We start from the raw sequence: 72,089 nt of genomic DNA, 5'->3' as shown, positions 1-72,089 counted from the left end.
TGCTTTAAATAACTCTACCTGTACAGGCTTGCATCTATCTTGTAGTCCAATACTAACTGCACAATATTTACTGACACTGAGCTGTGAACATATAACACTGTGCAGACGTGCAACATTCTACTGCAGTAGAATTCACAATTTTATATAACACTAACATTCCTGACAATAGACCTCAATAGTCATCTTTTATGGTGTACATGCCTTTTTAATAACATTTTTGAATGGAACATTCATAAATCAAAATAAATATAACTTAAATATACATGACCTAGAACCGCCAGAGGTCGCTGTATACCTAAAACTGCCAACGGGTAAAATGTACCCGCTATAGATTTTCAAGGTACAATGTTCTTTTATTTATCATACAGAACAGTGAGTTTTGATCGCACAGGGATGAAATTTATACCAATAGAATCTGTGGACTCTCAGCTTTTCATATGATATAGGTTGCGTAGATAGCATGAAGTTTAAAATATCGCTAAGAGTGCTGATTTAAACGCTTGGTGTTAGACTTGTGTTTTGTTTAGGTACAAATCTCTCTATCGATATATCTGTAATGTTCTGTTCTATGAACATATAATTGTCTACATAAACAGACAACGCGGACTGCTTCTCTCATTCTGAGTGTCCATCTTTATTCAACTGGCACGTAACCTGCACACATGCATTAGATCCTCAACGTGAGCTCAGTCATCCAAGATCTTGTATTCTCCAAGATGTTACACTATCTATAACTATCTATATGTCTATATCTCTCTCTATCCATCTATCAATATATCTATCTATCTCTCTCTCTCAATCTAACTCTCTATCTATAAGGAACCGCAGTAGACAACAGGCGTTGCTATAGCAACACGTCATGTTTACGCTGCATTTTCTATGAGGTAAATATTACCCGCTGGCGGATATACTGTAGGTATAAATGGCCTTTTTTTGGGCGATTTTTTCAATCTGACTTCATATTGACAATTGTTAACAACAGAGTGTGCTACATAACACACTTTCAGGAAAAGTCACGGACTGGGAGATTTTAATATGTTATTGAACAAAAGTTACATACAATCAAAAAACAGCTACGGGTAAAATGTACCCGTTGGCGGTTCTAGTGTTAAATTAAAATAAAGTGAAAATTAACACCAATATTATCATTTATAAAATGCTATAACAAAAAAAATAACATAAGCAGCAGATTTTTTAATTAAATATACATACAGATGGAGCACTGAATTTCGGACTCCAGCTTACAGCTTCCTGCCTACCACCAGCCAAAGACCAGTATAGAGGAATGTTAAGCCCTCCCACTATTTTCCAAGAGGGCGTTGCCAGATTTTCAATTTCAGGTTTTAACCAGGAGATGGCGCTTCATTCACAAATACAGAAAGACAAGTTTCATGGACTTTCAGTTGTGTTTTGAAGAGCATTTGAACACATCAATATTTTAGATCAACTAAAGTATATCTAATCTTGTAATTCAATAATATATAGTCTTTATATATTAAATAATCATAATTATAATGTAAATGTTTACATTACACTTCTTTATTTGTTATGCTCATACTTTAACCTTTACAATCGTTTGCTTTAATATGCAGTATATTTTTGTGTTTGCTTCCTCCTGCTCCCTTTCGGACACATACTGTATGATTTATTATTATTATTAATATGAAGATATTATTAAGATAAGATAAGATGTTACTTTATTGATTGAACATTTTAGTTTAGAATGTGCTGTCCCACGGTAATTCAGAAGGCTCACAGGTCACATTCCGACCATTATTTAAAACAATAGGTGCTTTCACACCTTCTACAGTTTGATTTGTATAGAGGGAGCTCTGTCAGTTTTCGAATTACCCATTTGCTTTCGGGGAGCCCTATTTTTCAGAGCACATCCTGCTACTAAATATGTCACACGCACGCTCTGTTGACTGGCGCAGCAGCGCGGATGCGATCAATTGCTATAAAAACACTCTTCTACTAATACAGACGGTGTCACTATGCCGGCGGATGTGGCCGTTGTTGAAGCCTCTTCAGGCTCCGCATCGGCAGGCCTCTCCCTCGGTGTGGAGCTGTCAAACTCGACCCTAACGCCGCTTACAGCCGGCCAACTAAAAGTTGTTTTCCGTTCACGTTGTCATTTATAGACTCCTTCGCTTCTTTGCTTGTGAATCCAAAAGCTGTGACGCTTGGCTGTTTTCGTTTTGCCATATTTTTTTTATTACACAGCCAGAGTTAAACAAATATCAATATGAACATTTCAAATACCGCGCCGGCATCACCGCCATAATCATAGCAACGTAAGTAAGAATGCAGCGCCGCCACATACAGATGGCAACACCCAGACATATTCACAAATATAAAACAAATATTCAGAAACTGTAATGAACAATAACTATTATTTATTTCAAGAACTGTTATTTACAGAAACTCAACATTTCTAATCTGTGTGACACAAATATGCACGATTGTTTCGGGCTCCCCCTATTTATCTCAAAGTCAGCCTTCAGGGGAGCTCCCTCCCTCTTCGGGGGAGCCAAGGTCCTCCTAGCTCCCCCCCCATTTCGAACAGTGTCTGTGGCTGAATGGCCAGCGATTAGGCGCGGCGCATTTGTCATAGGTGATCAGAGCTAACTGCCTGCCGTCAGATTTCATTTAAAAAACAGATCTGATTTTAAGACTATTTCTGCGGTCATAAAGAATGATAAGAATAAGAATAATGCGTATTGAACTGGTTTCCTTAATTAGTGAGTTTATTTAATACTAGAACCGCCAATCGGGTCAATTTGTGTGATGTGTGTTGTGTGTGTGCAATGTAACTTTTTTTCAATAAAATATTAAAGTCTCCCAGTCCCTGACTTTTCCTGAAAGTGTGTTATGTAGCACCCTATGTTGTTAAAAATTGCATTCTAATAGCGGGATTTGACAGGTTTAGGTAGGCCTATACAAAAACCTCTGGCGGTTCTAGTGTTAAGGTAATTAGGTACAGTAGAAGCCCTTTTTTATCAGTAACGAATTTAGCAGTTGAACATAAAAGTCAACTAACTGAGGGTCACTTGCAATGACAGTGTTGTGTCTAACTGTAAGCTTGTCACTCAGAGTAACCTACCGTTAATTTAGCTGCTGGAGGAGAAAGATCAAGGGGGGAGGGGGGGGAGAGAGCTGTGGTTGATGGGCCATTAGTTGTGTAAATACACAGCTGAGAGCTGCCGTTTCATTCAGACTGTTTAAAAAACTGTAACAACGGACTATTTTTCTTAGCGGATGCATGTCAATTTAAATCAATACATACAACTATTTTTTAAATCAATACATACAACTATTTTTTAAATCAATAAAAACATTTTCTAAATCCATAAAAGCATTTCAATTAATATTGGGAGTCATGTCGTTACTTTGCTGAGAATTTGGCCGTGTAATAAGCGGGATAATTTGCAGCGACTTGTTCCTTATGGGGAAAATAACACCCGTCATGTGTGTGTAGTAGAGGTGTGTGTGGTTAAAACACTTTCATGAAGTGAAGGAATTTCCTTCTATAAAACAGCTGTGGGCAGCAGTGAGTGTCACGGACATGCGAATAAAATTAGACTCTGTTGCTCCTTTGAAAAAGAAGAAAATAAAACAACATAGATTAGCTCCATGGCATAATGCCGAAACCCGCAAAATAAAGCAAAAGTCGAGACAACTTGAAAGGATATGGCGTTCCACTAAACTTGAAGAATCTCGTTTAATTTGGCATATTACACTCAATGAATATAAGAAAGCACTGCGTAAAGCGAGAGTAGCATACTACTCTTCATTAATAGATGAGAATAAGAATAATGCAAGATTTCTTTTCAGCACTGTAGCCAGGCTGACAGAGAGCCACAGCTCGACTGAGCCTTCTATTCCCATAGCACTCAGTAGTAATGATTTTATGTGCTTTTTTAACGATAAAATTGTTACTCTTAGAAACAAAATCAATGACCTCTTGCCTTTAACCAGTATAGTGTTATCAACATCTCCCGGAAACGTAAGTTCTAATATTACACTAGATAGTAAACTAGAATGCTTTTCAGCCATAAACCTTGAACAATTAAATTCAATGATTCTCTCTTCTAAACCATCAACGTGTATCTTAGACCCGATTCCAACTAAGCTGTTAAAATAAGTTTTTCCATTAATTAGCACTTCTTTATTAAATATTATGAATATGTCTTTATTATCAGGCTATGTTCCACAATCTTTCAAAGTAGCAGTGATAAAACCACTTCTCAAAATGCACAACCTCGATCCAGAGGTTTTAGCCAACTATAGACCTATTTCTAATCTTCCGTTCCTCTAAAAGATTCTTGAGAAAGCAGTCGCAAAACAGCTGTGTGATTACTTAAAAAACTATGATTTATTTGAAGATTTTCAGTCTGGCTTTAGAACACAACATAGCACAGAGACAGCTCTGGTTAAAGTCACAAATGACATTCTAATAGCCTCTGACAAGGGACTTGTCTCTATTCTTGTCTTGCTCGATCTTAGTGCTGCATTTGATACTATCGACCATGATATCCTATTGCAAAGACTAGAGCACTTAGTTGGCATACAGGGAACTGCATTAGGCTGCTTTAGGTCCTATCTATCTGAACGCTCTCAGTTTGTACGTGTCAACGATGAATCTTCCATGCAAACCAAAGTTAGCCATGGAGTGCCACAGGGCTCAGTGCTTGGACCTATTTTGTTCACCCTATATATGCTTCCGTTAGGCAATATTATAAGGAATCATTCTGTAAACTTTCATTGTTATGCGGATGATACTCAACTATATTTATCAATCAAGCCTGATGAAATTAATCATCTAAATAAAATTCAAGACTGCCTCAAGGACTTAAAAACGTGGATGACCTTAAATTTGTTGATGTTAAACACGACCAAAACTGAAGTTATTGTACTTGGCCCGAAGAATCTACGAAACAAATTATCTAAAGATATATTAACTATGGATGGCATTAATTTGGCCTCCAGTGAGACTGTAAGGAATCTTGGTGTTATATTTGATCAGGATTTATCCTTTAACGCCCACATAAAATCAATTTCAAGGACCGCCTACTTCCATCTACGTAACATTGCAAAAATCAGGCATATCTTGCCTCAAAACGATGCAGAGAAACTAGTCCATGCATTTGTTACTTCAAGGCTGGATTATTGTAACTCCTTATTATCAGGGTGTACCAAGAAGTCAGTCAAGTCGCTTCAGCTGATTAAAAATGCTGCAGCTCGTGTACTAACCAGAGTTAGGAAAAGGGACCACATTACTCCTGTTCTGGCTGCCTTACACTGGCTCCCTATAGAACACAGGATATAATTTAAAATTCTTCTTCTCGCCTACAAAGCCCTTAATGGGCAGGCACCGTCTTACCTTAAAGAACTCACTATACCCTATTGTCCTACTAGGGCATTGCGTTCCAAGAATGCAGGGTTGTTGGTTGTTCCTAGAGTCTCTAAAAGTACAATGGGAGCCAGAGCCTTTTCTTATCAAGCTCCACTTTTGTGGAATCAGCTTCCAGTTTGTGTTCGGACGGCAGACACCCTATCCGTTTTTAAGAGTGCGCTTAAGACCTTCCTTTTTGATAAAGCTTATAGTTAGGGCTGATTAGATTCAGCCCCTAGTTTTGCTGATATAGGCTTAGTTTGTCGGGGGACATCTTACTTCTTCCTTCTCTCTGTCTATACCTGTGTACTCTCATGTTCCGATTAACCCAGCTTCCCCAAATTTCTTTCTTTTTGGTGTCTATATACGCCGGGATCCGGAGTCATGGATGATCCTGCGGTCCTGTGTCATGGATTGCGAATCCTGGATCTTGAGTCGTGGCTGTGGTCCTGGATCATAAGTCCTGGATGGATATACTCATGGATTCATCTTCCTATTATACACACATGCATTTCCAAACATTTGGACTACCTATGTTGCAAATGTATTATCTTTTCAATTTACACACGGCATCTATTGCACGTCTGTCCGTCCTGGGAGAGGGATCCCTCCTCTGTTGCTCTCCCTGAGGTTTCTCCCATTTTTCCCTTTAAACTGTGGGTTTTCTCTGGAAGTTTTTCCTTGTACGATGTGAGGGTCTAAGGACAGAGGGTGTCGTATTGTCATACTGATATTCTGTACAAACTGTGAAGTCCACTGAGACAAATGTAACATTTGTGATATTGGGCTATATAAATAAACATTGATTGATTGATGATTGATTGACATGAATTCATAGATCAAGGCAGACTGGTGCACACACTCTCCTGTCCTGCCAGGCGACACGCCCATTCTAAGCCGTGTCCCTCACTCCTCACATCCCAAGCATCCCCACAAGTGTATTATGTTGTTACATTGTTTCAGATGTTATGTTTCAGTTGTGCTCTGTCTATGTTCAGTGATGCAAACTTGTCACCTTTCGGCGAAATTCGCCGTTTTGAATCCAAAATAAGTCGTTTGTGTGATTCATGTAGATCTGCAATACAAATATTTTTGGGGTATGGGGGGGGCTGGGACCCGGAGTAATCTGCGGCCGTGAGCTGTTATTTGCCATCATGACACGCATGGTGTTCTTTTTTTATATATTATAATGAAGTACGAGCTGTGTGCTCGAGTCTTCCTGCCTGTCGGCTCTGCTCATGGATGTATAATAAGGCTCTGCTGCTCCGAGATGATGGTCTAGCTTCAGCAGCTACATTACCTACGGGTGCGTTCGTTAATATTAACTGTGCGTCCGGAGTCACTGTGGCACAGACTGGACCGCTGGTGAACAGCTGTTAGAACGGGCTGTTCAGGTGTTCAGAGCAGAGCTCCTTGTCGGAGCGGCAGAGCGTGATGTGAACTGAAAAGTTTTTCTGTGGCAATATTATTTAAGGAATCGTTGAGCTAGCTAGCTAGCATACATTGTCACTATCTGCTAACGTTAGCTTTAGCCTTCTATTTCTAATAGTTTTTTTCATAGGCTATAAACAGAGGTGGTATAAGTATATATATTGTACTTGAGTAAAAGTAGAAGTACTCAGATCTTGTACTTGAGTAAAAGTAGAAGTACTCAGGTCTTGTACTTGAGTAAAAGTAGAAGTACTCAGATCTTGTACTTGAGTAAAAGTAGAAGCACACAGATCTTGTACTAGAGTAAAAGTAGAAGTACTCAAATCTTGTACTTGAGTAAAAGTAGAAGCACACAGATCTTGTACTAGAGTAAAAGTAGAAGTACTCAAATCTTGTACTTGAGTAAAAGTAGAAGCACTCAGGTCTTGTACTTGAGTAAAAGTAGAAGCACACAGATCTTGTACTAGAGTAAAAGTAGAAGTACTCAGGTCTTGTACTTGAGTAAAAGTAGAAGTACTCAGATCTTGTACTTGACTAAAAGTAATAGTCCCAGAGTGTAGGAATACTCTGTTACAGTAAAAGTCCTGCATTCAAAATGTTCCTCAAGTAAAAGTAGAAAAGTATTATCATCAAAATATAGTGAAAGTAGCGACAGTAAAAGTAGTCATTGTGCAGATTGGTCCATTTCAGAATAATAGATATGATATGTTTTATAATGATTGATCATGAAAGTGTTCTCAAAGCTGCTAAAGGTGCAGCTAGTTTGAATGACTTTGTATACTGCAGGGTAGCTTGTGGATTTACTCCAGGTGGAACTAAAGTCTGATTTAACACTTGATTATATTTCACTTAATTCATCCAGATCTGTGAAGTAACTAAAGGTATTAAATACATGTAGTGGAGTCAAAGTACACCATGTACCTCTGAACTGTAGTGGAGTAGAAGAACAAAGTAGCAAAACATTGAAATACTTAAATAAAGTACAAGTATCTCAAAATTGTGCCCAAGTATAGTACTTGTTGAGTTTATGAACTTAGTTACTTTACACCATGTGGCTATAAAGATAAAAAGACTAAGACTTGCACAGAGGCATGAAAATACATTTTCAAAATGCTCAACAGTGCTGCCAAAATTATAAACTGACTGCTCCACAATTTAAAATAAATGCTTTTATATATTAGATGTGACTCTTTGGCGTTTCTGTTATTATTAACACTGCTGCTTTAGTTGTTCTGACTGCTAAAATCCTCTGTCATTCCGTGGGGTGGGGGAGCCGGGGGCTCGGATCCTTGTCACCTTTTTCATACCTGATGAGTTTGCATCCCTGTATGTTAAAAAGCCTCAGTCACCTTAATTCATGTAATAAAAACATCTCAGGTCAGTAACACTCAAAGCTAAATGTGCAATACCATGTTCAGCTATGTTACTATTTATAATGTTATTGTTGTTACATCAGAAGATGTACATATTGAAATGATTTCTTAACTTACAGTAGGCTATTTCTTACAATGTGTGTTGGAAGGATTTATTAAATTACAATGAATATTGTCATTGTTGAAGGCTTTTAGAGAAGGGTGAACTATAAGCCTGAATTACATAAAATGTTATACCTAAAAACATAAAAGCCACAATAAATAAGTCTGCCGTTTCATTCACTGTTTAAAAAACTGTAACAACGGACTATTTTTCTTAGCGGATGCATGTGAATTTAAATCAATACAAGACTGCAAACTCACAAGACAGAGAAATCAAAGTTTGTTCTCCAGAGAAGAGGTTGATTTCACTTCATTTATTTCATATTTTCTAAAGATGTGGAAATGGCAAAAAAAATAACTTGAGAGCTGTAACCAAGACAACTGTAACAACATGAGTAGAGAGCCACCAAGGTTTTTCAAGTCCCTCTCTTACTCCATGTTGCCAACCCAAACTTTCAGGTACATGACGGGACACCTTGCTTCTTTTTGTTGTTTGCGCTCCTCTGGCTGGGTGCTGGCAGGTGGAGGGCAGTGATGTTGGCAGGTGGAGGGGCAGTGATGTTACGGGTGGAGGGGCAGTGATGTTAGCTGTTACACACCAGGCTCAAACTTAACACATTGCATCCTTCTTTGCAGTGTCCTTATTCCTGGAAGGGGAATCTGCAATTCCTGCAGAGTTTTGTAACCCGTTGGTCCGCACGCAAAGCGAATTTTTAAAGCCTTCTTAATTGTCTCATTGCTCCATTTCATCCCCTTTGTGGTGAGTCTGCCTAATGCCTTAAGTTGGTCTTTTGAAAACGTTTTCTTATATTTGTTGTCCCTAATTTTCATTGTTTTCTTGAGAGCTGCATTTTCCTTCCTGATTTTTCTTAGTGCAGACTTTGCTTTTTTGGTGATTCCTTCTTGGCTCTTTAATTTTCTCTTTAATTTTTTTAATAGATCTGTTTGACTGGCTGCTGGTTCCCTCGTATGCTGACTGGCTGCTGGTTCCCTCGTATGCTGACTGGCTGCTGGTTCCCTCGTATGCTGACTGGCTGCTGGTTCCCTCGTATGCTGACTGGCTGCTGGCTGAGTGGGTGGTGTCCACCCTCCCTGTCTCTCCTCACTAGCCATGTCCTCTCTTTCTTCACCCTCACTTTCCTTTCTCTCAGTCTCCTCATCCCTTCTTCCCTCAATCTTTGAGACTAATGTAAGTAGAAGACATGGCACTGTAGATTTTCGAACATTTAAAATATTATACCACTTAAAAATAAGAAATATGACTTTTGTTACTAAGAGTTCATACTTATTATACCTGTGTCACCTTTCACACTATAGCTGTGATCATGAGGTATGGGCTTTGTAGATACAGGTCCCGGGGTGAATCGTGGTGCAGGGGCCCTTCTCTTTTTGACCACAGGGCGATGCACGAAGATGGTGGGTATAGTCTCTGCTCTCAGCCTAGTCTTGCCCTTTTTTGTCTTGACAAACTGGTCTGCATCAAAATGTGCCTGCGGAGTGACTTGAGGTTACTTCACACACAGAACAACTCAGTTTTGTCTGCCCACATACATATTCCATAGTGGTTGAATACACGGTATTAGGAAACACTTTATACTTACTGGACATGTTATACTCATTACATACTTTATATAAAATATGACCAAGAATGTGAGACAACTTTAGAGAAATTCATATCACATCTGTTACTGATGCCATTTCTCATACTTTGTTAAACTCACAAATAATAAAGTTCCATAACTTCAGTTGGGAACAAAGACCACACCTTATCTCCCCAAGGCAATTTCCCATCCAATAGGTGTGCTATATAGGTGTGTATAACCCTTTCTCCTGTCTGTTACTCCCTCTTTCAGCACAAGAACCAGAGGGGGATTCAATGGAGCCTGAATACCTGCATTGAGACCCTCACCCTGCACCCTGAGTCTCAACTCTCAGTGTTTTTCAAGCCTTTCCCTGTTTTTTTGTATTAAACAAAACATTAAGCTTTCCCAATGGTGTGGTTTTCGTTTTGTGAAAAAGTGCAAATGCAGTGTTTGTATATAATAACCTCACATATTTTTTTTGCTGTTGGTCGTGAAATTGCTCCTGCTGACTTGAGGCAGCCATTTTTTCCTCCGCTCTGTGTCAGTGGGAAAGCCGTACATTCGTACTCCTTTCTCTGAGCGATTAGAGCATCCCCAGGCAGCACAGCAAACCATGGTGGCGACTAGGAGGCAGCACAGCAAACCAGGACAACACGGAGGAAAAGGCACAGACAAACTGCATGATATGCTATTCAATGTTTATTGAATTCCATGTATTTGCAATGGATATTCCTAAAACAACACATTTAACATCATCATCATCATCATGCTGTTGCTGCTGCTGCTAGTCCTTTGATAGTCACCTGTCGGTCTCCTGTCCTTTCTGAAAGCCATAAAGATGACATTAGTCATTTAGATAACTTGTGTCCTCAATTACCATGGGATTACTGACACTACCATGAATTTAAGAAAATGGTAGAATTGAATCTAATCTGAATTTTGAAGCATTCCTTTAGATCCCCTCCCTCTAAATATATCAATAAACATTAGAAAGTGATGCTCCTGACTACCATACAAGTTTGAAAAGATAATATTGGTTTTAAAGAATTCAAAGCTATAAACAGCAACAGGCTCTTTAACCAAGGCACTGTTAGCCTAACATGTAAACTAGTTGTTCACACTAATCCTAATATTATCACTTAATATTAGCAAATTCTATTTTATTTTTTAAAACATATTGATGTAAATACATACACATATCGATTTGTTGTATAATAATTACAACAAATCGTAGTTCTATCTCCTGTTATCAATGCATTCACATTGCCCGCCATGAACTTCCGGGGAACAATCCTCGTCTCCATGAATCACGTGACGATAACCGTTTTTGGACTTCCGCTGTCGTAACTCTTCTATCTATATGGCGCTGCTCTTACCCTGCTTGTCAGCACTGAAACCCGGAAAGGTTGAGTACCCCAAAGTTTTATGGTTGTAAATGTATAGTATGGGTCCTTAGCACATTCAACTGCCGAATGCTAACTTGCATATGATGGGCAATTTGCACAATTTGCATAATTAGCATTGATTAGCATTATAGCAGACAATGGTTAAAGAATGGCGTGGCTGTTTTGATCAATTCTGTAGGGATTTTCTTGGTTATTGAGGATGCTGAATACATTTCTGACATTTTAAGCATCCAAATGCAGTTTTAACAGGAAAGTTGCCAAATTTGTACTCCTGGTGGGCTAATGCTAATTAACACAATTTGTGCTAATTGTGCAAATTGCCCCCAAAATATGCAAGTTAGCATCCTTTGCAACTTTGGGGGACTCAAAATGTATAGGATTGCCAAATAGATTATGCTATACGAGTAAAGGGACAACAGACTACTATCTCATATCAATGTTCCTACTGAGCCATTCCAGCTGACCCATAAAGTAATGCAGCAAAAACCAACAGCGCACAAAGAATAAACTTCTGCCCTTTTCTGTTCCCGTAAGTTTATCTTTCCATCTTCCTATTATTAGTCTGCAGCGAGGGCCAGAGGATCTGGAAATCTTTTGCAAACATCTATCATCTGTGTGTCCACGGTGTGTAAGTGGTGAACAGGACAGGAGATGCAGAAAAGTCTGGAGGGAAGCTAAAGCATTGCTCCAGGGGGTGGATGTGATTTCTTTTCGTTGGAAAGTAGAATAAATACACAGCAATTTATCTTGGTTTCATCAGTGACAGTGAAACCGAGTCATTACAGAGATCCTTGGGGGTCACAGCTTTGATCAATGCAGCATCCGGTACGTGCAACTGCACTGTCATTGAGCTGTGTATTGATATATTCTTGGACATTGTAATTCAATCTGCACACAAGTCAGTGAAAGGTGAAAAATATTGGATATACACAACTTTGGATGGAAAAACGTTTTTTTCTTTCTCTATCCCAGTTTTACTTTCTGTCTTACATAAACACACACAGAGACAAATGTATGAGAGAAGTCCAATGTAGTACTCATGAATGCCAAACTGTATTAAATTGCTGTTATTACAGGGCACTGGCTTCCTGCTATGGTCGTGTAGTCCCTCAAAATATAGGAAGCAGGACAACCTCTTAATTGGCGGGAATCATTGGGTTAAGAAGTATGTTAAAGAGGAGCAGGAATAAAAGAGCATTTACAGATGGAATTGGACTTGAGTAAAGACAGATCGCATGGTGCTCTCACATGCTCTTATGATGGTTACAACTTTGGCGTGTTCGTTAGCTTTAAGTAGTAATGTGAAAAAAACATGGATGCAACAAAGACGACTTACTCAGAGCATTAAAACAACACATCCATGGCTTTTTTCGACATCGGTGTGACGTTGAAGAGCAAAATTTAAGGATAATTGGAAAAAATTAAATGTCCTTTCCTTCCTACACCGCACAAATAGCCGACGGATTGTTGTTCTGTCAGATTTCAGTGACATTGTGTAAGCTTAAATACCCAGATAAACAAAAGTGGGATGCTGAATCAATACATTTAAATAATCTTACATGTTGAATGCGTTACCACTAAACGTATTCGTCCCGAACCGTCACGGTGCCTAAAAGCTGTTTGCCAGCCGCCCTTAAACAACAAATGAAGAACAAGAAGAAAACACAACAAAATGAACAAAATACAAGAAGAAGAAAAGTTAGTATGGCGATTTCAGATAACACACAGGCGCTAGAACCCACCTGCTTCTTTGAAATCAGCTGTGTGGGAACATTTCAGGTTCCCTGTGGACTACAATAACGATGGAGTGCGAGTGGTGGATCGGACGAGGACGTTGTGTTGGCGTTGTTTGACAGCGGTGCGGTATGCTAATTCCAACACACGCCAAACATGCTAAATCATATCAGAAGGCATCAGCCAGATTTGCCAATGACCGGAGCCCGGCAAAAGACAACAGCAGTTCAACAGCTTATCCCCGCTGTTTTAAAGAAGCCAATAGACATGAAAGCCGAGAGATCAAAATAAATAACGGAAGTTATTGGCATATATATTTCAACGGCAAAACTTTCTTATTATTTATTTTGTAATATTTTCAAGACATTCTTTTTAGTCTTGCAGCTTGATGAAACCTTTTTGTTTGACCTCAGCCATTATAGATAATATGGCCATCTGAGTTTGTGTGGTACTGTTTGTGGTTTGTTTTTAATGTGTAATACAGTTAAGTATTCAAAATGTTAGAGTTCCTTATTTTTAGACTGAAACGTGCACTACTGTTTAAAAATAAATAATAACAAACCTGGAATTATGCATTTGGGACTTTTCTTGTTGTACCGAACCCGTACCGAACCGTGACCCCCAAACCGAGGTACGTACCGAACCGTGAATTATGTGAACCGTTACACCCCTAGAATTTACCAATTGGTTTGTGGACTATGGTTTTGAAGCCATGCTATTTTAGCTGGACAACAATTGGGCAGTGACCAGTCAATCACCCGGTAGCCACACCCCAAAGCATACCCTTCTTTATGGTCAATCTTACTCTAAATGGAACTTGATTTAAAAAATAAAAAAAAACATAATGTTGTGTCGAAGAATATTTCAAACTAGAACAGAGACTACAACCTCTTTAGAAAAATGTGTACTGATGTTATAAGCCCAATACATGTTTTCATAGTCTGCTGTTCAAACTCTATTAAAACAGTGGATTATCCCTTCTGATTATTAAAGAGAAAGCTTAATAGTGTTGCCATTTGGCAGAGCAGCAATAGACACCATATTAATGTATTACATGTTTACATTAATCTGTTTATCGATTGACTCATCACTACCTTAATACACACATGCCTATACAACCTGATAGTGTACACTTACACACAACATACAACCTAACCTCTGCTATATAGTTGTAAGAAAATAACATGCAAGTCATATTACACTGGGTTCTCAGTTTCAAGCATCCAGCACGCGCGCGCGCGCACACACACACACACACACACACACACACACACACACACACACACACACACACACACACACACACACACACACACACACACACACACACACACACACACACACACACACACACACACACACACACACACACACACACACACACACACACACACACACACACACACACACACACACACACACACACTGAACTGGGAGTGACCTGGTTGGCAGACACATAGTCCTGATGGAAGGAATGTAACCCAACTCCCCCCGCCTCACCCTCAACTCCCCCCTCATCCATCCAGCAGTCTGCTGGCCCAGCTTTGAGAGGACAGAGAGAAGCACACAGCGCTAGGGTGAGAAGGATGCCTTTTATCTCAGCCCAATTCATGAAACTCCTCATATGCTCTGGCAAATATTCATCTGCGGGGAGTCTGGCAAGTGTTCATTGTGTAAAAGATTAATCTGTGTTTGACTTCTGGACCCCACTAAACAGGAAACAGACAGTCCAATACATATGTTCTATTTTATTCTTCAGCTACGCACATAATACTTCCAGTCCCAACAAAATTTAAAAAATCAAGAGTAGAAGTTGCAACAGAGGAAAAGCAGAAACAAAGAGTTGAACAACAGACAGCAATTACAAAGGGCAAGAAAATAAACTCTACAATAAGATCAGCGAAAGCAAAGACAAACATAAGCTACCACATAATCCTTCATAACTCCTTACACCAACAAACAGTGGAAACAATATCAGGAATAGCATGTTAAGTTAAGCACCAAGCTCAAAACAAAGCTAATGTTGAAGCATTTGTAACAAATGAATGTTACTTGACCTGTAAATATAGCTCACATTATCGTCCAAGAGGTAATTATGACTGGAAATGTAGCTTTAATGAGTTCTAAATGGGGAAACCATACCCTAATTTAAAGTTAATTTGGTTAATGGATGCTTTTCACCAACATATGACCGGCTCTGTCTAGCCTAAGGGAATGCTATTTATGCAGAGTGTGTTACCCCCAAAATCCACAGCACACGGCTGCATCACGTTCCTGCTCCGTCACGGCTGCCACAGAAGATCCTCTGCCGTTCTGCCGTGCCAATGTCAACTGGTTCTGCTCCCAGACCAGCTCATGTCTCCGAGCCTGCAATTAACTTGTGAGTGGAAATACATGTCTATATTTATTGTAAACTGACATGAAAATAATATTGCACGCTACACTAATCAATATTTTGATAAATAAAATAGAACAAATTACTATGTATTATATAACAGTTGCTACTTGTAGGGAGGAACTTATACACCACAGTTTGAAGTTCACAGTCCAGCCGTGTTGATGAATCAGAAGGCTTCCTTTGCTGGATTATCAACTAATTATTACATGGTTTAGTTGAATACTCGATTCTGATTGGTCAATTCAGAACACGTGACACGTTGTTAATCCAGAACAGACAGACCGCTGTCAAGGATTTATTGACCGTTGTTAAGGACGCTCACATCTGCACAAAGAAGTCCATTCGATTGAACTGTATACAGTTTGGCCGAAAAGCAAACTGCATGCAGTTTGATTTTCTAATTGACAAGACAAGAGCGACAAGAAAACAGCGGAGAACTAACGGGCAGAAACCCTCCTTTTTACGCAGCGGTCCAGACATAGACATCAAACGGCGACACATATTCAGTTGCCAGTTACTTTTGGCTTAGAGCAGGGATATCTACAGTAGATACTTTCAAGGGTTTGACATAATGAATTGTGCTACTTTTATAGCAAGCAGCGATGTTTTCAAATCTGTAATCAAAAAGCTCCTCAAAAACGCTATCGAAGCAGTTCCTGCCGTTACTACGTTAGTTCAAACAGTAACAACGGACTATTTTTCTTAGCGGATGCATGTCAATTTAAATAAATACATGATACAACTATTTTTTAAATCAATAAAATCATTTTCTAAATCCATAAAAGCATTTCAATTAATACTGGGAGTCATATCGTTACTTTGTTGAGAATGTGGCCATGTAATAAGCGGGATGTCGCTGCACATTATCCCTTACAGTCAATGAAGCTGTTTCAATTATCACATTAGGGCTAATAAAAATAGATATTTGCTATTTGTTATTCTGGTTGTAGCGACAAAACTACCATTGAATTAAGTTGCAGAGAGGCTAAGTTTGGTTCTTCATATCATTTGTGACTCGTTCTCAATGAGCAGTCTGTACTGAAGATATTGTTCCACCAAATGTAATAACAAAAATAGACAAACAATCACAGCAAGGCCATACAGTCTACAAAAGGTAGGAACCAAATCATCCTCTTTGTCCAGCCCAGCACCCAAACGGTGGACTACTGTATACCTAAACCACACCCACTTGCAACAAGTCCTCCAACTCACACGACCAAATAGGTCGATTGTTCAGCAGCTTATTACGACCCATAGTCACGTTTTAAAGTTTAGCATCTCTAGTGGTCGTGTAAGTAACAACAATTTGCGGCAATTGCAAACGCTCCGGAGGGTCGTATATTCACAAATAACCCTCTCTGGAAAATCCTAAATTGTAGTATAGTTTGGCCATTAAAATGCTTTTTGATTAGATTTCTAACAAGAAGTGTATATTGTACTTTTAGAATCCAGGTCCAGTGGATGTGTAGGATCTATAGTTTGATAGATATTACGAAGATTATTTGAGGTCTCGCCAGGAGAACGTCTATGTATTTCCCCCTATGTAAAGTTAGCGTCAACCCTCACCGGGTGAAAACAGTATTTCCGGTCTCAAAGTTTTCAGAATAAAACCGTATTCCCCTCCCTGGCAAATGATTTTAAAGCTATATCTGCAGTACTCATCCACTAAAAAACATCAGTTTATCCTTGTTAATTACACGACATTAATTGGTTTAAATTGTGTACATTGCTTTTGTGTTTTTCCCATAGGTTTTTCCCTTTTGATTCTGACAGACACATTTTTTTTCAGAGGTTTTGATAGGCTAAAACATCGAACTACCCATAATCCTTAGCTATCATTGAAGCTCGACGATTGGATGTTTTAGCCGCAATGCACGTTGGGATATGGTGTTTATGCGATGTGAAATCCGATTTTTTTTAATTTATTTACTTTATTCCGAGTGTGCTTGCTTTTTTCTTTGAAAGTCATCACATAACGGCATTGTAATACACGGTTCGGCTGCATTAAATATGACACATCTAACGTAGTTATTTATAGAGCCCTGATTAGAAGACCTTTGGACAAACTGGAAGAAATTACTGCGGTCAAGCCAGCCTCCGGGAAAACCTAGTCAAGCCAGCCCGCCCGCACGTGATATTGCGGTGCGCGAATATCCTATGCATTACGGTAGGGTCCTGGAAAAACTGCCTTCAAAATAAAAGTGCTTACTCGGTCAATAACAAATAAAACTAAATAACATACCAAACATATTAAATTAAGAAATATGTACTATATCATGTGATCAATAATTATTTAAAACAAACTACGTATAACTACCACATTATAAATGACTGAATGTAAAACTTAAGGAGTTTCAAAATAAAATACCTTTGAAGTCTCATATATGAGCTATCAAGCCTCTGTTTTTAGATAAGAATAAAACAAAAACTCTCCAGTATCAAAGACTTATTTCACACCAGGGTGATAGCAGGACACCCCAACTAGTCACAGACAGAATCAGGACATTCTGATGTAGAGTTTCAAAATAAAAGACATTTGAAGTCTATATTGTATGAGCTATCATCCCTCTTTTTTTAGATAAGAATAAAACAAAAACTATCCAGTATCAAAGACTCATTTCACTCCAGGCTGATAGCAGGACACCCCAACTAGTCACTCAGAAAGAATCAGGACATTCTGATGTAGAGTTTCAAAATAAAAGACCTTTGAAGTCTCATATATGAGCTATCATCCCTCTGTTTTTAGATGAGAATAAAATAAAAACCCTCCAGTATCAAATACTAATATCACCTCAGGGTGATAGCAGGACACCCCATCTAGTCACTCAGAGAAAATCAGGACAATCTGATGTAGAGTTTGAAAATACAATGGTAGCCTATATGTCAGTGTGACGGCCGTCGCCTCCCCGGTCCTGTTAAATCCGTTTTGCTGTTACATGTGTAAATGAGCTCTGTGGTTGCCCTAACACCATTGGCTACCATTTCCTGCGCATTGAAAAATGTTCCGCACTCTCGCGGGAATATCTCCGCAACGGAGCAAGCTTAAGTTTCACTTTCAAATGCACGATATTGCCCAATAAAGTAATTATTATATTATAAAGAAGTGAAATAATGAAATTGAAAGATGACCAATTATTTTATTAATTATTATTTCAAAATCGGTCTTAATAACCTCTGAAATGTCCGATCAAATTGACAAATCAGAATAGAGTATTCAAGTAAACGGTGTAATTGGGAATTATTGGAAATGTTTGCAGTACATTACTTTTAAAAATATATGTCTGTTATTGAAGTTCAGAAGTATAGTATGGGGCCTTGTGACTATCTGTACCCACTCCAATTTAAAAGCCTTTCTGTATTTCAGAAAAGGAAAAATACAAAAACACACAAATATAAAAAATAAAATACAAGACGAATACGCTGACACCCACTGCGACCAGTAAAAGACAGAACATGTTTTTCTTGATCTAGAGTAGAATAATAATAATAATATTAACAATAACCTTTATTTGTATTGCACCTTTCATACCGAAGAAAGTGCTTCACAGTCTCATAAGATAGAGTTTAATAAAAAAAATGGATGTCGAATAAAATCCAGTTAACAAGAACATTGATATCACATATGAAAGGGTTAAAAGACATACAAATATAAATAAAATTAGCATAGAATAGACATTGAGTAAAAAATAGATTCAAAATTCAGGATAATAAAAGAAAACCAAGTAGCTATCTAAAGCTTTAGCTTTTTCTTGAATATTTAGACCGAGCAGGCTTCCCTGATGTCTAACGGTATCGTGTCCACAGCTTTGGGGCATAATTAACGAAGGCCGCATCACCAATTTTCTTATTTCTGCCTCTGTTTAATTGTTAAGTAGGAAACATTAAAACAGCTGACACAACAACTTGCCATGGGCCCAAGGCGCTTGAGGCAAAACAGGCAATGATGAAGGCTTAACAATTCATTTGATGTAGACAGGTTCATATTATTATCACTGATACTAAAAATATTGTAAATGTTCTTGTGCTGTAAGTGTAGTGTATCAAAAACACATACTGTATGTTGCAAGTGTATTTAAGAATAGGAAGTTAACATATCATATCAGTGCCCCTAAAAATATATCTAATGGTATAGGACATAAGGCGGAGTGGCTTAGGAAAAACAGTCTATGCTTGGCACATTAATATGCATTTTATGTCAGTTTCAGCTCATGGAAGATATTGTATCCTAGGAACTGGAGTTACTCCACACCCACATTATTTTCAAAAATTAAAAGATTAAAAAGTGTTTTGTCATGTGTACATAACTACATAAAGAAAAACATTTCTAAAGCAATAACCCTCTACAACTCGTCATCCCTGGCCAGCAGATAACTCCCAGCACCATACATTGTTTGATCCGTCTGCTACATTGTACTTACATCGTACATGCGGTGCATACTTTTGAGAATTTAAAATGTATTCTTGTCTGTTCTATAGTGTGCATTTAGATGTAGATACTCTTATTTTATAGTGAACATGGATATTTTTGGTTTAACCTTTATTTCTCTTCTATTTTACACTATCTGTTTTCCAATATTTTTTCGGGGTGATAGCTCATATATGAGACTTCAAAGGTCTTTTATTTTGAAGTTCTATATCAGATTGTCCTGATTTTCTCTGAGTGACTAGATGAGTTGTCCTGCTATCACCCTGGTGTGAAATAAGTCTTTGATACAGGAGAGTTTTTGTTTTACTCTTATCTAAAAACAGAGGCATGAGAGCTCATACATGAGACTTCAAAGGTCTTTTATTTTGAAACTCCTTAAGTTTTACATTCACTCATTTATAATGTGGTAACGTAGTTTGTTTTAAATAATTATTGATCACATTATATAGTACATATTTCTTAATTTAATATGTTTGGTATGTTATTTAGGTGTATTTTTTATTGACCGAGTAAGCGCTTTTATTTTGAAGGCAGTTTTTCCAGGACTCTACCGTAATGCATAGGATATTCGCGCACCGCAATATCACGTGTGGGCTGGCTTGACTAGGTTTTCCCGAGTGGAGGCTGGCTTGACCGCAGTAAGAAATGCCGCCGAAACTGAATATGTGACATGGATCATAAATATATCAGCAATTAAACAATATCTTCAATTTCTCTTCACGCAATACGTCTCCTTGCAGTATCAACATTAATTCGGCTGACTTTTATATTTGATCCAATTGGTAGATTATATTTACACCATAACGGTGCAGAGCTTATAGAAAGAGACTAGTAGTTTCTAAAGATATTACTGATTTTCTTTGAATTAAAGAATGTAAATACTGAGTTGAGAGAATAGTCAGGGGTTTTGGGTGATGGGAGATACATCTATGGAATCAGAATTTCAATAGCTTACCATTAAATGACAGATATACCTCAGACATTAATGTGTAGAACTACAATATGTGAAGTAATATAGCAATATCCTGTACAATTATGTGAAAACATGAATAAAACTACACATCTTCAGATGTTATACATACATAAGTGTCCTACACTGATAATAAAAAGTTATTATGGCATTGTATGCTGTGTGTTATTTGTAACATCTTCATAAAGTATAATTTATTGTGTTAACACTGTAAACTTGACCGTTTTTTAACCTGCACCGCCTAGTGGTTAAAGCACGTTATTTAATTTTTGTTATTGAATATGTTATATTTGATGAAAACATTTAAATATTAAGAGTAGCCTACATACAAAATAGGGGGAAAGTAAAAGGTCAATGATATAAATAAAGAATAGAAAATATCAAGAAGATACTGTAGTGATCTCTACAATAAAACAGCTAGTGGAGGACTTCCAAAGATATTAATAGGAGGATGTGCAAAACAGACAAACTAATAAGGCTTTATTCAAACGTTAAAGAATACTTTAAGTTAAGGTCTTCTTTTTAATAAGAAAAACACTTTGGGGGTATCTACAGATAAATATTAAACCTGACAAAGTACTTAACGTCTAATATATTGCATAGTTTATCTTGGCACTTGACAATCACCTTCCCTGAATTTTATTCAGGTGTAACTACAGTCTGATTTAAGGGTTGTTTATATTTCACATCATTAATCAGAATCTGCAAAGTAAGTAAAATAAATGTAGTGGAGTAAAAATACCAGGTTAACCCCTGAATTGTAGTGGAATAGAATTACAAAGTAACAATAAATTGCATGTTGTACATGCTGCTGTAAAAAAAACATTTCCCAACTTGGGATCAATAAATACATCTTATCTTATCTTAAGATGATCGATGGCTACTGCCATATTTGCAAAATTTGACAAGTGCATGTTTCAAGGCTTATCAATTAACAACAGGAGGGGTCACAGACATAAGACCAGCTGTTAAATAAAGCTCTTCTTACCTTAGCTGTCATGTGGGTATATATTAATGCTTCCCATTATGGACAAAAGCAATTTTCACCCATTTATTAATTATATGTTTTAAATGTGAGTGTTTCGTATCCCCTAAACCTCCAGGGGTGTACACAGTTTAATACTGGCAACTTCTAATTATGGGAAATACGAAAACGTCTTTTAAAACTACAACTCCCAGTAGAGAAGTGCCATAGAACATGTTGCGAAACACAATTAGGCAGAATGTGTAGTTCTGGGGGGTGGAGCTGGACCCATTCGAATCCAGTTTTGGATAGTCTGCAATATAGGATTTTCCAGAGAGGGTTATTTGTGAATATACGACCCTCGGGAACATTTGCAATTGCCGCAAATTGTTGTTTCTTACACGACCACTAGAGGAGCTACACTTTAAAATGTGACTATAGGTCATAATAAGCTGCTGAACAATCAACCTATTTTTGTTTGTCTTTTGGAGGACGACAGGCTGCCCACTTGACAATTGCCGGAAGTGACTAATTACAAACGGTGTGTGTGGTGTGAAAAATTATTTCAGTAACTCACAACTCCATCACATGTACACTCCTGCGTCTGCGCAAATAGTACATCACAGTGTAAGCCTTTGTGAGCATGCAGTTGACCAAAGCGCCAACAGGCGTCACTATATAAAAGGCATCAGCCAAACGGCTCGCTGCACCCGCACCGCGAGGGGGACCCAAGTTCCCATCAGCAAAAACACGTCCGTTTGCTATCCTGGCTCCAAAATGGTGGAATGAGCTCCCCATTGACATCAGGACAGCAGAAAGCCTAAACATCTTCCGGCACAGACTGAAAACTCAATCTCTTTCGACTCCACTTCGAGCGATAGAATTACTAACAAAGAATTTCTAACAAAACACTTATATACTAATAAAGGACTGGCTTATCTAAAACCAGTTGAGTAGCACTTGAAATGTTTTAGCTCTATGAAACCTGTTGTACTTATATGATTCTATTTTCTTCAAGTTTGTATCTTGTTGGTCGAACGCACTTATTGTAAGTCGCTTCTGTTTTCTGTGACTATCTTCCTCACCCTCTCAGACTTTCAGTTGCGCGTGCTACTAAAGAGATCTGTTACCATGGAAACCAAACAATGGTGTAGCTGTATTAAAGTCCGAGTGGAAACAGTCCTGAGTAAATCTGATTTTGTCAGAAATCGGGAGAAATATGACCCCGGGAGGAAACCGGGAGAGGGCAATGAAATCGGGAATCTGCCGCGAAAATCGGGAAGGTTGACAAGTATGCTGTCCCCACTCACATGATCAAACCTCACTTCTCTGCCAGAGAATTACATGCTGTCCCACGGTCTGGAGTGCCTTTCTGCAGCCCAGAGTCTGTTTTGTTGACTTCACAGTTTTTTGAGGAGCTTTTTTTGAGTTTTTGTCGGGAACGTTTTCCCTCAGCTTTGTTTTTGGACTTACTGCAGCCAGCCAGCTCCCTGTCGTCAGTATCTGCCTTGGACTACCTTCCTTTATTAAACACATTGAAACTTTATTTTTGTCAGTCTCTGCTTTGGGGTCCAAGTAGTATCCAAACGTCACAGAATTCTCTGTCCACATGGACCCCGCAGAGAATGAGAGACTCAGGGAAGCGCTTGCTGCCCAAGGGGTAATTATAGGGCAACATGACAGAGCCCTGCAGAAAGTTATGGAAGCGATTCGGGATTTAACCTCCGGTGTGACGAACCTCGGAGGCCATATGGTTCAGGTCGCAGCACATCTCTCCACGCTCCCGCTGCCTGCCACTGCTCAAGCTCCAGACCCTGCTCCTCCACCTCAAGCGGATCCGGAACGACAGCCCTGCAATCCTCGTGAGCCCTTTATCCCCACACCCGTCAGGTATTCGAAGGAGTTAGGGCAGGGGTCTGCAACCTTTTTGACCAAAAGAGCCATTTTGCTCCTTTTTCCCCCAAATATTTTTGTCTGGAGCCGCAAAACATATTTCATAGCTTGATAGCTAATAAAGTTGTATTTATTGTTATATCAGACAAAAACTACAGTTTTTTGCATTTATTAGGCTATTTATTACGTTATATAAAACTGTTAACCTCTAATAAGAAACAAAGGACTCCTATAAGGAGAATTAAAAATAATACACAGGCCTACTTTAAAATAAATTAAACACATCACTTGGGGAGTCCTCTGCACATTTGAAGGAAAAAAAAATATTATTAAAATGGGGCCACTTTGAAATAAATAAAACATATAGCTGCACCCTAAAAATAGTTAAAGGTAGGGTAGGTAAGAATGGAGAAACCAGCTTGAATGCGCTAGAATTTGAAAATACACAACCGGAAAAAATCTGCCTCTTCCTTCAGACTTTCTTACAGAGTCCCTCCTCCAACACACACGAACACGCATCATCAATGAGGGCACGAGATACGTTTGTGCACAGATGGAAGGCTGACAGGCAGATAGGCCATCCAGTTACTTTAGCCGGGCCGGTTCAGATGATTGGTCGTGCTTTTTACAGTACTACGGCTTCCAGAGATTAATTTTTGTATGTATTTATTGTCAAAGCATTTAATATATTCATTGCTATCGGGACGTTAAGAGCATTCCATGAAATATAACAAAAAGTGTTTTCTGAAATAAATTACATACCCTATTGAATTACGACTGAAGATTGTCAGCTGTTTTCCTCTCCCGTGTTGTTCCTCGATACGTAAAGGCTGCAGCACCGTTGACAACTTCTCTCTACATATCAAACATACCGGTAAACCGGCATCGTTTGCGGTGAAAGCATATAACTCTGTCCACGCATAATTAAATCCTGTGTTCCTCCGGTACTTTTCTTTAATTTATCCATAGTTCGCTCATCGAGCCAGGGGTCAGGTTATTCGCCTCCAAGAAAAGGCGCTAGCGCTGGACCGTAGCAGGATGTGACGTATATTTTAGTTGACCTAATTAAAACCGTTTTGTTTTTTATTTATGTGTCACAGTATCACCTCGAAATACAAAATACGAAACATTTTCAACCATGCAACAAAATATAAATAGTCCTACAAATACTTTTATTTTCTCCTTATTTTTGTCTAAGCTCAAAGGAGCCAGAGCAGAGGGCTTAAAGGGCTGCATGCGGCCCGTGGGCTGCATGCGGACCGTGGGCCGCGGGTTGCCGACCCCTGATTTAGGGTCTTGTGGTCAGTTCTTACACCAGTGTAGTCTTGTGTTTGAACAACAACCATTCACTTATTCCACTGATAGATCTAGGGTTGCTTTTATTATGAGCCTACTGAGTGATAAAGCAGCAGCATGGGCCCTTGCCATATCTAACAGCAACTCGCCTATCAGTCAGTCTCTGCCGTCATTTACTGCAGAGATGCGTAAGGTTTTTGATCATCCAGTGAGGGGGAAGGAGGCAGGTAAAAGACTCCTTTCACTCCACCAGGGTTCAGGCTCTGTAGCTAATTTTGCTATTGATTTCTACATTCTTGCAGCTGAGAGCGGTTGGGATGACATGGCCTTGCTGGTAATTTTTTGTAAGGGGCTAAATGATGATTTAAAGGATGAACTAGCTGCCAGGGATGAAACCTCCTCTTTAGAGGAGTTGATTTATCTAGCGACACGATTAGATAACCGCCTCCGCAAGAGGCGTGGGGAGAGATCAGGAAAGCATAGCTCCACCTCCCTTCCCCCTCAGTCCAAGTTTCCTAGATGGCCTGCGTTCCCTGGACCTTCTCATCCTCCTGACTCCTGGCCTTCCAGAGCTTCTCCAGCTACCCAGGTCTCTCCCTTCCTTATGGAGGAGCCCATGCAGCTGGGAAGGATGACGCTTGCCCAATCTGAATGTCAACGCCGTCTTCATCAGAGACTCTGCCTTTACTGTGGCCAGGCAGGTCACTTCAGTGCCGGTTGTCCTTCTCGGCCAAAAGACCTGGCTCATCAGCGACAGGGGGAGCACTGATGAGCCGTACCTCTATCCACTCAGCCTCCTCCAACCGCATCCCAGTCAAAGGAACTATTTATTGGTTTCAGGCTTCTTTTCCGCTTCAGGTCTTGATAGATTCTGGTGCGGATGACAGTTTCATTGACTCTGACTTTGTGATGAAGTCTAAACTCCCCTTTAGGGCTGGGCGATATATCGAGTTTACACGATACAACGTGGATTCCACTACATGCGATGTCGCAAATGACCACATCGTGAACATCGAGTATTATGTTGTCAAATCAATTTCCCGCCGCGGACAAAATGAGCTTTCCTTTCTCCCTCATAGAAACAGTCACACACGCAGGCACACAAGCAGGCCCCGTCTAACTTGCACACAAACATTACACACATGCACAGTGACAGAGAGCAGGGCTCGACATTATAAATGGCCCGCTGGCTCGGAAGCACTATTTAGAAACCCCGGGCCAGCATAACGTACTTTCCACTTGCCCGCTCGGGCCACTAAAAATATTGCTTAAAAAAAATAAAATTGTCCTGTGGTATAGGTATTTTGACAAGCACTGTTGTTAAATTGTTTCGTTTATTAACGCTACAACATAGCGTTTCGTGAGGCGGTTGTCGTTGTTGGGTGAAAAGTAAACAGCTGTTTGCTGTGCATTTATCAAACAGGTTTGTTTTCCACAGACCTTATTTCCAGCTATTTTCCAAAACCCTGTGGAGAAATCCCATTGCTTTTTTGTCGAGGGAACCAGCAGCTTACTTCCTGGTTTTAGGACGCGTCACTGCACCTCTCAATATGATGCCAATATAAACAAGGTCTTCTGTCGGCTGTGTACATCAATGCCGACCTATGCTGACAAGTAAGTGAAGAGTAGAAAATATAAAAGGTATTGGCGATAGGGAAATGTCCCAGCAGGTTAGGAGAATGAAGGTTCTAATCTAATCTAATACATAGCCATTAAATGTCTAACTCCTGATAATGACAGGAAGACAGAAAGCGCATTATACTAATAATAATAATACTACTCATAATAATAGCAGACATTTTTGAACAATGACCACAATATCATTATTTTAATAAACCAAATATGAACAATTGAGGAAAATGAGGAAGAACTGATAGTGATACAAGTAGTAATGTAGTTAGTGCATAAATTACTATTGCAACAAATGTGTTAATTTTCTTCATTATTAGTCGATTTTTTTAATGCAGACATATGTTGCAGGGACTACTAGAATCATCATACTGGCGTGACTGTAAACATCAAGGGGTTAAATAAAACAAATGTATGTGTTTTAGAGGACATTTCAGAATATCGCGATATATATCGTATATCGTGATATAGTCAGTAAATATCGCGATATCATTTAGAGACCATATCGCCCAGCCCTACTCCCCTTTCAGCCTCTTCTAGAACCTAAAGATGTGTTTGCCTCAAATGGGAGACTCCTAGCCCAAGTCACCCACCGTACTGCTCCAGTTTCCCTCAAGCTCTCTGGTAACCATCACGAGATGATCTCCCTGTACCTTATCCCCTCACCCATGTCGCCACTCGTTTTAAGTTTTTTCCGTGGTTGAAGTTCCATAACCCTCACATAGATTGGGCCAACTCGTCTATCGTTAACTGGAGTCTATTCTGTCACTCACATTGCTTATGGCCCGTCCACACACAGGCATGAAAAAAATCTTTCAAAGCTTCGCCCATTCACTTCAATGGGGTGACGTAGAAGATTTTTAATCTTTGCCGAACTGCATTGTGGGGAGCGGAGCATGGCTTTGCAAGCATCGTGAGCATCAAAAGTTGAGCAATGTTTAACTTTTGATGCTCCCGATGCTTTCGAAGCTGGAATCAGCCAATCAAATCCCGTTTATGCAAATCCCGCCAGAACAAGCGCTAGTCAATCAAACCGCGTGTATGCAGATACCGCAGGTCTTTTCCATATGTCATAAAATGGAGGATAAATTAATCATCGCTGTAGGAAATGTCCCGGTCCTTTACGACTGCTCTCTGTTCACCTACCGGGACCTAAACCGGAGGAACCAGGCATGGATGGAGGTGGCAGAGACAGTTGGTGAAACTGGTAGGTTTCCACCTGTTTGGGGAGTTTATATCCAGTTTACTTCGTTTTAACATTGAATGGACAGCTATTAATGTAGCATAACATATAATATATATAATATATATATATATCAATATAATAATAATAATAATAATATAATAATAATATATAATAATATATATAATATATATAATATATATAATATAATAAGTATAAGCATAATATATAACATATAGTATAACATATAATACATGGACAGCTAGCAAGCATAGACAGTATATTTAGCCAGCATGGAATCTAGCATAAAATAGCACCATAGACATTAATCTCATAAATGTTCATTATATAAAGTGTGACATGTAAAACCTTGTATGCAATTAACAGTGATAAAGGGATTTGGTTTTCATTAATCCTTTGTATGCCGGGGGCGGGCGGGAGATTCCTGGGAGATTCCTGATTGGTTGTTGGTCGCCTTGGGCGCTTGAAATCGCCAAGCTTCAGACATGCCCAGCATCAAGATTTTTCAAGATTTTTTTCATGCCTGTGTGTGGACGGGCTGTTACACTCTGCTGTACCCCCCACTGTTACTAGAGCACCAGAACCCCCCAAACCCATTGATCTCACCTCCGTACCCCCTGAATATCACAACGTCAAGGAGGTTTTCAGCAAGGACCACGCACTATCCTTGCCACCTCACCGGCCCTACGACTGTGCCATAGATTTGCTCCCTGGCACCCCCTTTCCATCTAGTAGACTGTACAATATCTCCAGGCCAGAGAAGGAGGCCATGGAGAGTTACATCTCTGACTCACTCGCTGCTGGGCTCATTCGCCCCTCTTCATCGCCTATGGGCGCAGGTTTATTTTTTGTGGACAAGAAGGATAAGACCCTACGCCCTTGCATAGACTACAGAGGTCGAAATGAGATCACAGTCAAGAACAAGTACCCCCTTCCACTCATAGACTCAGCCTTTGTCCCCCTCCATGAAGCCACCATCTTCACTAAGTTGGATCTTCGCAATGCATACCACTTGGTGAGAATAAAGGAAGGGGATGAGTGGAAGACTGCATTCAATACTCCCCGGGGACATTTTGAGTATTTTGGAATACCTTTTGGGTTAACGAATGCATCAGGCGTTTTTCAAGCTATGATTAATGATGTCTTGCTTGACATGTTAAACAGGTTTGTTTTTGTGTACCTTGATGACATCCTGATCTTCTCTCACACTCCTCAGGAGCATGTCCAGCATGTAAGGCTGGTACTACAGAGACTTCTTGAGAACAGAATGTATGTGAAGGCTGAGAAGTGCGAGTTTCATGCCTCTTCTGTGAGTTTCCTGGGTTTTATCGTCGACAAAGGACAATTAAGGACTGACCCCGCCAAGGTCCAAGCAGTGACCGAGTGGCCCACTCCCTCTAACAGGAAGCAGTTGCATAGGTTTCTGGGCTTTGCCAACTTTTATAGGAGATTTATTCGGGACTATAGTAGGGTAGCAATACCTCTGACTAAACTAACTTCTGTCAAGTTGCCTTTTGAGTGGTCTCCTGCAGCTGAGGTAGCTTTTGTAAAACTGAAATGTTTGTTTTCCACTGCTCCTGTGCTCTCTCATTCTGATCCAGGGGTCCAGTTTGTGGTGGAGGTGGATGCCTCTGATTCTGGAGAGGGGGCAGTATTATCCCAGCGTTCCCCCTCAGACCAGAAGCTCCACCCTTGTGCGTTCTTCTCTCGTTGGCTGATCCCTGCTGAGAGGAATTACGACGTTGGTAATCGGGAGTTGCTGGCAGTGGTTCTGGTCCTTCAAGAATGGAGGCACTGGCTGGAGGGAGCCACCCATCCTTTTATAGTATGGACTGACCATAAGAATTTGTCTTACCTTCGCTCTGCACGCAGGCTCAACTCACGCCAGGCTCGGTGGGCTCTCTTCCTGGGACGGTTCAACTTTACCTTGACCTACCGGCCTTGCTCCAGGAATGTGAAGGCTGACGCCTTGTCCCGGCAGTTCGCCTCCCCAGTGGAGGATTCAACAGATGTAACCATTCTGCCATCTTCCTGTGTCGTAGGAGCAGCTAGATGGGAGATTGAAAGGGTGGTCCAGGAGGCCCAGGAGGACCATCCAGCGGCTCAGGATTGTCCACCAGACCGGCTGTTCGTTCCCCCCGATGCTAGATCTCCAGTGCTCCAGTGAGGACACGCGTCCAAAGTTGCCTGCCATCCAGGATTTCATCTGACCCTGGCCCTACTTCAACAACGCTTCTGGTGGCCCACTATGTCCGCAGACACTAAGGAGTATGTCTCAGCCTGTTCCGTCTGTGCCCGCAACAAGGCTTCACATCAGGCCCCCGCTCGTCTTCTTCGCCCCCCTTCCCATTCCCCACCGGCCCTGTTCCCACATTGCTGTGGATTATGTGACTGGTCTCCCACCATCAGACGGGAACGACACTATTCTGACCATCGTTGACCGTTTTTCTAAGGCTGTGCACTTTGTCCCCCTGCCTAAATTACCTTCTGCCCTCGAGACTGCCACTCTTCTCACCCAGCATGTTTTTAGGCTGCATGGTATCCCTCAAGATATTGTATCAGACAGGGGTCCGCAGTTTTCCTCCCAAGTATGGAGGGCCTTTTGCCAGGCATTGGGGGCGTCGGCCAGTTTGTCCTCTGGGTACCATCCCCAGACCAATGGCCAGACAGAGCGGGCTAATCAGGACTTGGGAACGGCTCTTCGTTGTGTTGCCTCTCAAAACCCGGCCTCATGGTCTCTTCATCTGCCATGGGTTGAGTATGCCCACAACTCCCTGGTGTGCTCTGCCACAGGTATGTCACCCTTTATGGCTTCTAACGGCTTCCAACCCCCCCTTTTGATTTTTCTGACGTCAAAGTATTGTTAATTCAGAAATAGGGACAAAACAAACTATAGCTATAGGAACCCAATCAATAATAACCCCCTTGCAACATCTTAGATAATGTTATTTTCAGTGTTGATGATGCAATGTTTGCACAACCATGATCCATCCAAAATCAATCCTGAAAAAAAGGAAAGTATTACATATTTGTATTGTAACCCAGGCCACCTTGAGACGTCCCGTTGGCATTTGTGTCTTTCTCATCATTACCCCTTTCCCCTATGACCTGAATGCAGCATAATGTAACATGAGGCTGATCAAATACAGCTGATTTGATTAACATATTTAAGTATGTCATGGTGTGGTAACACTTGTCAGTTCTTTCTGATTGGTCCTTTGAAAACTTGTATCCTTCAGTCTATTTTATAGTGTCTTAAACTTGGACAGAACAAAAGGTTTCTGCAGAAAAGTATGACTGTTCATCCAAATGCAATCGGTCTGTATTTCTGACCACTGGGTCAGTCCACAGAGTGAATTGGGAACTACTGCAGCCATTATGACTCAGCACGCAGTGCGGTATGCAGCACCACCCTCTCAGTGTCCATGTGCCTGCAGCATTACTCTGTGATCTCTAATTACATTCAACTCATCTAGGCCGTCATATTACCCTGCGCCGTGGGAATCTCGTCTTTCCCAGCCACGGATATAAAGCCAAGAATGCTAGGTTTGAACTGGACAGGTTGTCCTTGGCACAGCAAAGACGTCCAGTTCAGCATTTTCACAATGCACCGTTGAGTCCTGCAACCTCAAATATAATAAAACATATAACTTATAGGGCTGTAGCTTTAAACATAATTGAACAAATATTTTATTTTTTGCTTTTTCTGTTGCACTTCCATGAAAATGTCAGTTTTTATTGTAGAGTGATTGAGATAATGGTGGCGTGTGGCAGCTTGCCCTTCGTGAGGTTTTCGAGGTTCAGCTGTTTGGCAGGGAGGGCCGGTAGATTTGCAGAGCTGTTGTCTGGATGCCTCCTCCTGCTCCAGACTCCCTTGGTGGTGTCCTCTTTCCTCCCCCCCCCCGATGGCCATTTATTGGCTCCTCAAATCCCTTCGGTCCTCAAGGCACTCCCCAAACAAAATCATGATACTCTGCCTCCAACCCTGCCGTAGGAGAAGAAAAGGGCCTGGAGAAGCTACAGAATGACTAGGTATAATTATCTTTCTGCATCTCTATCCTCACCTTGGTTTCCTCCCTTGACACCTCTTTGACTCAATTTGCAACTTAACTGGGGTCAGCATACTTACTTTACCTTGTGCACACACTTAATCAACTCTAAGCTATAGCAAATATGTAGTATAATTTACCCCTTCAAAATGTGCTTATATCAAATTATCCACAGACAAATTAAAGCAACGACAGAAGGGATATAATTGCTCGCCGACTGTAATTTGTTTTTATTTGTTTGGCCTTAGTTGCAGTTGCAACGCCTGTCATGCTTTCTTACCGTTTACAATTCAGAGGGTCCTAATTTTTAAACAATGGTCCCTTGCTTTTAGACATATATGCCTGACAACTGCTACTATCAGATTGCATTAGTTGTAGCTAGCTAGCTTATTAAGCTAACGCTATGAGTTTGTTAAAAACCTCTGCTGAATTTTTTATATGTCAATCTGTAAAAAACATATCTGGCTAGTAATAACTACAGGACATTTTTTATCTGTTTATTGTTTCAATGGATCATTTTAGCTGCCTGTTTTGGAAAATGTAGCATATGCTATCCTCCCCTGGGTCCAATCTTAGCTGAGCAGCCGTCACTACCAATGGGAGGTCGGTCAAGTTTTGGATTTCTCTACTTATTAACCCTTTTACGCATAGAGGCTACTACAGTGGACAGCTTTTCAAAAGGTGTTTTCTTGTATATGCATGGGTTTTGATGGCATAGTTGCACCATCAGCCACTACATAGGACCCTATTGCATCATCCCATACACTGCCACTCAGTGGAAAGTCAGTGTAAGTGCATGATACATTTCTCTAAACCAGGGGTGGGGAACCTCCGGCCTCCGGGCCGTATACGGCCCGCGAGACCATTTGGTACGGCCCTCGAGGGAATTTATAAACACACGCAAAAAAGAAAAAAATTAAAGAAATCAAGACCGCAAAATAATTAAACAAGCGAGTGCCTGTTTTTCCTGGCCAAGGTCAGGGTCCTTGAATACAACACGAGCCTAACGTGTCATCACGTGGTATATGTGTCGTCTGACAGGGGTGCAGTCCTGACAGAGAGCACCAGAACGCGGCTCCGGCACTTCACAAATTGCAGTATCCATAAGGAGCCGTACACATGCTGCACTTTTTGCGTGGCTGTGCCTTTAGTTGTAAGCCCAGTTGCGATCTATCCATCTGTCATACTGATCATACAGTCAATAACTTCTTTGTTATTAGCATCTGGTTAGCTAGCTATGCTAACGAATACAAGAAGCTTTTTCTACAACCAGTGAGGTAAAGGCACATCTTTATATGATCATTATAGTTATAAAAAACAAGAGAATAAAGTAAACAGGTATAAAATACTATATGACAGTAAAAGAAAGTTGTTATTAATAAACAAGAATACAGTTTAAAAGGGGAGTGATGTGTAAAATATCCATAAAGAAAAATCTGCTTACAGTTCTGTTTCATATGGATGTTGATGTATCCATAGATCTCATAATGTTGCTCTCAAAGTGCACCAGATTGATGCTTTTAACTTCAACATATACAAAAAAAATCTTTCCGGGGGAGCATGGGACACCCCTAGAGGAGGTTGGGTCCCCCCCCCCCACACACTTAAATCATGTTCACATGGATAGGAAACTAAATACATTTGCACACATCTTGTGTCCATATCTTTCTGTTTTGGTGGTAATGCCACAACCGTGCACGTGAATGCATGCGCGAGAGATGGTAAGATATCTGGATTAAGAGGTTGCTTTTTCTTTGCACAGCATCAAAGAAAGGCGAAATGAATGGGCTGTGATTTTAGTATTTTTAAGCAGAGGTCAATCATTTGTACGGCCCTCGGAGGATGTTGAAAAAATTGAAATGGCCCTTGAGAGGAAAAAGGTTCCCCACCCCTGCTCTAAACCAAGATGGATGACAAAAGGCCAGATGGACCGAATCACTCGCCGATATCTTGCCAATCCGTTTATGGAAAGCGCCCCCTGCAGGTATAACAATATTGGTGACATCAGGTAACAACTAAGGAATCATATAATTCATAAATTGTCAAAGTATTGATTTTATGTTTGCAGGAAATTATGATTATTCACCTGTCCACTAAAGTGGACGTCATGCATCACTGTGGGCTATATTTCAACTACAATTCATACTGTTACTGCTACTGTTCTTCTTGAAAATACTTCATTTGCAATATCTTTTTGGGCCTTAAACACTGTTCGAAATGGGGGGGAGCCAGGTGGAGCTTGGCTCCCCTAAAAGAGGGGGGAGCTCCCCTGAAGGCCGACTTTTAGATAAATAGGGGGAGCCCAAAAAAAAATCATGCATATTTGTGTCACACAGATTAGAAATGTTTAGACCCTCCACAAAAACGCGATTCTGCGATTGCAGAATTTACCGCATAATCAGCAAAATGGCGCAGATTTTTAAGAGGCCGCATATTTATCAAAAGGCCGCATAATCCCTGCATTTTTCCACACAAAGTTGAGAAAAAAAAAGTTAACTCGTCTTGACGTGACGTCATCAGCTCGCGCATCACAGAATGTAAACAACACTGTATAGAGTGAACGTGTGGAGCTCACACGATAGAGAAAACACCAAGATGAAAAAATCTAATCCATCTCATTTACCGACGAACATTTCTACTAAAGACCGGGCAAAAAGTGGGGGGGAACTATTCTGCACCCCGTGCAACTGTATGTTGGAGCCATAGACTGTATATTGGTTGGAGCATAAGAGAAAATCGACTGTGAGCATCAACCTTTAAAACCTTTTCGAGGGCTACAAGAAACGAAGTGAGTAGCCTACAAGATTGAAGCTGGTCAGATAACGAACGAGTAAATGAAAACAGAATGAGGCGGAGAAGTGTGTGTGTGTGGGGTGTGTGTGTGTGTGTGTGTGTGTGTGTGTGTGTGTGTGTGTGTGTGAGATTAAAATAGCCCAATTGCTTTTACAATAAATAAACATTGAATGTGTTTAATTGAATAGTAAAGGGGTTTAACGTTAGTGACAGGTTGTGTGTGAGAGAGAATAAATAAGACAGCCCAATATTTAAAAAAATTGTTATTCTTTTTCCCCGCGTATTTAGCATATTTCGCAACTTTCCGCATATTTCGCAACTTCCCGCAATTTCACCGCATAAAATCACATAAAAACCCCGCATGTTTAATCGCATAATCAACAATTTTAGCCCGCATAATCAAGGAATTTAGCCCGCATAATCAAGGATTTTTGCCCGCGTTTTTCTCGAGGGTCTAAATGTTGAGTTTCTGTAAATAAAAGTTCTTGAAATAAATAATAGTCATTGTTCATTACAGTTTCTGATTATTTGTTTTATATTTGTGAATATTTCTAGGTGTTGCCATCTGTACGTGGCTGCGCTGCATTCTTTACGCTACGTTGCTATGGTTACTGCGGCGATGACGGTGCGGTATTTGAAATGTTCATATTGATATTTTTTTAACTCTGGCTTTGTAATAAAAAATATGGCGAAACAAAAACAGCAAAGCCTCGCAGCTTTTGGATTCACAAGCAAAGAAGCGAAGGAGTCTCTAAAAATGACAATGTGAACGGAACCACTTTTAGTTGGCCGGCTGTAAGCGGTCGAGTTTGACAGCTCCATACCGAGGGAGAGGCCTGCCGTTGCGGAGCCGAGGCTTCAACAACGGCCACAGCCGCCAGCGCCACCTGCACTAGCGAACCTGACGATGTCCATGACCTGCCTTTTAACTGGACACAGAAAAGATGGAGTGAGTGTAATGAAAGGTATCCATGGCTTTTCATAAATAAATAAAAAATTGAAGTGTTTTTATAGCAATTGATCGCATCCGCACTGCTGCGCCAGTCAACAGAGCGTGCGTGTGACATATTTAGTAGCAGGATGTGCACTGAAAAATTGGGCTCCCCCGAAAACAAATGGGTAAATCGAACACTGGCCTTAAATCAAGATCAGTTCAAACTTCAACGCATACTGTCCACCTGAGTGGACATATAACACTTTTTTTTTCTAAATTTCAGTTAAAATCTTGTTTTTCATACCCCAAGAGCAAAAAAACACTTGGTAAAAAAATCCTGAGTGAGGCTTTCATAATTCATGCATGAAAGGGTGATGAATTGGGCTGTAAGAGAGGTTGGTTGAAGGTTTTATTTTTTCAATGTTTTCCAATGCCTAATTACCAAAGCACAGGTGTACGAAACGTAATAAACCTGTTTATCTGCTCTAATGTTAGCTGCAAACGTTAGCATGTGCGGCTAATACCTGTAAGATTTGTAGGAGCTGAGATAATGTTGAAGCCATAGTTTTTTTGATGCTACAGTATCTCTTTGTATTTTAAAAGTTAAAGTTAAAAATACAAACACTAAAGTAAAATGATATTCTATTTCTTGTTCATGTAGCTTATGCCCAACCAACACAGTCTAACGGCATTTCGTGTTATAGTCACGAAAGGAATCTATTGATTCATGTTCACCAACACGATTTCGCAATTTTTTTCATCTCACACAGAACGATTTTAAAAGCAATGTAAATAATAATAAATTAAAAGGAAAAACAGATTTTAAATAATACAGATTTCAGTATTCTGACACAGAACGATGTTAGAAGCAATGTATTTCTATTGGTAGTATGTTTCGTGCCTGCACCAAATAAATACAGATTTCAATATTCTGAGGCCCATTTCTTTTCCTCGCGGACAGCAAAAAAACTCTGACATTATACAATTTAAAATAAAAGGGATAGGGTTAGGCTTAGAGTAAGATATTGAGTAAGAACATTTTTGTATGAACCACACAGCTTCTGGTATTTCAAGACCCGACTGGACAAAAAGACTTGATGCAGGCACGAAAACTACTACCAATATAAATACATTGCTTTTAAAATCGTTCTGTGTGACACGAAAAAAATGCGAAGATCGTGTTGGTGAACACGAATCAATAGATTAAATTAATTCGGTGACTATAACACAAAATGCCGTGAGACTGGGTTGGCCCAACAACTTAATCATTATAAAAAACAGTTATAATAAATATATGTCTTATAAGATCTTATATTGTTCCTTATCATGCCTTTAATCAAGCAAAATGTTACTAATGAGTTCATGGTTTCTAGTAGGCCTAGATATTTTTCAGTATACACTATAACGTTCATTTTTTTCTCCACATCACAAATAACGTTCCTCCACAACCCTCTGGTTATGTCTTCTTTGCTTGTGCAACTTGTTTGTGAGCATCTATTTGCATTGATAGTCAAGCGCTTCCTCTTGTGCAACAACTTGCTTTTCATAGGCGGGCTGTGTCATTGCTTGGTGGTCGTAACCATGGTGATGGCAGCTGGTCTAAATAGGCTGCTTGCTATTTATTATGGTCATCTGTGCTAAGCCCCGCTCTGACCCCCGGCACGCTACGCTAACCCCATGGAGCAGATGCATTTTCAGCACCAGCCAATCACTGTAAGGCGACACACACACATACTTAGACTCATGTAGACATACATGCTCTCCAACTTAAGACACATGCATACTATATTTTACATAGCAACCTCCAATGTGCTGTCTCGACTCAGATCAGCATTTGCATTCACACTTAATAACCCCGAGACTGGTATAGGTTTTCTACTGCTATTACTGTACATAGTGTAGCCTAGTCTGCAGGCTAGCTATAGCTATAAGTGAAAACATGAAGAGGAAAGCTGGAAGGATTTTAAAGTCTTTCTTTCTATACACTACGTACTCCAGCAAAACATCAACTTAAATATGTAATGCAGGAAGACAGAAATATTCCGATGCAATCTTATTCTGTTTCGGTTTGTTTTTTACAGAGAGTCTGAGGGTTTGCAAAATGTAAATGTACATAATTCCAAGTCAAAGGCTGTCATAACGTGGTTTTCCACAATGAATTCCAGCCTCCTTTATTGTCATTTGTCATTATAGCACAACAAGTCTAACTAGCAACATTGCATATCAAACCAAAACCAAAAGCTCTGTTGGGGACATATATGATACCAAATGTAGTGGCAGAGGGAGAGCCTTAACAATGTTTGCAACACAGGTTAAGCTTTCTTCACCCATCAAAATTCAAAGTAGCCCTATTTTTAAACAAATGTACCCTTGCTAGCTAGCTAATTAAGCTAATGCTATGAGTTGGTTTGAAACACAGTCTCTGCTGTCTTTCAAACCAATGTTTTTTTAAACTCAGTTGTTCGTCTTTAAATGAGAAACCTTTAAAGGGGTCCTACATACACTTACTGGCTACAACACATAATTAAAAACACAAATTGTGGCCAACCATGATGTAAAAAGTAGTGGCCTTGTAAGTGGAAGTTTGCAGTATGAAGAGTATTGGAAGTTTCCACGCCAATCCACAAATAAAACAAGAACACAAAAAAAGAACACCCAATAATGACATTTATCTGCCCCTGTATCAAAACTGACTCTAAACCATTACACTATTCAATTTGACATTGCCTCTTTAACTCTGCCAAAAGACAATCATAAAACTGCATGAGGTATTTAGCTTCTAGCATTTTGGACTCATAATGTGACCACCCATTATGTGGTCAACAAGGCAGCTTTGCTATCGGTCAACAGTATGTACGAATTTGAACTCAACATCAAAGCACTGCTACAGTTCCATTAAATGTGAAATATGGCTGTCATAAATGCTGGTATGATTGGTCCTATATATAATCTCCTGTCCCCGTTTAACCCTGCGACCACTGCCGTGGTTATGTTTGGCGGGCAACGAATGGTTCCAATCACTTACAATCAAATAAGTAGACTATGTATTAAATAATACTTTTGAGATCAAATAAAAAATGTTCCCTTTGAGTATCAGAAACTGAAAAAATCAAAAGTTGATAGCAAGGAAAGTGGAGGATTCGCCACATGTTCCATATATATAGCAATGAATGGAGACCACTGAAAAACTTAAAGTACCATCACTACCTTGTGTAACGGCACAATTGTACTTCAGTTGAGGTGAAGAAGGAGGAGATGTATTTTGGCAAACCATGCGCCAGTTTCTGGGAGATGGCAAAAAGTCACCCCTAATCATGATCATAATTAATCATGATTAATCACAGATTATCATTATGATTAGCGGGATAACTTTTTCTTTAAATTATCCCACATTTTTAAAACTGTTTTTTAGCCTAGAGAAATCCATAATTTTCAATCAAGCTAACGGCCCGTCTACACTACAGGCATCGAAAAATGCTTTCAACGCTTCGCCCATTCACTTGAATGGGGTGACGTAGAAGATTTTTTATCTTCGCCGAACTGCATTGTGGGGAGCACGGCATGGCTTTGCAAGCATCACGAGCATCTATGGCATCAGCCAATCAAATCCCGTTTATGCAATTCCCGCCAGTACAAGCGCTAGCCAATCAAACCGCGTGTATGCTGATACCGCAGGTCTTGACTATTTTCCATATGTCATAAAATGGAGGATAAATTAATCATTGCCGTGGCAAGTGTCCCAGTCCTGTATGACTGTACTCTGTTCACCTACCGGGACCTAAACCGGAGGAACCAGGCATGGCGGGAGGTGGCAGAGACAGTTGGTGAAACTGGTAGGTTTTCAACTGTTTGGGGAGTTTATATCCAGTTTACTTCGTTGAAGAAGCGGGCCTTTTTTTGCTTTGTATGCCGGGGGCAGGCATGAGATTCCTGATTGGTTGTTGGTCGCGAGAAATCGCCAAGCCTCAGACATGCCCAGCTTCAAGATCTTTTGATGCCTGTAGTGTAGACGGGCCGTAACAGTCCGTTTGATTTGGTTAACTGTAATGACACTGAGGTGGTTGTCAATAAGTAGCTGTAGTAAATTGATTTGGAATTTTATTTAGTTTAACACTTTTTAGATCCTGCTTGTCTTACACTATTAAAGGTGATTAAGGATAGGACGTCTGGGTCGTTAGTTGTCAGAGAAACCGGTTTCATTTATGTAATCCGGCTCTTGCTAAAAACCTCCTGAGCGATGAACGATGAACGATGAAGGAATCCTTACCAGAATAAATTGATGAAGCCAATAACAAACTCCCATGATCCAACGCTACGTCATGATGCCAGCAGAATCTGTCCTTGTTGCTGTTTTTATGAGAGACCCCTACAGGGCAGAAACATAATGTTTGTTTACTATACCAGAAATTAGTGTAGTTTTATAAAATAGTATCCTTATTTACTTTGATACATGTTGTAAAAATGGGTTGGTGGTACTTTGATTGTCGTATGTTGTCACCCTCTAAATTAAAATCCTAAATGCACATGAGTTTCCTGACCTAACCCAGTCATTGCTTTAATACACACACAATAACATGTGAGTGCGCCTATATGTCTGTCAACAGCCCGCCTCTTATCTCGCAGCCTCGTCTTCAGCAGTCAATTAATGAGCACAACTTCCCTGAGTTGGTGGAGGTTTCTCGTGGTGCCAGCAGCAGCCACACCCTTACAGCTGGAACCAGGACAGAAGCACACAGATGGGAGGGAGGGAGGGAGAGCCGGGTAACAACGCAGCTTAACACGTCTAACACCAACAGCAGGAAGAAGGGCTAGAAAACACACAGTGCGCAGGTTGAGTGGCTAAAATGCCCCGCTAATGCTTGCGACTGAGCGTGCACTTTTAACAGCAGTCTTGAGGGCACATTACGAGTGATTCAGAATAGTTATGGCATAAAAAGCCTCAGTGTGTGTGTGAACGGGGAACAATGAGGCCCTTTATGAGGTGAATACCGCAGCCTTTAACAAGGGCCCTTAACATATTAATCATGTGACCCGCTTGAACTCAGAACATGTCTTGAGAGCCCCAGCTCTCCTCATACACCCCTGAAACCAAGGATATACACATTTTGAAGAAGAAAAAGCAAATCCTGCGTGTTTTTGTATTTTTCAAGATATTCTTCACTCAAATCTTTACCTTAAATGACCGTATTCAAGGACATTCGGCCAATTCATCTAAAAGTTTTTCATTAAATGACATCAGGTCTACACATAATGCTAGAGCAAAAAGGGATTAAGTATGTCTGAAGGAGTGGGAGCAGCCCTGACCTCTGACCTTTAGTACGAGCTGGAGCGCCTTTGCCCCATTGAGGCTGTGATGTCACCCCGAGTACAGAACAGCCAGTGCTGGAAAAGAAGCCCTGAAAAAACAGAAGTGATGAACACGGTCCAGCAGAATAATTATATGAGAGAGGGAGTGAATCAGGAAATAGCTCTTGGTTTGGGAAACTCAAGAGTTTGAGGGAGCGCTGCCATGTGCTAAATGAAAACAGGATTTGAAAAAGAGTAGTGTGAAAGAACACAAAAGAAGACAAAATGTGCTTCTTTTTTTTTCGCAGAGGGGTGGCAGGGTATCCAGTGGTCAGCGAGGAGAATATCCCTCGAACTCCCCTCCTTTGCTTCCTCTCACTTTTCTTTCTATCTTGCCTTCTACCTCCTCCTTTTCTTTTCTTTCTTATTCTGGCTGGCTGGCAGGACTTCGCCTCTTTCCTCACACGTTTGAATGGGTATCTTCCCAATCACGATTTTTATTGCAGGAAATTTCAGCACACCACATTGCGTGAGTCGAAGGAGGGCTCCATTCTTAGCTCGGCACCGCTGAGTGCCAGGGTGTGTTGAGCTTGCCAGTGTGTGTGTGTGTGTGTGTGTGTGTGTGTGTGTGTGTGTGTGTGTGTGTGTGTGTGTGTGTGTGTGTGTGTGTGTGTGTGTGTGTGTGTGTGTGTGTGTGTGTGTGTGTGTGTGTGTGTGTGTGAGTGGGGTTAGGAAAGGGGGAGGTGAACTGGAGTGGTGTTTGTGTCAGTTTGATGCCAACATTACATCCCTCCTTGTCCCCTCCTCCTCCCTCTCTTGGTAACAATAGTGAAGTCAGGAGAAGGAGGTGCTGGAAGTCATTGCGAAAAGGCCCAAAAAAAAAAAAGAAGAAGCATCTTGTCCTCTCTGAGTCACTGCAATGTGGCATAACTTCCCAGGAATTTTACTCAGAAGCCCCCTCACCCCGCCCATCACCATCATCACCAACTCCCAACCTTTGCCTCAGTTTGTGAGAACTTCAACTCCTGACCATCTCCTCAATTTTGCCCTTGGCAGCCACCTGGGTTTTTCTCTGAAAGAAGGCCGTGGTTTTCGGCCTGTGGTTTAATTGCAATAATATTTGCTGTACTCCGTTGCCTCCCCATCTCTATTCTCCTTTAACAACGAGCATTATTTTTAGCCTCTGCTCCCAGTTCTGTCATTTCCTGTTCCAGGGCTCGCTCTGCTTATGACCACAAGCAGACTCAAACACTCTGTGCTTTACTCCCACCGTCACACCATTCCTCACACGCCCAAGCACAGCAGGTCCCCAGTGAACTGTCCGTGTCTTCACATCCACTGAAGAGATATAAAGCATAAGACACATGGGGCTGTGATTCAGCTCTGCTTTTAATCTGGGACAGATTAATTGTCTTGTAAAACAAATCCATTATTTCATGTTTCCAATTCAGATTAGCAATTCAGCAAACAAAGCAACTGTTTTAACTAAGAGTGTTACAGTGCCATTGAATTCTACGAACTAGTTAAAAGGGAACTACACCCATTTTCAAGATTCATACATGTTTCTACTATGTTCTAAATCAGTTAAAAGATATAAGTAAACACAAACATCTGTCCCCAAATTGAATAAACAAGAATGCTTAATGTCTAATTTGCGATGTTGTTAAGTATAACATGTGGAGCTGCTCCATAGACAATGAATTGGGAAAGATGTTACAGATGAAATTGAGAGCACCCAGGGGAATGTTCCTAGTATATGGAGACTTTTTCTGTTTCACAACTGAGAACTCAAGAAGCTCCCTTGGGTATTGAAAAAAGAACCAATCACATTCTTTGGGTCCACAAAATCTGTCTCCCATTCATCATCTGTAGAAGAATGAGTCCTAAAAACCCCGGCAATGAGTTGGCATTTTCACACTTCTGGTTCCCTTTGTCAATTGGGTTTACCAATTGGTTTTTCTGAGATGCATGAAATAAAGTCTGTGCTTAAAGTAAGACATTTTAACATTGTAGTTGAATTTTGAAGTTTTTACCAGTCTTGGCAAAGGGCGGTTGGTAGCAACATTAAACACCATCTCACCGAACACTTGTCTGCCTTAATGTGACCGTTGTGTAGTTTGCTTGTAGCTTAACGTTAGCATATTACTGTTGGTTGCATTTAAACATTTTTTTAAAAAGTGTTCATTTTTAAAGATTCTGTTTTAAATTTGAATAATTGTTGTAGCTGCTCTTCTAATGTCAATATTTCCGGCTGTAGTAGTGCGATTGCACTTGTCGGTCACCGTAGAATCCCCTTAAAGAGTCTCAACAAGCAAACTTCACATGCAGAGCAAAGAGACGGTGCAAGACAAAGTTTGGACAGTCGACTATACAGATCCCTCCACAAATATACATTCAACAGGCAGCAGAATGACTGTGTGCATTCAAGCAGCGTGGTTCACACCCCAGCTGCAGCTGCAGAGGGAAGTGCAGTGACTGACCTGTGCATGCATCCATCATGTCATCAGGGACTGAATACAGTGCGCTGAAATACATGGTGGTGTATGCAGAACACTGTGGAGAGAGTCCAAGCTCATGTTCATCCAAATACATGTCACTTTAACTGATAACGCAACGTAATCTACTGTAAGTGCATTTAAAGGATAACATATGGTGTTCCATTGGTAGAATAAGTACGAATGGTTCTGTATGTAATAGAGAAAGAAAAATGGTTGACCTGTGTCGACCGTAAGCCAGGCGCTCGATCACTCTGTGCTGGAGAATGGTGGTTAACCAATCTCTTGGCCACTGGTTGAAAATGTTTAAAAACTCATGAAGAAAGCTTATACATACTACATTTAGGAAATGTTTTAAGAATTTGTTGAAAAAGTCCTGACATGAAAGTGTTAAATTACAGTGATAGAAAAATGACTGATCGATTGTGAGGAACGTGTGCCGTACTCTGTTCTATGTTTGTGAATGTATTCGAAATGTATTTATCTACCTAATTACATTTTATTGTCATTATAAATGTAGGTCCTTCAAAACTTTGTTTTTTTGTTATTTATTGATTTTTTGCAATATTCTTTATCAATTTGGGGTAAGTTTTCAGTTCATTATGTACAATACAGTAAATGTAACAAAAGCATATTGGGGAATAAAGAGAGAAGAAATTGCTAATTAAAGCTCAAGTGAAAGCGAAAAACCAAAGAAGAAGAAAGAAATGGAAAAAGGAAGATTAGAATTACCTCTCTTTAATTTCAGGTAATCTATTATTATACCCATTAAAGTAATGTTGAGTTCAGGCTGAATGGTAACAATGTCAAAATGAGGTTAACAGTTAAATCTCACTATGTTTGTTACTTTTTTGATGTGAAACTGTTACAAAAGTGTGTTAATGTCAAAAGCCCTATGTAAATACACAAAAAGTCGATGTTTCAATATTTTCATACTTTTCCATTCATTACTACTGAAGATGCAAATCTTTAATGAAAAACATAATTTAGTTCCCTGTTAAACAAAGATAAATCATTTCCTAAAAAAGCCACAAGCTGTAGTTTTGAGCAAATGTATCTCAAACAGGAGTAAATAGTGAATTTCTGGGGGACTATTTTAAGGCATGTATTAATACACACTTGGTGCGCTAAGGAGTATTTGGGGCAGCAGGACGGTGTATGTGGGCCTGACTCAAAATAAACCAGTTTACGTGTGCATAGTAATGAAGCAACATGTCACCCAGTGACATATAGACAATATTATTTATTATATTATATATTATTTATTACGATACATTAATTGATCAATGATAATAAGGGGTTAATAGAATAAAACTACAAAAAAAACAAGTTCATTATGATTCCAAGCTTCAGAGAAATCAATTGCTTACAGTATTAAACAAGGGCAAACCGTGAGTCAGATTACCTTGGTACTGGGTGGATAGAAAATGTATGATGAAGTCAAGGAAGTCACAGGTTCAGATCTGCAGATGCCTTTGAGCAAGTTACCCAACATCTCCAGTGGAGTTGCTCAATGACCTGTGGTAGATTTGGGCAGCTCCCATGCAGGATGTGAAGTCGAGCCGAGAAAAGAACACAGAGCTCCAAGAACCTGAGGAAACAAAGATTACAAGAAACAGAAGCTAAAATAACTGATTTCCACTGAAGCTGAAAGTATTGCATTGCTTGGTAAAAAAAGTTATTTCTAAAGAGTTAGTAAATGAATATGATGTACAGAAAAGGGGCATTTTCCCTAAAAGGCTTAGTAAGGCACTTAAAATAATGTAAACATTCCTATATGGCATTCCTTCAACATTTATAGAACGTCAAAGGATATCATTCAACACCACTGCAGCTCATATATTGTATTTCTATCCCTGGAGCGGGGTTATATGTGTCATAGTTGCCAGACAAAATAAAACATGTCAGCAGCATGTAAACAGCGTATATGGACCAGAGGAAATATCTCATCACATTAACAAAACCATTGAACCTCTCACGACCTGGGTGGGTTGCCCAGCTGTGTGAGTCACTGGGAAACAGAGAGGGTGGGGTGTGAGAGTTCACTGGTGTCCTAGAAGAGACCCTGGGGCCTGGATGAAGATCTGGGCTCCTTTGTGGTCACCCTTAGCTGCTTCACACTTCTCGGAAAAAGCCGCTTTAAGAGGAAACCGCAACACAGCCTCAGTTCTCGCTGTCTTGTCTTGACCTCATCCCATTCTCTTTTTGGTTCTTATTGTTTCGCTCCACGCCTTGCATGACAGCTCAAGGTTAACCCTAACCCTAACAGTGCAAACGCATAAACATCGAAGTAAAGTACTAATTTCAGAATAATATATATAACATTATTGCATTGTAATTATTGATGCATAAATGTGTTTTTCAGGTTACACTTCATTTTTGTTTCCGTACAGCCCATATACTGCCATGCAACTTGAATTTCACCAATGTATCAATCATGTTTTACCTTAACCTATAATAATTAATTATTTGTTGATTATATTTTTAACTATTTATCTAAATCTTCAAAGTAACTAAAGCTGTTAAAAGTACAATATGTTCCTCTGAACTGGAGGGGAGCAGATTACAGTACTACAGTAGTAAATGTACTTAGTGACTATCCATCACTACTTACAAAATAACAGCGCACTCTACATTCTTGTTGTTGGACTTCGTTAAACACATGAAAAGTGTTGGTAGTATTCATGTAAGGAATTCAAAAAAGAGAACTTTGGGCAGATTCTCAGCAAACCTTCTCATGCATTACTCAATTTACTTGTCAGATTTTCTGTTTGGGAAAGTTACATTTCCGGGCATAGTTTACCCCTTCTAAAATGGGTTTTCAGATGCTTTTAGATGATCAAACAGGGACATTGTGTGAATCATCCTGAGGCTCTAGTTCTTGTTTCCAACATTTAAAGTCAGTTTAATTTATTGTGCTGCTTTTCTGTTTTCAGAAGGTGACATCTCTAAATCAACCCAATATGGTGGACTATATTGCTTCAAGGGCTTTTCTGTGACTGTAATTTCCCCTCAGGTCAAAGACATAACTGTCTCCTAACAGGGTCATTGTGGGACTGATTTATAATTATAGCTTCATATGTGGTATACCATTATGTGTGGTAACTTTATATGCATCTTAATGCTTTACTTTAGACTTGATGTGGCTTGGTACCACCAAATCTAGTTAACACAAAAGCAGGCACAGGCCCCTTTTCCTTGTTTTTTTAATATCTGCGGGAGAACCTAACACGCAGTGGATTTGAGAAGCTTATTCACAATTCAATTAATTAAAGAGAGACCAGTATTCCAAATGCCAGTGACCCATGCAGTACCCCGTCGTAAGAAAATACATCTCCACCACATATCCCATAGCTCCACCACAAGGCCTATCTGGACCCATCGCTCGCCTGTCCTGCTGCCTCCATAATGGTGCACCAGCCACCGCAGAGGCCATTGCTCCAGCTCCAGGCCCCATGGCTGCTCCACCACAATGCCTCTGCCTGCACGGGGAATGAGGGATTAAATATAATGCTTGCATGTCAAGTTTGCAACGCAAGAGAGGGAGCGAGGAGGAAGGAATTTGTCAGAACTCCATAAACACATACATGGATTTGGCTCTCGATGCCAGCGCTCTGAGCGAAGGAGAACTTTCCGGAGGCTCGCTTGGCGACGGGGAGGCCGAGGGTGAGAGTAAGCAGGGCTGCTGAACGAGCCCAGGGTTTACGCAGAGGCCAGCCAAGCAGCAATGATACACTGCACTGCAGGAGAAGGACACAGGGGAATGGGAGAGAAGAAAAGTGGTAGAAATGGGAGCAGAGAAGCAGAATGAGAGGGGAAGAAAAGGATAGATTGGGCATACTAAAACCCAGCAATCTGAGCTGGATGGGTTCAAAATCAAAACATCCCCCTGTGCCATTTATGTACCATAAAATTGCCTTTAATAGCCCAGGCTTTTATTTGCTTTAAGCATTGAACTCAACTGGTATGTCTTTGGGGGAAAGCAGCAGTATGGGACTGGCCTTTTAGTTTGAACTATATTAACGTGAATGATCTGTCGCCATGCCAACGGCATTTGATGACATCCCATAATACGCTTAGATGCGTTGATTGCTGCATCGTTACCAAACCTGTGAAGTTTTGGGCCGTTTGAAGCATTTTCACTGAAGTTATGAGAAAACCGTGTTTTATGGCGAGCATTGTGTTGCCATGGCAACAGCATTTGAAGAAATCTCAAAACTGTCCCGAAAATGTACATTTTCATAGGAGTTAATTTATAGCGACATCGTCTTTTATGGCGAGGAAACGGCATATGATGACACCCCATAATTGACGTAGAGCTGTTGATGGCAGGACCATTAAGCATTATCTGAAGTCTGCTGCTCTGAGCATGTCAGTTGGAGTTATGACATCATCGTGTTCCATGACACAGGTGTTTATATTTGAGCTAACGAGGTGTGCAGAGATCAAAGGTTTCCATTGTTCTGAATGAGAGACAAACCTTTTTAAAACAAATATGAAGGCAAATTTCAAACTGTCCTCCACTCTAACTCTGACATCACGCACTCTGTTAACGAGCTGCGCAATGTTAAAGTTAAAATGTAAAAAATGTGATGAATGATGGGCTATATCTCTGGAATTATGAAAGTTATGAATGAGAAAAGTAATAATATATATTGTCCAATATTTTAGTTGGAACAGCATTCCAACTAAAATATTGAACAATATTTGGATTGCAGTCTTTGCTTTACAAACTAAGTAAGCAGACAGTGAGCACTGAAAATAGTCACAACTTAAAAACAATGCTTGGATTCTTTTGATCGGTGGACTACGGTGGCCTACACGCGCTACAACATCCCAAAACAGTTGCATTAGGAGAAACAAGCTGCAGTTTCAAAAAGGATGCAAATATAAAAACAAAATGTGCCAAAACACATGAAGAAACATCTTCACCAACTTTACAACACATGAGTAGCATTAAGAAAACATTCACCAACTTGACGAAAAATGCTTTTGCACAGGATAATCTAAAAGCGCTGCATAAAAGAAACATTATCATCACAAAACGCTCAAAGAAGCTCAAAACACAACTGAAACGGGGACACTTAAATGTGATGCACACAGCTAGGACCGGAGCGATTGGTCTGGGAGATTATAAAGTTGCCAAACAATCATTTTCACGAGAAAGTTAGCTAATATGTACGTTTTATTGGTTTAAATTTAACAATATGATCGCATGATGCCTTCCGATAATTTTGCATATCTGCTGTAAGCTAGCTAGCTAACCTATTCATTTCAAATGTAAACAGACTAACTCCCTGAAATAGACTAACTGCCAACAATGATAGTGCGTGCATCACTTTTTAGTGTCCCCCTTTCCGTTGTGTTTTGAGCATGCAGTGCTTTTGTATTTACAGAGTTTTGTATTTGCAGAGTTTTGTTTATGCAACGGTTTTAGTGAACGCTTGTGAAGTTGGTGAAGATATGTGTTTACATTTGCATCGTTTCTGAAAGTGCAGGGTTTTTATTCTTATAGAAATGTTTTTGACCATGTAACGTGTTTGTCAGACTTAATGGCCACTTCAAATTGATGCATTTACCACTTTCTTCCCAGTTTTTTTCTGTCTTTACCATGCCAGTAATCTGAATAAACTATACATTTGTGTTCACGGATTCTGTAAATTGAGGAAGTAGATTAAATTGCAGAGAACTTAACCAATAGACCCATGGGCCATGTGTAGAGTTTACCTGGCGTCAATCTGAGACCTGGGAAGAACTTTCAGAACGTGTATCCACACTTGGCGTGTAACAGGTATTTTGCATTATTGAAGATTTCTGGTACGTACATAGAAACACACTGAGGTAGGATCAGAAAAGCAGAGAGCTATGTAGAAGGAGAAAGAGTGAAAGAGGGGGAGGGGGCGAGGCAGAGGAATTAAAAGGACATGCCCACTGACATTTTCCAGTGTCTCTGCCAGAGAACAACCAAAACAAAAAAGAGGTCAGTCCAGATGCCGTTCACTGACTGTTAGCATGTGGCCCAACTTCTCTGCAGCAGAGGGGAGGGGGAGATAGAAAAAGTAAAGAGGTGTCGAAGCAGGAGGTTAAGCGTGTTTGAGATGATGGGGCTGGTTTATAAATGGTGGGTTGGACTTTAATCAGATTTATGCCAAGCAGAACCTGGACTCCATTTGGCTAGCAGATGTTGGACAGGTGGGACGGTGGAGTTGGAGGTCTGTGGGGGGCAAAGGTCATAAGGCTTACTGTAGCCCGTTTAGAAGCTTCCGTGATAGAGATCCAGCTGTATAAGATCCAGTCAGTTATACATCAACAGAATTTGACAAGTAAGGACACAAGAGTGATGGATCTTCCTGCTTAAGCCTCGCTTCTTCTTCTTCTCCAGATAATTGGCCCTGTTGCTCTTGGCCCAGTCGGTGGAAGAGGAGCGACCTCCAGGCACCTCTCAGGCGCTGAGAGGTGAGCCCCGCAGTGGGTGTAAAATACTGTCGGGCGGATATATTTCTGCAATGAAATCTGGATGCAAGCCTTGTGTGAGTGCACGCTGGCCTGTGTATGTGCATTTGCGTAAGGTTAACTCGAGGTCAACGCTCACTTTGCCGCCACAGACCTGGCGATGCTCCAGCGGTAGAAAAGCAACAGGAGCACACTCGCTCTGTGTGCTCGTCGTCCTCTCCTTCTTCTTGCCAGTGTTGCTGTAGTTTGTGTGCAGATAACATGCAGGCAGCCATGTGGTGTGTATCTAAGTTGAGCTCTGGGCTTAGCACTGTGGGTGTGGAGAGGAACGTGGGCTCAGAGCGGGAGAAGTGAAGGAAATGAAAAGCCTAACTAGTTCACAAGTGAGGCAGGAGTCAGTTGAGCCCAAGGAAATGTAACAGGAGCAAAGTTTTCCCCTCACACACTGCCCATGATTTAAGAAAACTGGGCTGGCTGGCCTCACAGCTAAAAATACAAAATATTACTGACCTCACTACCAGATATGTTGCAACTGAAGGAAATTGTTTAGTGTTTTAGGAATTACTTTAATTGACTTGCTAGCTGATAGTTAGAAAGATTAGTACCACTCACATCTATATGCCAAACATGATTCTTAGCTAGAAACAGCTAACCTGCCTCATTTAAAAAGGTACTACCAGCACTTTTAACTCTTCCATCTCAATTATTAATGCAAAACACTGCACTAAAAAGTCCTTGAACCACGTCACAAAACTGAACTTGTTTAGTGAGCTCAAGAGGGGCTGATGTAGGTTTTAGTTATCTCTGACAGAGCTAGGCTAAGAATGAACGCATCCGAGCATGTTTCAGTTTGGCTAGCTACTGTAACTCAATTCAGTTTTGAGCATTTTGTAGCCTATTTCCAGACAAAGGTTGGGGTTAACTCTTCACAGTTCTGGACACAGTCCATGGTCTTGTATCATTTGGTAATAGCTAACGTGACATCACTGGTGTGTGGACTAGCGCTTTGAATGCTCAAGTTTGGTATTCTAGCCATCACCATCTTCGTAGCGACAATCTCAAGAAAGCCACCTAAAGCATACTATGCTTCATTTTATACTTAATCTAGATATAATCATAGTGTACAAAATTAAGATCAAGTTGTTTGAAGAAGGCTTTAAATTAAATGGTGGAGCTGCCACCCTGCTGGCTATTAGACATAATGCAGGTTTAAGGAACTTTCCGTTGGCTTCACCATTTAGAGGTAGAGGCCAAGTCCACTACTTTGAGTCTGTTGTCTTAAAGTTTTACCAGGGATGGTCTGGGAATATGGGATATAATGGTGTTTGTTACCAGCTGATAATAAAAAAAACGACATAATGGCTTTACAACTTTGTAACTCAATGCGGTATGTGTGGAGTGAATCATCCGAGAAAAGTTATCTTCTAAGGCTGGATTTAAGTTTTTTTATGACATTTTGAAAGAGGATTTCTTATTTCTAACGACACTTTAAAGTTCCTTGGTCCTGTGTAATGTATAAAGTGAGTAAATTACATTAAAATGACTAAGCTACAGCATTCATTAAATATTTTACTTTACCAAATTTTTTTTCCATTTTCCCACAAACTTAGACAAAAATAAAGCTTGCAGAGTACTTTGCATGTGAGAACACTTATTTGGAAGGGGGATATTTAAGTCTGTTTATTAAGTGTACCTAAAAGCAATGTATTTTTGTGTGAACACTCGTTTTCAAATGACATAAAAAAATGTTGGCATGGAGCAACAGAAAAACATTTTTTTTATCTCGATAGAGGTGTGATAGTTCTCACCCTCGCTGTTTCTTTTGATGCTGCTGTCAACAACAACTGCTTACTGCGGCTCAATGTGCCAACCCGAGATAGAGCCGAGTGTACAGTGGAGCCGGCACGCTGTGCTGATAAGGAGGCATCTCAGACAGGGCCACACAGAGATGAAATCTGAAGGGTTTGGCCTGCTGATAAACTGAGAACTTCATCCTCTGCACTTTCATCCTCCTGCTGTCGTCACTGACCCACATCCATCTCCAGATTCCACAATTCATTGGTTTCTATTATGGTGAGCGGGAGGCTTTAACAGGGGAATTAGTTTTGAATGTGCTATAGAAAGTTGATATAAGTTCCTTACACAGTTTTCTTGGTTTCTTGTCCTCTCAAGAGCCCACAGAAAGTTTACTCCTCTGTATGGTAGCTCACCCTCACCCGGCCTCCTCCTGTGTGAGCGTCAATTATTCATAAGCCTTGGGTAGCTAACTTGAAACCGATAACCCACATGCTATTTATACTTCATTTTAAATGAACAAATACTTAACTGTGAAGTTCCAGGCAGCTTACTCGTGTCTGACGGCAGAGCGGCTGCAAGGGAAGGCTGAACCAGTGGCTGCAAGGTGTGGGTGAGACTGTAAGGAAGAACTCGGAGGATACTGCAACACCTGTAACTGAAAAATGGATGTCGGATGCTAGTTTTTGTACAAAGAAATTCTGGCCCTGATGAAAAGTTTGAAGCTTCATTCATAATGTTGACAATTGGAATTTGAAATCCAAATTGTAATCCGTCTTGTTTAAACCGGGGTTTTCTACATTTAGACAGAACAAAAAATTAAGGTTCCCCTTCTGTTTTTAGTATTATACTATTTGTAGAATTTGATTCCAGTGGTGCCTGATTCCTGTGATCCAAAATGTAACTGGTCTTCAGTCAAAAAAAGCAAAGGGTAGAAAGAATATTATTTATAAAAATTCTTTACATGTTCTTAACTGATGTGGGGATTTTACCCAAAATACCTGAATTAACGTGGCATTCTAGTTGCAATATAAAAGCATATTCGATAAGACTGCTGCCTATGTGTATTTGTGTTAACTTATTTAATTTAAAAGGCAAAATCATTTTATTCAAATTGAGGATTTTGTTCCTAAAATTGTTTTTGTAGGGTGATACAAATTTGAGTGCTTCTAGTTGATATTTAAGTCTATAAATCACTGACAGTGCATAAAGCTGATAAGGAAATATATTCGTACCCGAAGTGGTGAGATGTAGGTCTCATTATTTTAACAGTATATTGCATTGTGTCATATCTGATTTTATAAAGTTATATTGCTTTTTGGAAATCACCCAAAGTTATCGCATTAAGATTTCACAGCCAGTTGTCAATCAGTTTATGATCTAAGGGAGATGTCAGGTTGGAAACTTGGTAGGAGAAACTGCTTGTACTGTATGATGAGATTTGGTTTCACTGATCCACAACAATCAAACACTCACACCCTAAACTCTAACCAAATCACACCCAACTCACTGCTTGGACACAAAAAGAAGTACACAGTAAAGAAACAAAAGCCAACGTCAATATTATATCATGGGCCAGTGTGGATTACACTTAACAGTTTTATTTGGAATATTAAGACAATGAAGCGTAAGCCAAGCACCAAGAGTGACAGCTACAAGTGTCGCATCATACGGCTCTTTAGAATGAACAGGTTATACTGGAAAACAACTGTATTTTTTTTCTCTTTGAATGGTGAAGCAGATGCACGGAACAGACAGTGAAATGTGAAACATGATTATGCCATTTACACGCTCCAAATCCTACCTGACAGCAGAAGTAAAGAAAAAAAAAGGGTAAGGAAAGAAAAAAGAAAAAGCAAGGAAAAGCAGAAGAAGAAATGGAACGGCGATACTCGTCTGACGACAGCTTGCTCGGCCTGTGGCAGTGGCTGCGGCCCGGGACTTTAGAGGAGGGCTCTTGTGATTGGTCAGAACGAATAAGGCGGTCTGGGAACACGGCGGTGCTGCGGAGTGACAACCATTAGTTCCCATCTTTGTCAAGTCCTGTTGCCTTGGGACCCACATCCACACAGCACAATGTGCACGTACAGCATTAAAGTGACAGACGATTGCAACCATTGTTACACTACACTCCATTGCATATTAGGGAGAACTAATAATGAAAAATAATAATTCTTTCATACATGTTTTTCTGTTTGCATATAGCACTTAACTCAGCTTTCTAAAATATATATGGGAACATGAAAAAAAATAATAAAGTTTAAAATATATTTTGTTTTGTTTGTCCTCTAAGGGCTGAAACCATGAGTCGTACCTAGGTGGTGGGGGTGGTTAAGGAGTCCTTCATGCGAGGGGTGTTGCTGTAGTTTAGTGGGACAGCTAGCGTCTCAAACCAGATCCACCCAGTGGTTTCTCGCCACAATCGAGGCTCTCATAGTGCAGCTAAATAGTGTCATACTAATGACAATATAAGGTCAAAATAGTTCACGGCAATTTCGTCTTTTTTCCTTGAGAACATAGAATATACATGTAAACACCAGTCGCTGCTCTCCCTTTTTTTGGGGGGTTGGTGGCGGGAGTAACACAGAAAGGTGGTGCTGGCTAAATGTGGTCCATGTTATACACATCCCTGGCTTTAGGGGTGGGGTGGTGGGAGGGTGTGGATAGAGTGGTGCAGGAGTCTTAAAACTCAGAAATTAGTTAGCATTTTAGCATGTTTGGGTTCACTCGTCTCAAACGTTTCTGTCTGTGGTAAACAAAAACTTAAGAGATTTGCACATTTTGTTCAACAACGTCAATAAAATTCCCCACATGTGAATTTCTGAAGCTTCTATGCTTGGTGGCTGCTAACAAATGGCTAAACGCGACGACTAAACGAACAGTAGCCACCTTTAGCTTAGCGGTTGTGACACACGGCCAAATGTCCAGCCATAGTTTTTTTATAGCCTTAGGTAAGCCAATTTATTCTAGGGATTGCATTTATACCTCCAATATAATACATGTCTTGTTAATATGTAAAGATGAACCTGCTGAACAAAGTGTGCAAGTATCATAAATGTGTGTTTAGCTCAAATCTTAAATTTTGCAATAGAAATATGTCATTGCTTTTGGTCGAGAGAGCTTGTGATGCTAGCTTCCGGGTTTGGCAAACAGAAAACATTATCACTACACCACTCTATAACGGGGGTAGTGCAGGTGTCAGAAGAAATGTGATAGCAAATGTGTGCAAATTTTTTGTGTTCCAGACAGTTAATGCACCAAAGAAGATTAGAAAGTATTTTCAATCTATTAGATTACTCCATCATTCATCATACATACAATGTTTTTTTTTCTCCTCCTAAAACTACGGGTTATATGGCAAACATGTGCTACGGTTAATGTCAGATACTTCCCATGGGGAAAACTGGGTCGAGAGGGTCCTGGGACTCTCCTTGCAATGGGCCTGCCTGAGAATAAAAGGGGTTTTGGGGTGGATGGGTGGGTGGGTGGGTGGGGGGGGCAGAGAGGCTTTGTTCATAGGAGTCACTGTCATCACCCCTCACAGTCCACTCTGCGTCCTCCCTCCACTGGAACCCTCCGCGTGGCTCTGTCCGTTACACTGATACACCCCCACACAACACATGGAGAACACACCTCCGTCACCACAATGCCTGAATATAAAGTGAAATATCTCAGGACCGCCAGCTCTTTGCTTAACACTCACACAAGTCTCGCCATTTTCAGCTAAAACACAGACAGTGCAGTCCATAAGAGATTTGGACCGTTGGACATTTTCAGTTTGGGCTCTGTAGTGCAGCATATTGGATTAGAATTGACAACTAAAAATAAAGATTAAAGCGCCTTTTAGTGTTGTTTGAATGATTATAACCATCTTGGATGTATAAACCTCCACCCAAAAGTATTGTAAAGCAATGATCATTAACATACAGGCAAGATGACCAATAAGGGGCCAAGACAGAATGTCAATGATTGGCCAAGTCTCCTGACTTCAGTCCACCTGAGGATATTTTTGTATTTACCAAAACAAGTAAGACTGAAGAATAAAAGCCTTGCAGTAGGGCTGAACAAGTCATCAGAATTGTATCGCATCGGACTATTGCAATGTCCGAATCCTGTCAAACTATATTCTACTACAATGCAAACATGAGCAGTCCCACTGATATGAATCATATGGCAATATCAGATACAATAATTGAAGATTATAATTGGCAGAAGACCACCATAGCAGACAAATACTACAAGAGGTACATTTATACAGCAATGTGGATAAAGTTGTCACTAAGGATAACTTCTTTTAGTCTAGGTCCAATATGCCAGAGTAAAGAGCCAATACGATGAAACTTTTCCCTGTCCGCACACTTCCAGACTGCACTGTAGAACACAATTACACGATTAAAGTGCTATTTACTTCAGCGAATCCCTAGCCTTCTCTGTGAGCCACAACAGGAAGCCATCTTTCCTCCTCCTTAATGTTAACATGGGGTTTGATAAAGACCCCCCCTTCACATCAGCACAGTGATGTGAGGGATGTGGCCAGATGGAGGGAGAGCAGTTGGATAGAATAATACAAATAAAAAAAGGCTTCCCTCAGCCACACAGCAGCCATAAGGCAACACAGAGTGGCCCTTTTAGTACCCGGTAAATTTAACATGGTAAAATTAGCCTGTGATTGGTGCCTGCAAGGGGGGGCGGGTCACTGTAAAGGATGTTATTGCTTTGCAGGAGCATGATGGACAGGTGCAAGTGAGCTAATGTGTGTGGGTTTTCATTTCTTCTACTCGACAGTGTGGATGCTAAAAAAATCCAGAAAGTGCACATACAAGCAAATGTCTACCTTATTCCCCTCCTCCGCTCAACACTCACTCCTGCCCCTCCTAACACATACACACACACGCGATATTCAAGCTTTCTGAGAACAAAGTGCAGGGCAACGGAAAATGATCGGGACTCTTATGTGAAGAAATGTTCACAATGCAGGAGAAAACATTAAAATGGGTTAGGGAGATATGAGAAATGTTAACCTACAGCAATTATCTTTTAGCACCTGCATAAAATGTGTCTTGTTTCCTGCCTGATTAACGAGTGAAACACGTTAATGGTTTGGCGGAGGTAAGGTTTTTATTCGGCGTTAATTTCAGTGTGTAGGTGTGAGCTCGACAGGGCCAGGTTCTGAATAAATAAAAGCTGTCGAACATACTGTAGTGTGGAGCTAGCTTTCACTGGTTTGAAATACGACTAGTTATTACACACAGATGTGTAGCAAGAGCTTTGGTCACAGGCTCAGATATTCATGGGAAACATTTGTTCGTGATTCATCCTCACTGGTGAGAACTACAATTCTCTAAAACACGGGCTGATGCGTACACACAAACTAAAACATGAACTAGTTTGAGAACTGATTTCAATGTGTGTTTGAGCTTTCATATTTTAGTTTACACACATCACCTGGTGGCATTCTGTGATTATATTTGTTAAAAAACACGCCACAAGGGCTGCTGGTCTTCACCCAAAGTCATGTGCAAAATCGTAAAGTAATTTAATTTCTTTTAAACTAAGTGATGTGTATTGTTTTTATTGCTAGAGCTAGAACAAATACTATTTCTCAATAAGTTGACACCTAATTGCTGACATCTTTCATAAGAGGTTGGATCAAAACTCAAATTGTACACTTTCTTCAGATCTGTATGTCCAGATGTTGCAGATTAGACATTCATATATTTCAATATGCTACAGTGGGGCTGGCATTGGACCCACTAACAAACTAATACTGCGATAGCTGGGAGAAAACGGCATGCTTTAGCGAGTGAAAACACATTGAACTAATGAACAAGTTATCGATTCAATAATCCGTCATAGCTTATCCAACATAGCACCGCTGAAATGTTATCAAAAACTTTAACGTGCACCATAAGTAAGTGAGCTTGGAGCTCATGCACCTTTTCATTGTTGTTCTCTTCAGTCCCTCCTGCTGCAGGTTGGACTGCAAAGCAACTGATTATGGAATAAGATAAAGGGTTCTCTTAAAAAGGCACATAGGGTACACTTATTCTCCCCTCCAGATGAGAACCAAACGGAAATGAGCGGCTTGCCAGCAGCACTGTTTTTGTCCCAAGTAACAACTAAAATCATTCAGATGACGTAACTAAGCTCTGAGTAATGCCAACCACTCCAGAGTCGAGTGTTAGCCTTTAGTGCTATTGCTATGACTATAATGCGACTGGGCAATAAGGGGGTTTGTTAGTGTCTAAACCTTATATATTAATAAAGTTGTAAAGTAGGGGACATTAAGTCCTAAAGGCTACATTACCTCTTTCCTGTTAGTGACGCAGTGCTTTTCATAAAAACGAAATTTAAAATGGTTTCATACAAGAAATATAAATTAAGTAGGGAAATGTAATGCAATCAAATCATGGGTGTTCATGATTTCAACAAGCAGATTCTTGCTAAGTTCTCCCCAATGTATGACAATATGGTGTCCTGTCATGAGACAGCGTATTCCCAGACAAGCCTGAGCAGATCAATTCATCCATGTTTTAAAATCGAAACTCCATCTTTTTGTCTCACTTGCAGCTCATCACACGTGCTTTCAATTCCTGCGAAGACGTGTTCGTATTCCTTACTCTACGTCAAAGAGCTCGATTTTATACAAGATGAAATGAACTGTGCGCTCAGAGCTGAAGCATCTGTGGCTAATGAAGAATGAACGGACTGATGTGACAACTGTAACAATGGTAATTGTTCAAAGGGACCGATGGGAGAACATATCTCGTTTTGAAAGCGATGCTGCAGTGGGAATAAAGTTGACAAGTTCAGCTTGCTGACTAAATAGGACACAGTTGACGGATTCATCATTTACTATTACTGCCTTAGGAGGAAGTACTTTTTTTCAAAGGACTAATCTGTAGTACTTAAAAGCACTTCATTTCCCTGATGTGCTGTCCTGAACTCATGGACCCTCTGAGAATCTGTCCCTGGCTTAGCTGATGCTCATTGCGTGCAAAGAGGTGGCAAAGAATGTGCCTTACGAAGCTCCATCCATGGGACAAGCTCTGACTGCAATAAATCAAAACCTCTCAACCCACACACACCTTAAAACCCTGTCGGGAAGGTGCTACGCTAGGTGCTTTGACAAGCTAAGAAAAAAAAAAAAAAATGGAGAAGTCACAAAGTGAACTTTACAATGTAGCCATGTGGGCCTAAATAGCAAATTGCGATGAGTAAGGGAGGCATGCAGGCAGGTCTACAGGCAGGGAGATGTTGTGGGATCAGGCAAACATTTAGCACAAAGCAGGAGAGCAAAGACACAAAGCACTGATATTTGTGCCTTCCCTCCCTGTCAAAACAACCTGTTCAACACAAAAACATGTGCTTGCCAGACAGCGTTATACTGAATATAATCATATGTATTTTCTGTGATGTAAGTAATAACTAAAACAAAGATTAGAATGAATCTTGTATAGCTTGTTACATTTAAATCCCATCCCTCACCAGAGAGCCATGTTAATATAGCCTCTAATTGGCTGATGAAGAATTTCTTAAGTTCTGTAATCCTCCTGCAGTGTGTGTGTACAGGCAATGGAGAAGCCCACCCTATTTGACCTTGAGTTGCGGTTCCCTCTCCAGCCAGCGAACTCGTACTTTCTGTTTATAGTGATACTCCTTGAGAAAGTCCTGCAGGGCAGGGGGCAGCGGCAGAGAGCCTATACCATCGTAAGTGGTCCAGCGGCAGATGGCGGCTCGTGCCAGGTGCTGCAGGCCGAAGGGAAAGGTCCGATGGAGAGGCGCAGTAAGCAGCGGTTCGAAAAACATGCAGGCGCTGGGATCCTTGTAGTGCTCCAGCAGTCCTGTGACGGTGGAAGAGTGGAAAACACAAGGGTCGTGTGCGTCGAAGCTGAAGTTGTGGTTCCACTGCTCGATGCGGGCGTGCAGGGAGCGGTTGTAACGGCGGAAGCTAACGGAGAAGAGGTAATCCTCCTGGGCGGAGTCTCTCAGCAGGAAGGTGCCCTCAGGCCGGCCGTCCAGCAGCGCCTCGGCCTCGTAGCGGTCCATTACGCCCCAGTAGCAGGGTAGAGCTGTGATCTGCATCAGGTCCGGCACCAGGCAGTGGATATAGTCTATCTGAGTGTGAACCTTCCAGGGCCCGGGTTGCTGCCGGCTCAGGTGACCGTCACCAGAGGCGTGCCTCTGCTTGGGCCTCCTGGCCTGCAGACAGAGGGTGGTGGAATCCTCCTCTGAGTCACAGTCCTGAGCTGACACCGCAGCCCCCAACACCTGTGCACAGGCCCCCGATGATCCGGCGCCCGTAGAGCTGCCAGCCCCTGACGCCCGTCCCTCCCCAGAGGCCTCTGCGGTGCAAGGAGCCAACTTTGGTCCCAGTTTGTAGAGAGAGGAGCCCGGCACTGAGGCCTCCAGGGTGTGGATCTGTGCATTAGGTGGAGGGTCCACACCTTCCTCGATGCTAAGTCTTCGGCGCTCACGCAGGCGTTCCTCCTCGTCCTCGGGTGATGGGTGGGCGGGGTCAAAGGCATCCAGCAGGGCCGTGGAGGAATGCGGGCTGACCGGTGCTGTGTGTTGCTTGATCAAGTGCCACTTGTGAGCCAGGTCGGAGCCCGGTGGAAAGGGGCAGGTCTCCAGCATGAGCTCCGTCAGGTGGATCTTACGTTTGGAGGTGACGGGGTTCTTAGATGAGCGGGGGCGTCTGCGAGCGGGCAGGGGTAAGCACAGCCCGACGGTGTCACTGAGCCGCTGTCGCAGAGAGCGGGCGTTCAGACTACGTCCTCCGGATACGGAGTCGCTCATCTCCTGGATGGAGCTGACTCCATAGCGCCGGTCCCTGCGGCTCCCGCTCCCCCGCAGGCGCCCAGACCGCCTGTCCGTCTCCAGAGAGCTCTGGGTTTTGGTGGAACACGAGTGTTTTTTCTTGCCCCCCCATGGAGCATGACGGGAATATGAGTCTCTTCGGGCCAGGGGAACACCACCTGATCCCCCCCTCACATCCTCAGAGTCCTTGTCAATTGTAATCTCTACTATCTGAGGGATGTCCGACACACAGTTGTGATGACGCCGTCCTGCTGTGACCATCGGCACTGGCAGGAGGCTCCGGGATGGGCTGGAGGATCCTGATGCCTCCGCCTCACCTGAGCTACCTCCAAGCTCCACCACACAGTGGACGCCATCGGCCTCCAGCCTGCTCTCACTGGGTCCTGAGCTGTTGTTGTGAAAGAGTGTCTGGCATCTGCTCTTCAGGTTGCTCCACATGTTGCCCACTTTCTTCATAAATAGGAGCCCCTCGGACCTGGAGATAACAGGAGACAGAACAGATTAAATCACAGGTGACGAAGACTCGAAACCTTTAATACAGAGGGTCCTAAAGATTGTCCTCCATTTAAATCCCCCAGACTACTGTGTATCTAGTAATTTGACATGGTGAGTGTATAATGGGGCCAAAGTGTCTGAGAGGTGGGTGAGCTTGAGTAGTTGGAACAGCAGAGCTAGGAGTTGCCAGGCAGACATGCAGGGACACAAGGCCACGGCTATAAATGAACCCAGGATCTGCTGGTATGTACTGTATTACAGAGCCAGTCTAGACCTGACCAAAAACTTTCCCTGTGGCAGAAGCAGATAACGCACACACACTTTTATACACCGCTGATTTATCACTCGACTAGCATGTTGACAGGGATTTGGAAGTAGCAGCACCAAACTGCGTTCAGATTTTGCTAATTTTATAGGGAGCGAAGTCACCACAGGTAGGTGGTCTGTAGAACACAAAACACTGGAGAAATCCAAAAATGCAGCATTTCTTTCCCTAACGGCCCGTCCACACTACAGCTTCGACAGCTTCAAAAACGGTTTCCAACGTGTCTGCCCATTCACTTTGAACCCGAACTGAATTGTGGGTAGCAGAGCGAAGCTTTCCTGGCGTTTCAGGCTGCAAAAGTTGAGCAATGTTCAACTTTTGAAGCTTCTGAAGCTTTCGGTGGAAGCGTCAGCCAATCAAATCATATGCCAGTACAAGCTCTAGCCAATCAAACCGCTGCTTGTGTGTCAGGGGCGGGAGATTCATGTGATTGGTTGTTGGTCGAGCTTCAGACACGGCCGCCGGCAAGCTTTTTTTGAAGCTGTAGTGTGGACGGGCTGTAACTCAGACACTGTTTCTGGATTTATTGGGGTACAAATGCTAGAAAAACCCATATCACTGCATCAAATGATAACGGCCCGTAATGGCATATGATTTGATTGGATGACGCTTCCACCGAAAGCTTCAGAAGCTTCAAAAGTTGAACATTGCTCAACTTTTGCAGCCTGAAACGCCAGGAAAGCTCCGCTCTGCTACCCACAATTCAGTTCGGCGAAAAGCGAGACAACGCGACGTCACCCCATTCAAAGTGAATGGGCAAACGCGTTGGAAACCGTTTTTGAAGCTGTAGTGTGGATAAGATACTTGAATAACTTTCAAATATGCGAAATATCCAGGAACAATCACTTTGCAAAATTTAAGTTGTAGCTATTACTTCCTTAAATAAGTTGCAATACTGCATTTGGACATTTATTACTTGAGTTGTAACTGATTAAATCAAACATTGGCTATATCAATCAGCACAAACTGCACAATGTACAGCATTTGAAAGAAAATGCACTCAAATGCATTGAAAATGTGAATCAGTAACCCTGTCAGCATTAATTGTGCTATTCAATGAACTAAAGGCACACAACAAAAGGATTTTGGACCCTCCGTCTCTTTCCCTCCCACTTCTTTTCTTTTCCATCTGCCTTTGGGCTAAAAGCAGCTATCTGACTTCCAGACATCTTGTTGATCTGCCTCAAGTTTGTCTCGTAACATTGACAAAAATATGTGATGTCTTTGCACAGTCAGCGCTGACAGACGGGAGTTCTTTGATGCACAGGAAACAAAGTGGTCTTTAGCACGTGGCAGATTAAGTGGAATTGCTGAAGGCAGTTCCAAGGCTATCACTAACAAACTCATGACGTCACTGTCATCCCCCATATTGACTGGCTTTGTACTCAAAACATATGACATGTTATGAAGTATGGGGATACCACAAAATAACAGCCTGGGATACATCTTTTGATACGACAAATGTATCTTACATGACTCATGTTCTGTGGACATCTGCATAATAAGCCTCGATAAGTTTTACACATTGTCATATTCCTTAAGACGTCCTCCTTTTGCTCTCAGAAGTACTTGTACAGAAATTCAGATTTTCACCACCATTGGCTTGAAATGAACCCCAGTGGTGTTAAGACTTTAACAAATAAAATCAAGAGAAATCAAATGCAAATTGAGAAAACTTGTTGGGTGTTAAGAATCTGATGGATTCCATCCCACAGTAGCAGCATATGTTTGCTGCAAATTCAAGTTATAACAATAAGGTTGGTACAAAGTACAATCAATAAAAGGAATTTGCAATAATCGTTTCAAATATGTGTTTTAAACTTTAAGTCTGCTATAAAAAATGAATCCCATGTCATCACTGCAACACCCACTTGCAAACTAACTCCCAAAATACTGCAGTTGATAAAGTGCTTCAAGCTGTGGCCAGGAGCAATAGATTTAATTACATTAGGCTTATTAATTCAATTTCTGCATGAATGTCAGATGAATTAACTTATATTTTAAATGCTGTTGTATACTATAACTATGTAGTTGGTATAGCTGATGCAATCAGAGATGAGATTCAGCCTACCCTAACCCTCTCCTCCCCCCCTGTCTGAAACATAAAGCAGCAATGATTTTTTTTTGGTTAGATTTAGATTAAATTCAACTGTTTATTTTTATAATTAATTGCTTTGTCAAAAGAAGGAAAATTGGTAATTGTTTTTGCATGCAACATCAAATAATTGATTCTGCAAATCCTTTTACATGTGGCATAACTACATTCAAAATATCTTTATGATAATCGACCCCTACTTGGTAAATGAAATAGTAGGATACTGAGCAATAGTCACCATGAACTGGTTAGATGCATGCAAGAGGAGCTGCCACCAGTTTACCTCATTAAGGTAAGCAACACCTTTTATTGTTCTATTCGTGTCACATGTAAAACAACGCAGCACAGGGTCTGATTATAGTTCCTCGCGTCATGGCAACAGAGTAAATTATGAACAAGCTAATGCTATTCAAAATGCTGCAAAACAATATTCAATAACAAATCAGACACTGAAACTACAATAAATTGGCAAGCTATTTTGATACTGGAATGTAATGTTAATCAAATGTGTAAGTGTGCTGATATTCTAGACTAGAACAATATGGCTAAAATCTGCCTAATTAAAACTAAAGCAGTTAATCTCTACCACAATACCACACGCTGCAGAGTAAGTGCAATGTTGACAACTCTTTATAAAATCATTTTGGCCTAACCGAGACAGGCAAGGGAAGGTTTCTTGCAAAAAGGATCAACATGGTTTAAAATGTACTTGGACTATTTGTCCAGCCAATTTGATTTTGGAAAGCAAAACATGCAAACAAGTGTCCCTCATTTGTCAAAGTTATTGTTGGAGCACAAAGTCTTAACAGCCGCAACCTACATTTGCCAACACAAGAAGTGATTCCCACCTGCGAATATCAAAACACTGAACTATCTATCTAAAACGGCATCTGACACCCTGCTGTCTTTCCTCTGAGATGAACTGGAATTGTGAGGCTAACGTTATATCAGCTACATCTCGATAGGCCGGATTTTCCATCCGGGTTGCTGTGTTTTATCCCTCAGCTTGCTAATCGCCTCAAAAACACAAACAAGGAAAAGTTCCAGGGACCCAGACTAAGAGCTAATAGGGGGCAAGGTCTCTAACACTTAAATGGTACTCAGGTAGGATTTTTTACAAAAAATAAAGTAGCATATCCTTAGCTACCACAAGCTGGATTATACCAGAATTACACAATAACAGTATTTATCAGACTGCTATGAGGATGTTCACTTTAGACACACACATGCATTAAGGCTTCACTGTCAACTGATAATAAAAAGAAAGAATTCAGACGATTAACCCTACAAGTGAGCAGAATGAAGGCTTAAAGTAACATGAAAATTGGTCTATATGAGTAAAAATGTAAGATGTCTCAAAACTCATTAACCAGTCATTTGTAAGAAGAAAAGAAAACGCAAAATGAAGGAAAAGGGGTGCTTTCATTTGAGTCTGGCGCTCCATTGACACAAGGCTTTAACGCAGCATTTTGTAGCGCTTAACATTTAATTAAATGTTAATGTCACTTTTTGTTAGCTTTACTGCATTTTGATCAGGTCGCACACTCTATGTGACATCCAGCTGTTTTGAACACACAGCTCGCCTGCGATATGCGAAACGGGACAAAAATGTTCTTAATGCTTAATCAATTAAAAGTTAAGATGTTGACATTCCTAAAAAGGACCACTAACGGCTAAATACACTTCCAGAGTGTTGGTTAGCTAATCTGCTTCGTTGGCTGGAGTCCATTATTATTACAAATCAAGAAACAACTCCAAAACAGACTTTAATTGCAGTATGGTTGAAAACGCATACGTTCCCTACATGGTTGCATGTACTGTTTTGGTGCTTCGCTCCAAAATGTCAATGTTATAAATCAAGATTAAATCATTTTAGTTATGTTACCACCTGAAAGTTAAATTGTCTCCAGCAGGACACCAATGCATTTCATATTGTCAATTTCTGCCCTAGAATTAAATATTCTGATCAAATATGCTGTTGCCATGGATAAAAATGGCCACACCAAAAAGTGTGATCCAGTCCACAACCACATAGAGCCGCCTTGAAACAGAACTAGGCTACTTCTGCTGTTCGGCAGCCCAACACACCCATTCTCCTGGGATCATACTGATCTGAGAGAGGGCTGTAGAGAAGACAAGATTAAGGGAGGACGCCTTCTCTGCTTAGACCAAACCAGAGTTAATGAGATACTTGCAGCGTTTTGCATGCTGAAAGATATGTGGGATGGCAGAAAGCAACACAGGGTATGAAAATGACAGATAAATCAGTCTTACAGATTAGTCTTATAATTCGAATCACAGCAGCAAAAACTTAAAAATAGACAAGTTACTGCAAAATGTTCACTTTTTTTCTTCATCATCATGTATTTTGAGTTAGAAAAAAATCTAAAGTTCAGATAGAGGCAAAATATGCACAGTAATACATTTTTGCAACTAAATATTGCATTGTTAATGCCATGTTTTTTTTATAATCATTACTCTGCACTTTATTAGTAATGTGCACTGAGTAATCATTTAAAAACAAATTTAAATCAGGCAGAAAACTAAGTAAGTCAATTAAAATGAACTGAATAATATACCGTAACTTGGATTTTAAGACAAACGCTTTATGGAGTTCATGTTAACTAACGTTACATTAATCCATCCCTACCATACCAAAACTGCCTTTGTAATAATTTGATGTATACAGATTGACGTGGACAGTAACATTTCATTATACTAACGTTTAACAGCATGCCATGTTTTAGATATTAGCACCAGTTTAATGTCAATAAAAGGCAACACAACGACAGATCTGACGTTATTATATCTGGTTTATAGAAAGGCCTTTACGTTTCTTGAGGCCCCACTTTTCACTGCTCTGAGCCAAGTTAGCGGACTTGCTAACACGTTAACCATCCACAGCAAATCCCAACACACCGCTAAATGTAGCCGCGATGATAATGTTGACTAGGCTCACATTTGCCATGTTTGCTTTTTGACTTCAATCAAATATGAAAAAAACGAAACTACCCTATGCTGGTTGGAAACACACATACAACTATCGTAGCTCTAAATCCAGACTGCTTCGCTAACTTGCGGTTCAGGCTTACGAGCTGTCAAAAAATGCTAACTGTTAGCATTTCCTAGAATGGGAGTTTCAAGCGTTTTAGTTAGCTTTGGCTAACCAACCAGCTAGCGAGGTTAGCATTTTAGCTTGTGAAAAAGCGACCCCAAAAAATACACAAATAATTCAAGCATTGCTGTAGTGCTCGAATATGCAGAGTAGCCAATGGTCGCATGCTTGACAAGTAGTGGTGTGTTTCTCGAATTCATATCTTACCCTTGTGCCGTTTGAAAGCCCTATTCAACAGCTCTCTTTGTCTGCAAAAAATGGCTATTAAGAGAAGTCAGGCATACATCCCCCTTGCGGACCACGGTGTCAGATGAAAGCACTGAAGGTACGCGAAAACTTGACGGTATCATCCCGATATTTTAAAAATGAATTCGTTAAATACTAATCAAATATCTTTAAAAATATATATTATTCTTTTGGTGCCGCGAAAACCCGTTCTTCGTCATGGTGGGGGTCTTCTTTTCTACCGTGGTCGCTGCTGCTTCTAGCAGCCAATATGACGGCGGTCTCAGCAGACAGAGACCCGGAGAGGCGGACGGTGTTACGCGTGATGGAAACCGACAGACAGCGGTTCAGTCCAATGGAGTAAAGGGAAAAGTCGCCCATTTCCGACAGAGCATGAGGAAAGGGAATGCCCCGGTGATGACTCCGCGTGATGGGCGTCTCGTGTCACCAATGAGCGAGAGAGGAGGATGTGGCTCTCCACTGGCAGCTACTTGGAAACGTGGAGAGGTGAAGTGATGCTAGTGGTGTTACAGCCAGGCCGGTGCTCTGTCTGTGTGCTTCCAAACGAGAGGTGCTACTTTGCGGTAAATACGATATAACAAAGTGTCAAAATATGTTGCTATAGTAGAAGTAGTGTAATATAAAACTGGGGGCTTTGAATATTGGTAATATTCTCTACTATAGAAATACTGAACATATGCTAATACAACACTCTATTCACACAGTGGACTTACATATGTTTGTAATGTATTAATAATAAATATGAAGATACAGTAGGCTACTTACTGATGTCATCAGAGAGAGAGCCAGAAGCAATGCTCTGCATTAGGAGTAACTGAGAATGCAGAATAAAGAAAATGCTGTTTAATTTGACTATTATTTTATTTAATAGAGATTCAAAAGTAAATAATTGTACTCTTCTCACTCAATGGTCCCCCCGCCATATCAAATTACCCAAGGCTGGATAACCAATTGTCCTGAGGAAGGTCCATGTATTAATAGCATGATTTTGAAACCTTTGCTGTTTTCAGTTTTCGCTCCAATGTTTCATATTCCTGAAATACATTTAAATCCCAACATAGAAAAACTGTATACACTGCAAAAGTAAGTGGGTTGAGAAGAACAATTGGAGAATGAAACCCTCTTTATTTTGTCACACATATTGAGTAGAGCACACACAGTGAAATTGCACCTCTGCATTAGCAGTGGGCAGCTATTGTACAGCGCGAGGGGAGCGGTGATGGTGCCTTGCTCGAGGGCACTTCGGCAGTGACCAGGAGGTGAACTGGCAGCTACCAGTCCACACTGGTCCGATTGGGAGGAGAACTGGCAACCCTTGGGTTCAAATACCAAGTCCCTGCAGATTAAGCCAAGAGGGACCCATCAAGAAATGTTTTCCCCAAGGCCCCCTATATAGCTGGTTAATCAGGCCATGATCAAACCTGCACACTTTTATTACACAGCTCAGAACAAAGCTGTTTATAAATACAAAGAAGTGATAAATCCAGTTATTTGTAGAAATAGTAGGATGGTAAATCTAGTGACCCACATATAGAAACCCTCTAAGTAAAACCCTTAGACTCTCTAAGAATAAGATGTGGCATTATATATATATATATATATATCCAACCTGGTATCACTGCAAGACGTGAACATGTGACGATTTACCATGCTGGGAGACGTGAAGATGTCACGATTTTGTCCCTTCAAACGTGACAGTTACACGTTATTGTTAACCCATGTTAACCAGTGGAGAAATACCCGGAAATGCCAAGCAAATGCTACCCCGACGGTCGGTTGTTATTGTCAATATTAATATAATAATGATTTATTTTTTAATAGTCACTTGATTACGCCGATTTTCTTGTTGCCCCATCTGGTCGACACCTCTTTTAGCAGAAACAAAGGCTACATTAATGTATTATATCGATGTTAATCCATGCGTGTGGATATGGAATTAACGGACGTGACGTTGTGCGATTGCGTTGCCAGGCAACAGCTTCGGTTCATGTTAATTTACAAACTCTTCAACTACAACCGTAGTTATATTTAAAAACATGTTAGAAGGCTTCACAAAATACTTTAATGTAAATTTAAATGTGAAGGAATGTGTGTATAACAAAATACATCCGTCATAAACAAAACCGGAAACAGACGTAGGCAAGATCCTCAGCTTGATGATTGGATGGTTTAGCCGCAATGCACGCTGGGATTTGGTGTTTATGCGATTTGAATTCCAATTTTTTTTTTTTTAAATAAAATACTTTATTCCGAGTGTGCTTGCTTTTCTCTTTGAAAGTCATCACATAACGGCATTGTAATACACGGTTCGGCTGCATTAAATATTACATATTTGCCGTAGTTCTCTATTTGTAGAGCCCTGCTTAGAAGACTTCTAGACAAACATGAGGAACTGCCGCCAAAACTGAAAATGTGACGTGGATCATAAATATATAAGCAACTAAACAACATCTTACATTTCTTCTCACACAATACGTCTCTTAGCAATATCAATCAATCAACTTATATATTTGATCCAATTGTCTCCCAGCATGGTAAATCGTCACATGTTCACGTCTTGCCGTGATACCGGGTTGTATATATCAAACCAGTAAATATGAGGCATAGCTAAAACCAAAATAAAAGCTTGGAACAATTAAAATGTCTCAAAAGAGCATTCATAGTCACTCACACCCACACATGAGGTCATCTCCTGGAGTCTGATCCTTCGCGAGCACATGACACGAGGAGTAATGGGAAGTGGAAGTGGTGTGAGTAATGTAGTAGTTATCTGGAGCTGAGGGTGAGTTCAGGGGGAAATCACCAGCAGTCCGAACACATTAGCTTTTACATCTCAGAGCTTCTGATCTAATTTGTGCTGATGAAAGGAAATGAGAGAGAATTGCATTAGCACTGATTCTTCTGCCAGGAGTGATTCACACTATTTTAGTCAACATGGACCTCTACCACTAAATCTATGCTGCGTAATCTGCAAACAATGCACAATGAGGATATGATAACTTACTACCGTGGTGGCGATGAGGTGACTGAGTGTGATCTCTGAAAGACAAAGGTGTGATGACAATATCGCACATACTGCCATACAAAGGAAACAAGTATTTATCTAAAGAGGCTTAAGTATTCCAGCCTTAACAATCATTTGCAAAGGATTGAAGCGCTTATTTCACAAACAGTTCAAACAATGGCAAAATAGCTGGACGATCTAAAAGTATGTACCTGGCGGTGGAACCGGAGGTTGGCCTTTACCATTGTCTAACCATGCTGTCAGACGGGATGTCAGCAGAAACCGCCATAAGTGCTGTGAAGAGTGGCAGACATTAGCATTAGGCAGCTAGCAGGGCACATGGTCCCATTTCAGACACATCCCCTGAATGTCGTACGCTGTTAACACTTGTATAAAGTGTGTGAATTTCGACTGTGTGATGGTGTCTCAGTTCACACACAGTGGCTGTGCCATCACTGGAAGTGACAATTGCCGCTGTTAGATAGCTAGCTAGTAACATTATTGTTTCGCCTTAGTAAATCATTACAGGTTGCTCAATTAACCCTGTAAAAATGCATGTATAACTTCTATTTGTATAGTGGTGTGTTCCCAGGGGCGCTATGAAAAGATATCACATTGGGCCCCACCACCAGGCACAGGCCACGCCAACCAAGCACAATTGCTGTAACCACACATCCAGAACCCAACCGACTCATTTATGCTTTAAATAACTCTACCTGTACAGGCTTGCATCTATCTTGTAGTCCAATACTAACCGCACAATATTTACTGACACTGAGCGGTGAAAATATAACATTTTGCAGATGTGCAACATTCTGCTGCAGTAGAATTCACTATTTGATATAACACTAACATTCCTGACAATAGATCTCAATAGTCATCTTTTATGGTGTACATGCCTTTTTAATAACATTTTTTAATGGAACATTCATGAATCTAAATAAATATAACTTAAATATACATGACCTCTTAAATTAAAATAAAGTGAACATTAACATCATTATCATTTATAAAATGCTATCACAAAAAGAAAAACATAAGCAGCAGATTTTTTATTAAATATACATACCGACTACAAAATAAGCGGGTATTAAAGTGTAAATGGACAACAAAACGGAAATGGAAATGAAAAGGCCTGATGGTGGTGCTAAACCAGAGCCTTTCACCTATTCTCAGTCTTTTTCTCATCATGCATCTTGTGTAGTGATCCAATACCGTTACCATAGCCTTGCCCTTTAACAGTTATTACGAGCCCTGGCTCAGCCTTACTCACCAAGAGCCCAGCGCCTAGTGTTCTTACAGGCAAAGTCACTGATCAAGTCCTTGAAGTCCAGCTTTCTAGCCAACTGTCTTTCAATGGACAGCATGGGAAGACTGCAAAGCCTTATGGGGGGACAGGGCTGGAGCCTGGAGATGGATCTGTTGGTCCTGGCACCAGGGGGAGGGACAACTGGTTTAGTATGAATAGCTGCTAAAAATGTACCTGCATGTATTAAATGTCAGCTAAAAGAGGAGTGAAATGAAAAACCTCAGCATTTTCTGTGAAGATATTAACAGTAGTTAATGTCGGCAAAACATTAAATTATTATTTACAATGGACTAAGCTTAGCTAACAGACTAATTTCCACCACTCATGGACCACACCCACCTTTTCTTTTGAAAAACTGGGTGACATACTGTCGCCCTTTAGTCCCTCTCTCTTGTGTTTCTCTCCTTTCTTTTCTTCTTTGAAAGCCTGACTTTGTTATTCGTTGAGACATCGTACACACGTAAGTACTAGCATCCATGATCCCTCCTCACGTGCTCTCACTCTCTGCCAGAAAGTGCGGTAACGCACAGCGTTTGGAGGCAGGACCAAACCATTACATGTAAATAGAGGGGGGCGTGCAGAGGCTTTGGATAATTAACTTTTGGAAGAAAAAAAGTTAAATGAATCGTAAGTTTAGTGAGTACATTATCAATTTAACGTTATATTAATGTTAATTATTGATGATTGATGAAAGGTTACTTGAACATTTGTTCTTAATGTTCTAAAAATGTTTGGGGCCCCTGTCAGTCACGGGCCCTTACAATCGTCCTAATTTTTCACCCCCTTACCCCTGGATTGCACCGGGTCTGTCTGCGGCGCGTTACGGGCGCGTAATGCTGCGCTCATCGGACGCAATGCGAATATTCGCTTCGCTCTTATCGCTCCTATCGCATCGCTCTAGTCTAATTGTCCGTTCACACCGGACGCGATGCGAATATTCGCTTCGCTCTAATCGCTCGAGTTTCACCGCGGCTGCCAGCTGCGTTTACTCGCATCATTCAAACAAGACGCGCTGGCTCGGGAGCTCCAACTACAACAAAATGAACATATTTTACCGTGATTAAATTGTAAT

The 72,089-nt window shown here is 40.7% G+C and overlaps 1 protein-coding gene and 1 long non-coding RNA gene across 9 annotated transcripts; one reads left to right on the top strand and one right to left on the bottom strand.

The window, feature by feature from the left end:
* Window positions 1-8,180: 8,180 nt before the first annotated feature.
* Window positions 8,181-10,288, top strand: LOC307045107. Of its 3 annotated transcripts, none has more exons than XR_013809782.1 (3): window positions 8,181-9,490; window positions 9,619-9,717; window positions 10,155-10,288. It is a non-coding gene; the product is annotated as an uncharacterized lncRNA (long non-coding RNA). The 3 variants fall into 3 exon arrangements; XR_013809783.1 differs by having other exon boundaries at window positions 8,660-9,490; window positions 9,653-9,717; XR_013809784.1 differs by having other exon boundaries at window positions 8,660-9,490; window positions 9,647-9,717.
* Window positions 10,289-15,331: 5,043 nt separating this feature from the next.
* Window positions 15,332-67,154, bottom strand: socs5b (suppressor of cytokine signaling 5b). Of its 6 annotated transcripts, none has more exons than XR_013809738.1 (4): window positions 66,666-67,154; window positions 59,198-60,903; window positions 40,892-44,952; window positions 15,332-15,401 (listed from the first exon to the last, which is right to left on the bottom strand). XR_013809738.1 is itself a non-coding variant. In XM_079690334.1 (3 exons), exon 2 carries the CDS (start codon window positions 60,882-60,884, stop codon window positions 59,199-59,201), a length of 1,686 nt encoding a protein of 561 aa, XP_079546460.1. In that variant the 5' UTR covers window positions 60,885-60,903; window positions 66,666-67,154; the 3' UTR covers window positions 39,117-44,952; window position 59,198. The 6 variants fall into 6 exon arrangements, 2 of the variants coding, with proteins under 2 accessions (XP_079546460.1, XP_079546459.1); XR_013809739.1 differs by lacking the exon at window positions 15,332-15,401 and adding an exon at window positions 52,141-52,266 and having other exon boundaries at window positions 39,117-44,952; XR_013809740.1 differs by lacking the exon at window positions 15,332-15,401 and having other exon boundaries at window positions 39,117-42,204; window positions 44,767-44,952.
* Between the last annotated feature and the right edge of the window lie 4,935 nt (window positions 67,155-72,089).

This window comes from Notothenia rossii, assembly GCF_949606895.1.
Source record: "Notothenia rossii genome assembly, chromosome: 6".
Taxonomy (NCBI): Eukaryota; Metazoa; Chordata; class Actinopteri; order Perciformes; family Nototheniidae; genus Notothenia; species Notothenia rossii.
Note: the sequence above shows the minus strand (reverse complement) of the source record. Positions and strands in the feature narration are given on the sequence as shown.

Coding starts and splice junctions, on each gene's coding strand:
- socs5b (XM_079690334.1), bottom strand. CDS start 60,884: ATGAAGAAAGTGGGCAACATGTGGAGCAACCTGAAGAGCAGATGCCAG.